Raw genomic sequence first — 51,601 nt, 5'->3', positions numbered from 1 at the left:
CAGTCTCTGGTCGCGTGTCCCCTTTTCGCGTGTCCAACCTGTTTCAGGAAATCTAATTTGAAAAATCGACAGTGAAATTGGTAGAAATTGAGCATGCCATTTGTTTCTGGTTTTACTCTTCGATTTTTCGAATTTAGTATCGCGGTCGCGGTCGTGGATAGGTCGCAAGTAGGTCCCGAAACGAACGTTTACGTAGGTATTGCTCGAGCACGCACATGCGAACGGACAACGATCACTATGATCGAAAGACTCGAGCTAGATGTAAGTTTCAGCGGGCATTGCGCTCGAAGAAAGAAAAGGCTAGAAGCCGAAGAGGCCCGGCAAACTGCCACCAAGAGGGTCGCAACAAATGGCTTCTTATCCTCTGGATCATTTAAATGATTCCAGAGCATAGGAAGTCATTCTCGTTACTACTTTGTCACTATGCTCTTTTAGTATTTGTAGTTGTATTTTTTTTTCTTTCTTTCTTCATCATCGTTTGTCATCGTTTTGGGCAAATCGCAGTTTTTCTTGTTAGTATTGCGAGAGATTGATTTGGCGGTTTAAATTAGAGTTGCGAAGAAATGATAACCGTGTTTGCTATAGATTTGCGAATTATGATACCGCGATTGTTTTTTGCAATTTTGATTTGAATTTTTATAATTATTTAGTGTAAAATCTTGCTTTTTATTATTTTAAATTAAATTATAGTCATTGCTCTTAATTAATGTTAGAATATTTGAACCAGCTTTCTGTTCGTTCAGTTTTGTATTGATCATCGTAATTTTCATTGAATTTTCATTAATTTTAGAGTTAGTATTATTACGATATTATTTCATCGGGATTTCCAGTTACTTTTACTCTTAGTATTACGATGTTCCAATTACTTTTTCTCTTAAGTGTTGCGATAATGAATGATCGCGTTTCTTGAAGTAGCGTTGCGTTTACAAAATGCCCAATTTCTCCAACTGGATTCGTGGAAGGTTGTACCTGTTCCTGGATCATCTGATACAGCTATAAGAGCTGTACAAAGCTGGTAGTTCATCAACAACCTCCAGCATGGTTACACTGGACGCGTCGCAATTAGTGTTACGCATTTTTGAACATGAGTGCATAGTTTAATAGCGTTTCATACATATTTTCGGGAATTTTAAACATAACGAAGCACTCTTCGCGTTTGATTTTAAAAATTTCCTATTTCACAATTAATGCTAGTGAATTAGTGTTGCGAAACAAGATACGGTTTTGTTTCTCGGATTTGTAACGTAGATATTTGTACAGTAGCCCTTCTGGTTATTGTATTGTTGAGCAGGAAATGCTTGTTTTTTAATAGCCCTTCTGGCTATTGTGTCGCAGTTTCCTTTTCAGTAGTCTAGCCCTTCTGGCTATTCATTTGCTTTTCTTTCCAAATGTCGGGACTGTTTTAGTGGCGTGGAATTTTTGTGTTAAGTTTTTTTAAACTACTAATCCAACAAATAAGTTTGTTACAGATTTCTCAACTTCCAAATGCATGGATGAGAGATGAAATAACATGGACTATGGAATTTAGAGGGAATGATGCCTGGATCCTGTCTAATGGTAATTAAATATATGTTGTTAAATTTATTTCACAAATCTTTTTGACATCAACAAAAGAAGATTGCACGGAGAAATCACTAAATATAGAAAATTCTATGAAATATCCAGAGTGCTCGTTACAAAAGTTAATAACTGAAGTAATAATACGAGTTGATTGGCTGCGATTTATATTTCTTATGATGCCCTTTTCGATTAAAAATCGCTGTTAAATTATCTTCATTATGAATATTTTTAAATAAATGATGCGACAGCTAAAATAAATACAACATAAATAATAAATCTTATGTTTGTTTCTAATTTGAATTTCTCATTGATAAAAGAACGTAAGGTTTTATTTGTAGTATGTATAGTGGTGATGTTTAAACATTACCCTATTCAATAATATCGTAACATTAGATTTGTGCATTAGGCAAATATGTAATGTGATATATTCGTTATTCAATTTTTCATAAGAATTCTAGAAGAGATGTTGAAAATCGTATTCTGAAAGTCTTCATTATTTACCGAGCTACCATGCCTGCGATAAAGTTTTCCAATATTTTAGCTGAGATATATCGGCGGATCAAAAATATTGGAAAGCTATTTGGCGTGTTTGCCTTTGTAAACGGATGCCGAGAAACTATGTCACAACTTTGTGAAATTTGAATCTTTTATACTCTCTTAGCTTTTAATTTCAAAGCTGGAATTGCTTTTTATCTGAAACGCTCATTCTTTTCTCTTCATGTCAAACATGGTCTTAACACATAAATTTTAAGACTCTTAAAGAATTATTAGGATTTATATTTATTATTAAAAATTATATTTCAATTTGTTTCTGCTAAGAACACTTTACGGACTTCTCAGAATTGAACTTCAATAATGAAAATTGAAGAAGATTAAAAAACTTTGGGGAAGCATCCTGATTAGGATGTTTAAAGATAGATTGAAAATTGGAAGAACGTGTAATTTCTGGAAAGATAGCAATTTTACGGTTTTAATTCAAATCAGCTTGAAATTACCTTTCCTGATTAAAATTAGGGAAGTTTGATGAAATGCTGTTTCATGATTTGCGTTGGAAGTTGGAATGAAGTTAAATATTCCAATATGAAAGGGAAATATCACCGTTAAAAAACATTAAATGGCTGATATATCTGAAACTAGATAGGCGATTGCATTTAGTTCATTAAAGATCAATGTTTTCTAAAGGCAACATTTTATTTGCAATATTTTTCCAATAATTTTACATTGTCGAACCTGTGTAGTCGTGAAATAGAATTCCAGGAACCGGAGTTTACATATTTATATTTATATTTATTTTTCAATCAAATATTTTATTACATTATTACGTAATAGTTGATTGGTCCTTAATGATTAATCAAATGATACCTTCATATATAATGGGATACTTTTTAACTCTTAACTTAACTTTGAAAAGTTATAATAGTTGAAAATATAAAATTTTAAATAAGATTCAAATAGGACTTGTTTGTTAGGACTTGCCTGATAAATATCATCAGTCTATTTTTTCAGTTTTGATCATTTTCTGTTATGTAAATATCTGACAATTGGAAAGACTGAGGCATCTAAAGCAGATTACTTGAACATTCAGAGAATTGGTATCAATGACAGAACAAAATGCATTAGACTAAATTTAATACACAGCTTGATATCAATAGCTTCTTAGATAGATGAGAAACACACGTGCACGGGCAATTCCTTTTTTCAAAATGAAACTCGTAACTTGTTTCACGAATCATCTAGTTCACCTTGCTATTTCTTGAAACAGAATCAACCTGTTTACTGTTGGAAAACCATTAGATACTCCAACATCTCAAAAATCCATCAATCATGGACGAACGTTACAAAGCAGATTGTTAAAAATCGCACTTACCAGTTTATCATGAGATAAAGAAAGGATTGAGGAAAATTTCTATGAAAATTCGTGCACCGGCGAGTCGAAGCGCGTGGTGAGAGGATGTTGGCGATGGAAGGAATCGGGTAGGAATCGGTAACGCGGCAGAAAGTAACTGTAGCAGAAGGGGACCAACACACGTGTTCCGAGCGGGCCGGTCAGTCGGTCATCGTCTTCCGTTGATGTACATTTAAGCATGTCCTTGTTGCGAGACGCGCTTTTTCCCTGGCGTCGAAACATGATCCTCGGACGCGTCGCGGTTTACTTTCTTCGATTGATCTCGCTGGCGAACGTCGGTTTCGCGTCGCAGTTACGGCCGAGTGTTTCGTCCTGGTCGTCGTTCAGTGTTTGCGCTCTGATCGTTCTCCCGTCGGACACGCAGCAATGGTCGTTGCTGGGCTTGAACCTCTGGCCGTCCGAGCAGACTGTCGAGAGACCTTCCGTCGACGGATTCGATTTGAGCGGAAATTCAATCTCCAGGGGTAAGTTCTCGGAGTGCCGTTTCGTGTTTCTTTTCTGACCAAGGTTTCTCGGACTCGTGCCTCGTAACGTTACATCTTGTGTTTGCCCTGAGATTTGTGCTTCTTCCAATCTTACGCGAATCCACGGAAGTGTTTGCTCGGCTAAGGGACAAGGCGTTCCGCTATGATGCGGCGAATTTCCTCCAAATCGCGAATAAAATGAATTTGTTGGCATGACAGATAGATCGTGACAAAATTTGAAATTCGAAGTGTTATAAGATACATGTACATGCAAGTCTGGAATATTATACCAATATTCTATAATAATATTATAGCTAATATTAAAGCAATATTCTTTTAATTAATGCCACTTGCATTTATTTAACTTTCTGTCGATGGCATTTAAATTGTTTTAGTTCTATTCGACATTTTGATTAATATTATATATATAATATTATGGCAATATTCTATAATAATATTATAGCTAATATTAAAGCAATATTCTTTCAATTAATGCCATTTGCATTTATTTAACTTTCTATCGATAGCATTTAAATTGTTATAGTTCTATTCGACATTTTGATTAATATTATATATATAATATTATGGCAATATTCTATAATAATATTATAGCTAATATTAAAGCAATATTCTTTCAATTAATGGCACTTGCATTTATTTAACTTTCTATCGATAGCATTTAAATTGTTTTAGTTCTATTCGACATTTTGATTAATATTATATATATAATATTATGGCAATATTCTATAATAATATTATAGTTAATATTAAAGCAATATTTTTTCAATTAATGTCATTTGCATTTATTTAACTTTCTATCGATGGCATTTAGATTATTTTAGTTCTATTTGTCAGTTTGATTTATATTATATATATAATATTATAGCAATATTCTATAATAATATTATAGTTAATATTAAAGCAATATTCTTTCAATTAATGCCATTTGCATTTATTTAACTTTCTATCGATGGCATTTAAATTGTTTTAGTTCTATTCGACAGTTTGATTCATATTATATTGATTCATATTATATATATATATATAATATTATAGCAATATTCTATAATAATATTATAGCTAATATTAAAGCAATATTCTTTCAATTAATGCCACTTGCATTTATTTAACTTTTTATCGATGACATTTAAATTGTTTTAGTTCTATTCGACAGTTTGATTTTTCCGTATATAATCCGTGGCCTAAACACAATGGCATAAAGATAATGTAATTTACTAGTCGCTTGGAAATTAATCGTACATTTGTATGCAGTAATTACTTAAATCAGATTTGGCAGTATAAACGGGAGGATAAATTGTTTGTCGGTTGCAATTATTAATTAATACGCGGAAGCGTGAACTTAATTTGTACGTTCGAAGTTCGAGGTTTAATCAAAAAAGTTCCTGCAATTTTCAATTTTCTCGCTCTATTTGATTGATGAAAGTTGTTGTTTCATGTTATTGATATACCCGTTTTTAATCTGCTGCGGAGTTTATTCTCGGATTGAATTCGATATCGATTTGACGATATTTCTGACCACCTACGATCTACAATTTACGATTTTCATGACAATGTAATAACTCACAACGCTTTAAAAAAAATTTTTTATTATTGTGTTCACTAGATATCACAATCTGCAATTATTTAATTTAATTTAATTTATTTATTTAAAATCGCGTACGATTATAACATACATACATATAGTATTATAATATATAGTGTGATATAGCATACGTACTATATTACATATAATATAGTACAATTATAGTATACTGTGTTACAATATTGTTGAAAACTTACTGTAAAACTATGCTACTACACTTTGTTAATGATAGATACATATGTATAGATATATTAGATATATTATTGGATATGTAAGGTATGTTACATATATTAGAGGTCTATACCAACTTGTAATTATTTTTTCTTCTCAAGAATGGAAAAAATCGTGAAAGAAAAATGACAAAATTGCGACAAAAATCGTCAAACTGGAAACTATATACATATGTACCAGAAAATGGACATTTTAGAAGCAATACTTTGAAAGACATTGTTTTGAGAAAGCTGACATAAATAATGAACGAACGAAGACGCGCTGTTTCGAATAACCAAAAATTTCTGTTGTTCGACTATTTCAATACGCGAAAAGAATATAAACGAACAGACAGTATCCAGAAGTTGAGTTGAACCTTTCATTGCACAAACCAGTTTGAGATAAGAGTATTTTGTCAAACAGCTCCTACGCACATGGTCGAACGTCTACCCCGCAAAGGTATTAATTGCCAATCACTAAGTGTGTGTAATTCAATAATCCTTCCACCGAGAAGGAACTGGAGACCGACGGTGGATTAATTACCACGTTAATTGTGTGTTCATTATCGTATGCTGATTGCTCCGACTCTAAGCAAAACGCAATCCTACTCGGATGTCGAGTCGAGCGGCACAGGCCACGGGTTCGCGCGATACTCGTCAATTGTCATATTCATGAATTACAAATAACACTTCTACTTCGTCGTCGTCAGTCGGTACTGCGATGTAATGAAGATTATTTGAAATTACTTCGGGGGATAGTAGAAGTCGATATTGGGACCAAATTTCTGGAACTTCGTTGCTCGACAAAAAACTAAAGGAAATGAGAGAAGCGGAAAATCGGAGAAGTCCGAGGAAGCTAGATATTTAACCACTTGCGCTGGCAACTGATTGCGGACCATAACGAGCGACCAAAACCGTATACAATAATTCGCCGCTCTCTCTGTCTTTTCAACTCGCCGGTATGATATCATTGGATAGAAATCATTGAGAAGTAATTTATGAGAATAAATTTGTTACTTGTCTTTACTTAAATATACTTAAAACTAGGGAAAGTATTACAAAAAATTCTCGACGTGCGTGGCACGTCACATTCCGGCGCAAGAGGTTAAGAGAAATATCTAAGAATATCTGAGAAATTGAGAAACGACTGAAGAAAACTTAAGAAATGTAAGAATATCTCGGAAATTTGAAAAATCTAAGAAATCCAAGGAGGCTGTCTGATTTGTGAAATCTAAGAATATCTAAGAGAATTTCAGAGCGACAGCATAACTCTCTGTATAACTCAATAGACCTGCAATCAGCATAAGCTTCGTAGAATCATATCGTGTGACTATCTATAGATAGAAACAGCTGGGTTAAACACAAGACTTTCTTTTTTTTTTTTTTTCTTTCTTCCCCTATTACGGACACACTTTCGTGGGATTGTAAGGATGAAAGAAGCGCCATTATTTTTTATGCATGTAAAAGAACTAAATGCTAAAGAAACGTTACTAAATTTTCATATTATATTGACACGAATAATCAGATGTATAGTGATAGGTATAACTATAGGTATAACTATAGGTATAACTATATAGGTATAACTATTATACCTATACTATAACTGTAGGTATAATAGTTATACCTATGATAGGTATAACTGTTTCACAAAAATATCCAAATATTTACCACAGAACTTTTACATAACGAACATTACGTGTGTTATTAGAAAAAAGGAACTCAATTTTTGGCCAACTGAATATTTATAATCATCTCCTCCATTGGCATTTAACCTCTTAGCTGTGTGAATGGCGAGTATACTGTATATGCAAGAAAAGTAATTGTAATTTGTTACTTAAATTAAAAATTAAATTTGTTACTGTAATTATTATGTGAAAGTAATTGTAATTTGTTACTTAGATTAAAAATTTTAAATTTGTTACTTAAATCTCTTGTGAAAGCTAAAACGTATATTTTGAGACTAGGCTTGACTCTTTCTTGAGACATTTTTGCATTGTTTCTAAATTTCCTTGCCATCAATATTAATTATTATCAATTAATTAATATTAATTAAGTTGAACAATGAAATTATTGATTTTTCAAACGAAAACTGTTATTTAATTCAGCTGCACGTACGCTGTGTTTGACGAGTGTAATCGTCATCGCGTCATTCTAGCGACAGTAGATACACAATTTTAAAAAAACGGCACACCGCAGCTAAGAGATGTTAAATGATCCAAAACTTCCCGTGCACTTTTGACCCTTGGACCGATCAATTTTCCAATCCAATTGTACGAAAATCTCGTAAAACTCGGCGTTGTTGGCGTCGCGTTTCCTTCATCTAGCCGGAGCTCTCGTTTGCAAAAACCCTTCTCTTCCAGTTCTGAACTTTTTTCCCACCCCGGTGCAAGAGGAGTGCCTGTCGCAGGACAAACGACGACGCGGCATATGCATGAACACGTATGAGTGTCGCATTCAAAGGGGAAAGTCCTACGGGAGGTGCGCCCTCGGTTTCGGCGTGTGCTGCATATGTAAGTACATCGGTGCATAACTATGCCCAGATCCATTCCCCTCCCTCCTGAATTTGTTCGGCCCGCGAGCATTTATTTTGCAAATTCGGGGAAGTTTCGCTGCACGGTGGATCGGTGCGTGAACGCGCTTAAATTTAAAACGGGGATTCGCGCCCCGTTCTTGCGCCACCGCTAGAATTTGTTGATACTGCCGTTCCCGTATCTATTAATTCCCCGTTCCCCGTTTACAAAGGGTGGAAAAATAACACAAAACAGATATATTTCTTTAAATTTAAGTTGAGAGAAATTTTATTATTAATAAGTCTGATCGATTGATTTAAATATTTATTTATTATTTTAATAACTTATTTCTCTGGTTTGATATCTTTTATTTGTTCTGTGTATTTATTTAGGTTTGTTGAACATGGAAATATTTTTATAAATTTCAAAGTTCATAATTGTAAGTTAATAAATCTTTTAAGATTATTTGTACATTTATTTTTCAGTAAATTTGTTTTTTTTTTTTTTTTTTTTTTTGTTTTAATAATTTTTTTAAATAGCTTAATTAGAAATATTTGAATTGTGATTTCAAAGAATAAAACACTGTTTTTTAAATTTTTTGTTACTTCATTTGGAAATATAATTAATGGATTATTATGCGTGAAAAACAATATCCCCCATTTTGAAAATGATCAAGTTATGACTTTTTTCAAATCGTTCAGCTTTTCAGTGGCCGTATTTCATAAACGACGCGATGCTTTCACATTTGGATGTGCCGTAGAATCTGTATAGAGAAATTCTTTTCTTTTTCAAGAGTTTTTTTAAAGAGTTTAAAGAGTATCATGTAATATTACAATAATCGAAACTTTCTGTCTAACAAAGAGATTTCTTGTTTAACTAGAGCATCGTATTTTGTGTAACAATTATAACAATTAAAACGACGATTTTTTATGTACGAAATGGTCGATTTTAGAAACGCGTAAAAATTATTTGAACTTCATCGATTGAAGATCCAGTTTAACAGTCGAAATAATTTATTTCTAATATTTTACAGAAATTTTACAGAATTTTTAGAGATTCATATGACGTTTCGTAAAATGTTCAAATAAAAAGCTAAATAAAAGCAAATTTTTATTATTACACTATACTATATTATATATTATACTCACATCTTTCACGTGTCAGATCATAGCAATCGAATTTTAATCTTGGCTGCATTTTTAACATTCACAAATCACACGCGCCGATCTTTGTCAAAAATCAGGCTTTGTCTCTTTTTGTTTTCATAAGTGCAATTTTGTTTTCACAATGCAGAGCATGTTGGCCTACGTTTTATTTTATTATTTATTTAACAATACGAACCACGAAAAGTTACAAAATGAAAGGATTTTCGAAAATGAAAAAAAAAAAAAAATCCGTATTGGAAACATTCTATTGTAGTAATCGTGACAAGTTTCTGTTTCGAATAAAATAGAAGAACGTCAACACCGACGCACACATTATCGATTCAATTGAATGGGCAACACACGCTACAGTGCTGTGTAAATTTTTCTTTTGTAGAAATATTTTTGCTTTCGCGCAATTGTTTTACATTGCTCTCGCACGCGCGTGCACAATTTCAATCTTGGTTTACAGCGAAACGCTCGTAAATCCCGTTACACGTGCAGCCAGGCAACAAGTGACCTAACTGCCCTGTGTAACATTTACACCGTGTCGCCGGAGATTTTCATAATCAACAGCTACGCGGGCTCGATTTTATGCAAAAATTAAACGCGCGCGCGCCCCACTTATCTGCGCCGTTTGTTCCCACCCACGTCGTGTTCTGTCAATCGTAAATCGCTCGGTCTTCTCGATACGAAAAGCAGCTTGCACTCGCCTCGTACGTCTCGTTCCGCGTTGAACGTTTCACAGGATATCGTGCCTGGAAACTTCGCCACGCGATGCACTGTACTATTAATATATTGATAGGCTGAACTTGCGTAAAGATTTTCAGCCATTATCGGGTTGGAAACACTCGCATAAACACGAAGTGCAGCGTAATTTCTGATAGGGCGGTTCACTCCAGATGGGCGAGAGATTGAGAAATATGCGAGGCGACGTTTTTGCACTTGGCTGGACGACGTTGAAAACCGTGTTGTTTGACGTATTATATATAAAGATCGTAACAATGATATTAACCTCTTGTGCCACGCACGTCGAGAATTTTTTTGCGACATTCTCTCAGTTTTTAAGTATATTTAAATATAACCCGGTCAGAACGAATAATAAATTTATTGGTTCTTAGTAATTTCTATCGAGTGATGTATCGACGAATTCAAAAAGAGGACGAATTATTGTATTAGTTATTAGTAATTATTGTATAATTCGGTGGTCACTCGTTATGGTCCGCGAACCACAGTTGCCAGCGCAAGGGGTTAAGTATCGGATTGTGTTTTTGATATTCTTGAAATAACTTCATAATTGTACTGTCGAACTCGAGAAAAGATTTTGGGACGTTTGATGGAAATATTTAATCAAATTTCAAAGTTCTTTTCTACATACATACTCGACATTGACTGTAATTACAATTATAAATCAATGACGAGCAACTTGCTCTTTTGAAGACACGTTCGAACATTAATTAATCTGGACGTAGCACAATTTACATATACAGAATGTTCAATTATCGTTTCAAGATTCGTTGGTACAGCCATAAAAGTCTCTTGTGCAAAAGTTGAGTTGCATCGAGTTTAAGAATGAAAAGAAAAATTAACAGGGAATTATTATTAAATAATAATAATATTACATCGTATTGTATCGTCAAATTGTAACAATCGTATTGTTATTATTCAATAATTTCAACAAACTGAACCAGAGGAACGGAGTTTTTAAAATGAGCTCAAAGTTAAGAGATTAACTTTGCACATCGTTTTACCACTATGTGCATTTTCTTCGAGTATCTAACTATTAAATATTACAACCATCAAGTATATACAGTTAACTGTACGTTAACTGTTCTCTGTGTTTCTTGCCATTTTATGCGATAGAAGCCTCAAAGAGCAACGAAAAGCAACTCGTCTCATTCGTTACGCAGCTTGGCGATTACGAAGAAGAGACATCAAGATTTTTCAACATTCCACACGTTATTTTCCCAACAACTTCGCCGCGTACTCGAAATTAAAGACTGACATTTACCACCGAGAATCTTTCCGCACAATCGCCGGAGCAAAACATCCGGACAGCCTACCCAGGAATAAACCTCCATTAATATTAATAAGGAAAGGGGTCGTGTGCTCCGTTATCCAAGAATTTCCTCATCTTATCGATCATGTCTCTCCCTCGATTAATTAATTCAGACACCGTGCGTTCCGCACCGTGAGTTGGAGCTTCTCGGCTCCTCCTCCGGCCGAGCGAAAACTCCGGTGTTCAAAGCCGATAACTCGAACGTGAATCACTTGTTGATAGCTCCGGTAATCTCTGCGGGAGTAGAAAAGAAAAGGAGCGAGACAAGCAGAGAAAATTGGAGAGATAGACAGATATATATACATATATATATATATATAGAGAGAGAGAGAATTCTCGGAGAGGCAATCATCGAGAAAGAAATTGGCGGAAAGGTCGATGAAACGCGATGAAGGCGATCATTTTATCTGGGTCACGCGAACAAGACGGCAGCCAATTAAATAACTGTACAACTTGTGCCCGGGTACGTTCATCCTTGGCACGCGAGCTTGTATCAAGCTCGTTCTCCTCGTCCCTCTCTTGTCTCCTTCGTACGCGCGTACCACGCTCTCGTGATCGTTTCACCGTGAACGCGCACGCGGCGATACCGTTAGGTTAAAACCGCCGCCACGAATTCAATCCGTATTGTCGGCAACGACCGCCCGAAACCCGAGGCCGGGGCTCGATTAACCAGAAGAACGTGGAATTCCACGAGACACCTGCACGACCTGGGATATCTGGGGGATAAACGCTGACAAATCGGTCGACGTTGTGCCGGCGTGATTAATCGGTAACCGAGGTCGCTGCAGATCGTATTGGATCGTGGACAGGAACGTTTAATCCGCCGTGATTTACAGCGAGAAGCAGCGTTGAATCAACAAAGATGACGCGAAAAATTGAACGACGTCATGAGTTTGTCATTTTCATTTTTTCTTTCTTTCAAAGTCTTTGCATCACGCAGCGGATGAAAAAGTAAGGGTGCTTGGAAACAGCGTTCTCCTTCGAGAACGTTGAAAAATTAGGTACATCATGGTTGAAGTCTCTGAAAGAATAATAAAGTAACATCGATATTAATTTTAAGGCCTTAATGTTAGTAATGAAATATTCTCTAAATGTATAAAAACTGTCCTGAACATCAGCGTTAAACGACAAAAATTCGTCTCCTGACGATATAATAATAATATAATAATATAATATTATATAAATTAACGATATAATAATATATTATAATAATATAATATTATATAATAATATGACGATATAATAATATTCAAAGTTAATTAGGAACATTGGAATTGAAGTTAATATCGACACAACTTTCACTCGATAAGTAAATCTGCGAATTTTTCGTAGATTTCTGAGAAATCACAAAGGTGTGAAAAAGCAAAGAGCCTAAAGGATAAACGAAAAAAACATCTGAAATACCTAAAGTGTTCGATGTGATATTCATGAGAGCCACCGCGTATCATATTTGGCATCGTCTCGACAGAATACCGATCGATTACGATTTCTTATCAATGTGATTCACGTATCAAGATGTGTTCAGCATTTTACGGAAGAAGCTGCCTCTCGTTTGAAGAAGAACGTGACGCGAGAGCAAATTCACGGCAGAAGCGTTAATAGTCGCTTTTATCGTGTGCACGTGCTTATTTTCAGGGTAGTTTGATAATTGTATATAGGCTCCTCTTGTTGCTTCTCGGTACGTACAAACGTTCATTCAGTTCTACAGTGATTCGACCGCTATGAAACTCTTTCACGATTATACGATACGTGCTGTGCAAAGTGTTTTGAAATTTCGTTAGCATCGCGAAAAGAGATACGACTCGACGAGGATTATGTTTGTCAAGTTTGAAACAAGGTTTAAGTACCATGCGAACTGTTTGAATGATTCAGCAGTTCCCTTGCTCGAAAATGTAGATCGGATCTCTGCTAAGGAAAGATATTCATCTTTCACGTGTATAATTAAAATGGGGAGATGAAACGAATATTGATTTAGAAAAATTGGAAAGAGAAGTTGGTTTTCTTTATAACATTGGGATGTATTATTAAATATTGTTTTTTTTTTTTTTTTCATTAACACATTTGCAGTTGAGTAATGCGTGTGTCACGAAGCTTTACAAAATTTTTCAAAAGAAAATGCTCAACTTTCTAACCAGTGGATATCAAGCAAACAAAAATTTCGTGAAAAAATTATTTCGTTGCGTAATAATTCATAACTCGTGGTTATCGGTTCTTTTTGATATTTGATATTTTTTGAGTTGAAACTTTGAATTTCATATTCAAATCGGACGTGCATATGATCAATTATAATACACGTGTTAATTTTATTTTATAATGGAATGTAATTTCAATTTTCTCCAATTCGTTCTCATAAGTTTCTTAAAAAGATTTTCACAGTTTTGAATAAACAGTGTTATCACTAGACTATAGACTTTTATGCTAAGAATAATAAATATCTATGATAATAGATATTTGTGAAAAGTTTAAGGATACAGCAATACGTAAAAGCATAATAATATAATACTTGTGATAATATTAATACTTGTGAAAATAATATAATACTTGTGATAATATTAATACTTGTGAAAATAATATAATACTTGTGATAATATTAATACTTGTGAAAATAATATAATACTTGTGATAATATTAATACTTGTGAAAATAATATAATACTTGTGATAATATTAATACTTGTGAAAATAATATAATACTTGTGATAATATTAATACTTGTGAAAATAATATAATACTTGTGATAATATTATTACTTGTGTAAATAATATAATACTTGTGATAATATTAATAATGACTAGTTACAATATTTATAATACCTGAAATAATATACATAATATTAATAGTATCATACATATCATATTAATATCACTACATCGCAGTTCTAATCTAATTTCTTTAATTGCGTAAAAATATTAACTTTCGAAATAGCATTGTCGGGTCTTAAATGACTATAATAATAATTGACATTGGATCCGTAAAATTTAGTTAGCATTAGTTGCTAAATAATTCAACTTGATTTAATTACTAGACCAAACACTACGTTAGTAATCTAATTTTAAATTATTGTGGTTTCAAATGGCTCGATGATTCTAAGTTAAAGCGTCAGGTTGCATAAATATTACATAAATCTGCTAAGAAATGTCAGTTATCGTTATACCGTCGTAAAAATATAACTCGTTTATTTAAATGCTCACCAATGACAGTGTATGTCGTCTTGTAGACCGTGGTATATTGATTTTAAATTGAGTTCGACGAGGGAAACTTCGGTGACCTGAAAATTTGAATGTTTTCGAAGATGGCTGGCTCGTGATATCGAATAACATCGTTCAGATATCCAATAATGTTTGTTCGTGGTTTGTTTCCAATTTTAAACCGCGAAATCGTGCATCGACGGGACTAAATAATCTTCCCCTTCCTTTCGTTATTACGAAATTACAAGTAACCGTTTTTTAAAGTAGAATCAGACCACGGTGCAATTATAAACGTATCCAGAGGAAAAAAAGAAAGAAAAAAAAAAGAAAATAAAATAAACGGAATATTGTGGGCATACTGCACTTAGGTCAGACAGGTTCTCTCGTCGAAGCGATATATTTCGATCTCGAATTTCCTAACCTTCGCATATAAATATTCATGAGTTCCCAATGCATTCCAAATATTTCCTACACACGAGCTATAAATTTTATTTTCTATAGTCAAATGCATACGTACTCACGTCAATATCAGTATGCAAATTATGTATTACACGTGTGATGTTTACATCTATCGATAGTATGTTAAAATTAACATTTATATGTCGTGTATTGCCAGATTTATTTATTCAAATAAGTAGCAAACAAAAGGGATTTTATTTATTACAATTACACGAGTAATTAGATAAAACCAATTTGTACGATATATGTATATTTATTACATATTCATACTATTTTTATATATCGTATTTTATATGTCGATATTTATTTTTATACCGATATATAATATCATATTTTACAGTATATGTTCGTAAATTTATATATACGCTATATAATGACAATAATTATGTGAAAATATTGATAATTTATATATATATCATAGATCAACTTATTTACACACCTTACATTATTTTATCTACTGAAATTGTACTAAACGCTGTACTTTGAATATTTTATGTGGTTCATATTACGCAATTTTCTACTTTAACATGCCCTGTGAATACGTCGAGATTAGCATAAAATGATATTGCCGCTACTAGTAGAGTACATATTTGAGAAACTTCCTCTCCACCGGTAAAACTAGAATAGTTAGGATATTTTGAAACAGCGCGGAAATCGTGTACTATGTTATTCGTTAACGGTTTTACGCGAGAAACATAGAATGAACGATAGAATCTTCTTACAAGAATGTTCTTTTTGTAAATCGATCTGACACGAGAGATATTGCTCTACCGGTTGAAGAACAGTTCGTTCAGGGATTGTTGCTCTTCAACCAGTTCGGCCACTAACGTCTTAGCCATCCGAGTATGTTTTTTACATTTGGTTATGCACGAGGAATACGTTGTTTGGAAACAAGTTTATACGTACGTGTTACCTTTTTCAATGAGAACGCAGTGGCCTTGATATCCAGCTAGGCGATTTCTGATTTACACGCGCGATATGTTTCAATATACAGCGCCGTATCAGAATAAAATGAACTCGTCCGTTTCATCGAACAATCATTTGTTACAAAAGAGATGAAACTATAGAAATTATTTTTGTATATATTGAATTTCCATTGCTTGAGCCTTTTTGCTTTATGCAATTCCTAAATTTCATCGAAACGTGGAGTTTATTAAATTTTACTTAACCTCTTGGCGCTGTCTCAACTGATTCGCGGACCATAACGAGTGACCGAGTAGCCGTATACAATAATTCGTCGCTTTCTTTTTCTTTTGAACTCGTCGGTATTTCTATCACTGGATAGAAATGATTATAGAATTAATAAACTTATCATTTGTTTTGCCTCGGTTACGTTTAAATATACTTAAAACTGAGGAAATATTGCAATTTGGGACAAAAGATTCTCGACGTGCGTGGCACGTTATTTCAGCGCGAGAGGTTAATGACGTTGAATTTCAAGCGACAATGGATTGTATTGGAAGAACTGGCAACAACGCTCTAGCATTAAAAAAAATTTCCTTCTCCTTTATATTTCCAAGAAAATTTCTAATTATCTTAATTCTATCACTTGTAATCCCTCGATTTTCGGGTAATTCCAATTCTATCGTTCTCTTAATAATTACGTCGTCTTCATGCGAAAGCAAAAAGGGACAAAAGAAGGAAATAACGAGAAGGTCAGATCTTACGGGTCTAACAAGACGTCGTTCGCCCGCAGAGACACCGCGCCGTAAATTTTTTAAGGTTGTCCACCTGGTTGTTTTCCGAGGGTAAAGAGGATCGTACGGATGAAAAATGTCTGCGCGGGACTGTTAACCGTTTCCTCGGGGTCGCTGTTGAATAGAACCACCGTGAAAACGACCGCTGAATGGCTGAATGAGAACTCATTATCGGGACTCGCGGGGCTGCTGTACCGTCACGCTGCTGCGATTAATAATCTCTCTTAAAAAATAGTTCGTTCAAGTTTCGAATTCGCTAATTCTCTGCGAGCGCGCCGCGAGAACTGCTTCGACGAATTTCGTTCTCACTCCGCGGGTTAAACGAAGCGAATTTATTAGACTGTTGTGCGGATGAATTTGTATTTTTTCGGATTAACAGACGGGAAACTTTTTTTCATGTACCGAACGTTACGTTAAATTGTATATGTGAAATGGCGGATCGTGAAAGATGACAGGTGGTGTAGATCGTGTGAAATTTCGTGACTCAAATTCGAATCCTGAGAATCGATCCATGGTTATTTGATGTCAAATTATGATTTAACAAGTACGATGAATGCAATGGGGATTTTATAATTAATCGTACGTTTGAAGAATGTCCAGCTGATCTAAAAGAATTACTTGGTTATATCGTTCATGAATGACGTGATGCAAGACTAAATTTTATTTAATTAAAGATAATTAATTTTATTACATCTTATTGTTAGCAAGCAAATCAATCGAGGTTGATGCGATTATAAATTCCAAACAAAAGCTTTCGCGTTAAGTGAACAGACAGTTTGGAAAATTTGAATTAGAAAATGCAAGTATGAATGACGAGAAACAAAATTATCAACAATAATCGACAAAGAAGCAATGTTTATGAAACATATAGCAGTCGATTGAAAATTTTAAAATTAATTAACTTTAAATTGATCAACAATCGACCAAAGTTTTCTTTTTCATTATTTAAAGATTAAGAAAGAATATCGACAATTAATCGGCTAAATATTTCAACTGTAATAGTTACAATGCATCGAATCTAGAAATCGAAATTTGATTAATGCCATTTTTAAGAAAATTGCAAACTTGTGCTGCGAAATTTCATCTGCAACACTGAATAGTTTACATGTTTTTTTCATATCGCGCGCGCTCTGTAATTTTGCACACTAACTGCGTAAAAATCTCCGATCTAATAATGATAACAGCTCGATATATCTCAACGTAGATACTTCTTATCCACATTCACGACGAGAAATGTTTTCATTTTTATGAGAATAGTGACTCCCTGCAAATTCCTCCGCGTCTCTCTTGTCAATATTTTCCATGAATGTTTGCTTTCAATTTTTGAACGATTGGTTCCCCGTCACCGTTTTGAAAAATAATGGAATGCGTGAATAAAAGATTGATTAAAATCGCAGCGAAATCGCCGAGAAACAAATAATTTTTATCTCCGCATCTTTCGATTTCCCTCTCTCCCATTTAATGAAAATTCGTTTCTTTTTTTTTTTTTTTTTTAATAATTTCCATTTCGATCCATTGTGGTAGTGTGTAGTAATATTCTGCAGCGGGATTTTCATTTATTTCAATTTAACGGTGCTTGAATCGTCGAAATTCGAATATTTTTGTGATTACGTGCGCGTTTATTAATATTAATAGTCTATATTCTATGGAACTTCTTTTTACACTCGCGCGAACTCGATTAACTATTTTGCACGTTTCGTTATGCAAGCGACTGAAAATGTAATTCACAGATTTTGAAACACTGTGCGGCAATATAATAAATTAGATTTAATATTTCAAACGAATCCCTTTCGTAAATGTGGCCAACTCTGCAACATTTGAATAAATATTTAATTAAATGTTTCGATTACTGTTTCACGAAGCATTAAAGCGTATAAAATTCACAAATTAATAATAAATTAAGTAAACTGGATGTTCAATATTTATTTAACGGGTATTTATTTTCCGTTGTTTTCAGAATTATTTAATATAACACGTTTTACAAATCGCGAATCAAAATTATTTAATAGAACTGTTCAATCCTTCTTACAATTTAGTATTATGTATGTAATTTAGTATGATTCTACAAATCTTAATATTTACGTCTGCCTGTATAAATATATAAAACCACTTACAATCACAGATCATTATTATATATATGTTTTAAATACTATGTACAATTTAAGATTAACTAAATTGCAAATTACTGGAAGTGTGAGAATAAATTTTACTTTAAACAATATTGTTCTCTACGTATAGAATAATTCTGTGAATGTCAAATATTTACATTACTGTTTTATAAATGCGTAAGAAGATTTAACGTTCGTAAATCATTCGTTAATTTATGTTATTTAATTCAAGACCGAGCAAACTTGAAAGTAGGAAGCTGAATTTGATTTGAAATGATGCATTTTAAATTAAAAAAAAAAAAAAAAAATTCATTTGAGGTTCTATGTTGATTAACTCACTTCTCACTTCTCTCAGTAAATAAGACCCAGAAGATTTCAACTCTCGTTTTCTGAATATTCTATATTTTCCATTGTCCAATTATTTTAATTTACATTATTTGACTTTCGTAGGGTTTTCACTTAAAATCACACAGTCGTTCATTCATATTTATCAATTAATTTAATTGCTCACACGTTTAACAATAAAATATTTCGTAACGATATAAACGAGGCCTTTATATCTTTGAACAAATATTTGCAGTCCCCTGCAAACTGTAATCTCTAAAACTTCTTCGATATTGTAAATCGTACTTGCTTCCTTTCACGAAATGCTTTTATTCAAGTCTATAGAACGATACAACATTCCATATACAGAATGTTCTACAGGTAAAAATAAGATTAAAGTGTCACGTGGCGAAAAGCCCACAAATACTTCGTTCGAAGTGTTAGACAAAAATATAAAGATACGGTACAAATCAACAAATTTCCTGGTCTCCTAGATCACCTTGTATCTTCATATACAAAAGTAATAAAATACCTATTATACAATATGTTCTGTGTGAAACTAATTCACGCAATTCTCTCTTTAACTATTTGCTATGTGAACTCAGGAAAAGAAACAAATGAAACAAATGAAATCTCAGAAGATCGCGAGAAGATTTGTGGCCACCACGAGATCTCCAAACAACGTGAGTTTCGTTCGAAGTATTTTTTTTCTACAGCGAACAGTTGAAGAGAAAATTGCTTCTTATGGGATTATATACCCTGTGTGTAATTAAACGATTAAAGACACCTCTCGAGGCGAAGGGAATCGGAAAAATTCGAAATTGACGATATCGAGATCAGCGAACTTGTTTGCCCAACGCCGTTATCTCTAAATTTCCGTCAATTAACCTCGCTGGCGAATTCGACGATTCACCCCGGCACGGAAGTGATTCGAAAATGGAACGGTGCACCGACGGAGGGTTGGGAGGGAAAGAGAGAGAGAGAGAGAGAGAGAACGAAAGAATCGTTATCAACGCGTCGTATCGGGACACGTTTCTGACCACGCGAGAGAGCACTCGAATTCGTTGTTTCTCCCGGCTGTGAAACACACCGGGTAAACCGGATCAATATTTTCGAGTCGATATTCACCGCGTAGAACAAATACTTTGACGCTCCATCGCGTAGAAACGAAGCAGAGCTCGCCGGCCGATGCACATCCGCTGTTTTAACCGATTCCACTTCCCCGTGGAAATCGCTCCACTTTTTCGCTCCCCTTCACTCGACTCTTTCTGTGTGTTTTCCACTTCTTTTTTCTTTCTTTCTTTCTTTCTTCCTTTCTTTCTTTTTGTTTTCGTTCCCTCACAAGTCACGACAACTTGCGAGCAAAAGGTGCAGAATAATCTGACGTACGTGATCAGCCCTGGCTTCCCCAACCTCATCGACTGGCCCATGAACTGCTCGGTGGTCGTGCAGAAGATCGATAGGCAGGTCAGCCAGCTCAGGATCGATTTCGTCCACTTCAACATAGTAAGCCACGCACAGCTTAGCCATTCTTTGCTCCACTAACCCGTGGAATACTACGCATTACGCCGATTACACCCACGCGACACACCATTTCCCATTGTGCACGTCAATTCTCTGTCCCTCTCTCTCTCTCTCTCTCTCTCTCTCTCTCTCTCTCTTTTTGTTACGTCTCACAGTAACACAGTTGGATATCGTTCGGCCTGTTCGAAAGCCGAAAAGCCGAACTATCGGTGCGCCAGGATTTCGCCGCGCGACGTCCACGGTAGAGTGGCCGTGTGTTACTGTCGACCCCTAATTGAGAACGCAAGCAAGAGTTCACTAACCCGAATACACCGTTTCCGGCCGGTGTGTTCCTCCGGTTGACATTTACGAGTGTCTCCGGGAGATATCTGGCCACGCTTGTAAAATTCAGCCGCGTGAGATTACCGCGTTTTATTAACCCCCTTGTCACTCATATCTACAACTTTTTGCCCCAAATTGCAACATTCTCACAGTTTCAAGTATGTTTAAATGTAACCCAGGCAAAACGAATGACAAGTTGATAAGATTGACTTCTTAATAGCATCTATCCAGTGAATTTTTCTTAAAATTTTTATCCAAAAGAAAAGGAAAGCAAACGAATTATTGTATACGGTCCGGCCACTCGTTATGGTCCGCGAAACAGTTGCCAGCGCAAGGTTGGTCAGTCGTCGAAGTTGAGAGAGAGTTAGAGATTGACGAAGAGAGAGAGAGAGAGAGAGAGAGAGAGAGAGAGAGAGAGAGAGAAAGAGAGGGATGAATTTTTTAAAGAGTCGCAAAGCCATCGTTTCTTTTATGCTTTGTTTGTTGGTCGAGATGTGGAATGTTTCACGCTGATGTAGATCGCAGCTATAGTACGTCTTTCGTGTGGCAATCTCGACGATGGCTGAGCGTGGACGAAATGAGACGACTTGCAGGTCCGTTGTGAGATGATGAGGTGACATTATCGTAGACGTCTGCAGAGAAACAGAAGTTAGGCGATAAATTTAATTTTCGAGAAATTTTTCAGAGATTAAACGAACTTTGAAAACGTCCGCGGGAAGAAAAATGTCATAGTCGCGAGTGAAATTAACCGTGTTAAGAAAATTCTTGGAACATTTGAAGTACCCCGAAAGTTTTGAGATGCCTGTAGTAGAAGTATGAAAATCACGGAATAAAATTGTTGAAAATTTCCAAGATGTTCGAAACATTTTAAAAGCGAAGAAATACTTCGAGTTAGTTACGTAGTTATATATATTTGCAAAAGTAGAAGTACCGTAATCGTGAATAATATGATTTATTTATTCGTCAAAAAATAATAATATTATCATAATTTATGTAATATTTAACATAACATTTATTTATTGTATTCGAGATACTTTTTACACGTTAGATTCAGGATAATCTAAGTTAACAGACTGTTAATTAAATTGCGAGGAAAGTTGTTCTCATTTCAATCGATTTTTACTTCGTGATTCAGGATTTCAGATGTACGGATGTTTTTGTCGAAACTTTTAAACAAAACGCACGACGCGGAAAATTAAAATTAAGATTGCAAAGAGTATAATTGTACGCGGTAGTAGTTAAAAGTTGGACTACGTTCCCCGAGGGTTAATGACACCCTCGTAGCTTCATCGTATACTGAAGCAGCGGCCCGCAAATTAAACTTACTGTACGTTCTTTTCAACGCAAAGTGTTCAACGAACTATTCAACCAGCGTAGAAACAAGAGTAATACACTTCCTCGTATGAATATTTCCGTCGTTGGCAAATTAATAGCGACCTGGTAGCGATGAAATTTTAATTGCCATATGGCTTTGCCATATGGCGGGTAGACTTATTTTCTTTTCAAAAGAGAGACTGAAAAAATGAAAGATAAATGCGCCGTTTATTATCGCTACGCTATAACTGATTAATGAAAGCGAATAGGAATCTCACGAATTTCAATATTTCGAAAATGTGCAAAACAAATTGAAAAGTTTCTTCAGGCTGTAAGAATAATAAAGAAAATGAAGTTGAGGAGAAAAGATGAAATGCGTAGTATTCCACTATTAGTTTACTACAATTAAGTTAACAATCAGTAACGCATAATTGTTACTGAAAGCTTGACACTTGTGGAAAAATATATAAAAATGAAATAGATTAGTTTCCAAGGTCGTAAAAGTCGTGAAACGATGAAAAAGAAAGACAAATGTGTAGTATTCTTCTAATATTTTACTAAATAAAAATTAACTATAAATGTTACGATAATTATTTATTACAACTAATTAACGAATGTGAATAATCATTGTTAATTTTATTAACCATAATGAATATAATGACAACAACTATTATTATCGATGGTAACGCCTGTAATAATAATTACTTGCTAATAATCAGTTAACGAATGGTGATAAGAGTTATTTACTACAATCGATTGACAAAATATTAATTGACATTTATATTCATATTTCTCATCTACAAATAATCATTGCAATACGAAATTATCAGACACCTGTGTAAGAATATATATGAGAAAGGAAACGAATCAAACAATTTCTTTCGCTTGAAAGGGTAAGAATACAAACAGAATGGAAGACGAAGTTAATCGATGAAACTTAATTAATAAATTTCGCGAGGTACCACTTAATTTGTTTCGAACATTAGCGAAGACGGTCACAATCTACTTGACTGGTTCACTGCATTCGAATGTCATGTGCGTGCGTGTGTGTGTGTGTGGGGTGTACGTGTATGTTCATTGGCTGATAAAAATCGGCCGCATTTACTGTACAGCTTGTTCATTCAAGAGCCTTATCGATCGTCGTAGGGTCAACCCAACTCGAGGACTGGCGTATGTGACGAAGATATCATGGAAATCAGAAATGGCAGGAGCGTGTTTCAAATGTGCGGCTGGAACAGCGGCCAACATCGTGAGTAACAGTTTCCTTTATGCTTTTCGAGTTGAAGCTTCTCATTTCGTACTGCAATTTCGCGTCCCTTTCTTCTTCCTTCTTTCTTTCTGGGCGAAGACATTATAGAAAGAAATATTCCTATTTGATTTTCCGGTTCAGAGGTCGTCGTTATTTTACGCGAGAAGGATTTTTAATATGTTGTTCTTTAGACGTGTTGTGCGACATACGGGGCATTTCACGCAACTGGGCGGCGCAATAAGTTTTATACACCCGATGATAGAAAAAAAATTTCAGTGGTCGAAGCTAAACGTTCAAATATTTCTCTTTCATCTTTGCGTATTTGTACGGTGGGTTGAATGGAACGATCGAATGGAAAACCTTGGCTAATACCCTGCAGTATTCCGGTTTATCAACAGAGTTGGGAAAATTCTTATTCAAATGATAAATAATAATTGAGAGCATCGTTTTATAATTATAAATAGAAAATAAATGAATAAATTGTTTCTAGATTAATAAATTTTTCGGACATTTGAATAATATCAGAGATCATTTTTCGTCTCTGGAAATTGTACGTTCTTGAATAAAAATTCTTTATAAAAATGTGTGTAGCAAAAGAAAATTCAACCGCTTTAGAAAACCTCGAACACAATTCTCGGATAAATGTTACGCGGAAATTAAGAATCATTAACATTTGCTTGAAATTCGTAATTTATGCTACCGGTACTCTAAAGATGGTCGTTAAAAATTGCGCAGCATTAAGACTATATTGCAGTTTAGTTATTTTGTACAAAAAGAACACAGAAATATTCTTCAAGATCTGTGTAATAATGTCCTTATTACAAATTGTTCTCAGGATAAACTAAATCCTTAATTATTTTTTTTAAAGTACATTAATATTGAAAATAGCTACAGATGGACAATTGGTCTCTATTATCGTAATGTCTCTGTTTTTGCTTTCGAACGAAATTATTATTATCGACATTGAATAATCGAAGCGCATACAGCGAGAAAAGCGAGAAGTGATTGACTTTGTATATATATATTTTTTTAATATAAAAGTCTCCGTTTCTGCATAAAATGAGAAATAATATTTCAATAAACGGTAATTAAAACTGCGCTTGCAATTTAATTCTGTTCGAATAACAAATAATTATCGATCATTAAAGCAATACTACTTTACTTTCGCCATTACCACTGCGCAAACGATAAATGATAAACAATAATTAACATGTAACAATCGAAACTACGCTTCTAACAATTGGCTTTGTTATTTCAATTAATTTTATTTCACTGAACTCGCCATTTTAATTCAATCACGATAACAGGCGATTGCTCCTGCGTTCTATTTAAACTCTTCACTGGCAAATTGCTTCAGTATTTAAATAGTTAGTCAACTAATATCCAGCCACTTCGGGGTTAATAAGCGAAGTTCGCTTGATAAACAAGGTATTCGCCAGCTTGCGATTAAAATCTCGTCGATATATCGCATTCCAAGCGACGGGGAACAATCAATCTCGTCTGCAAAACTGTAGCTTCCCCCGTGTGTACGAAAAAAATGGGGAGGGTATCGTGCGCTGCGCGACCAAGTCCCTCAGAGTGAAACCGATCGTTCCATTTCTCAGAGATCAATCACGATCTTGTCCCTGCAATCGAGATAACGCCGCTGGTAGACTCATCCCACTTCTTTCTTTTCGCCAGTGTACATAGACATGGACGACGACGAACAGTCCTTGACGCTGGATCTCCGATTACTCGGCAGCCTCCAGCCAAGAATGTGGGAGATGAGGATCGTCCAGCTCGGTTTCGACCAACGTGCGCCCACTGGCTGCCTGCAGTACTTCCAAGGCTCTAACGGCACATTGAAATCGTTGAACTTCCTGTCGAACGGGCGATTTCTCGCCAACCAGGACTACTTGCTGTGTGTCCGTCAGGAGAGAGGGATGTGCGGGATCTCTTACGCCCCCTGTTCGCCCGATTCCTTCCGGATCGGTCTGCGCAGAACGCAGCTGGCGAATAGCACGACGCCGAACGCGAATTCGAATTCGAATTCGAATTCGAATTCGACTGTCCGTAACACGGACGACGCGGGATCTCTGAACGGGACGAACGTCGAGATCGAGGGATCCGGATCGAACCCGATGGACGAAGGTGGCACCTCGATGAACACGAGCAGCCCTACGGAGCAGGAAGTCGTCGGCCCGTCGAACGGAGCGGTTTATGGACAGGAACGATGTCGAGACAGGGTGCTCATCCCCTGTGACTTCGAGGAGTTTATCACGGTAATGTTTTTTAGCTTGTTTTGCGAAGGCTGGCTGTTGAGAAGACGAGTAGGAATGGGATCGAATTCAACGTGTGCTTATGAATCTGAGCGAAGTTTCGTTTCGTTGGTCTCGAGCACAGAGAAAATATATAATATATGATATAATTATGATATATGAATATGTAATAATATATGACACATAATATGTCTACGGTATGTGGATGTGTCGTATTATATGACATATAATAAATAATATAATATATAATAAAATATACAAATATATATATTAATATATAATAAATATATAATGTAATATAATATAATATAATATATAATAAATATATATTTATAATATATATAATATATATTTATACTATAAATATAATAATATGACATATAATAAATAATATAATATATAATAATATATATAAATATAAATATATAACATATAATATATTATATATAATAAAATATATATTTATATTATAAATATAATAATATGACATATAATAAATAATATAATATATAATAATGTATATAAATATAAATATATAACATATAACATATTATATATAATAAAATATATAATATATGATATAATTATGATAATTATGAATATGTAGTAATATATGACATACAATATGACTACGGTATATGGATATGCCGTATTATATGACATATAATATAATTATAATAGATAAATATACTATAATTAAATACATTATAATATAATAGTATGTAATATATAATATATAATTGCGGGTGTTCAAATCGAGATATTCGCCACTACTATTTGAAGTGTCACGGATTATTAAGCGTAGAAATTACATAATTTATTGAATCTTTAACCTCTTGGCCCAAAATTGCAATATTTTCTCAGTTTTAAGTATACCAAAGTATAACCCAGGCGAAACAAATAATAAATTTATTACTTCTTAAGTAATTTCTATCCAATGATATACCGACGAATTCAAAAAGAGGACGAATTATCGTATTCTGTTTGGTCACTCGTTATGGTCGGTGATCCAGTTATTAGCGCAAGAGGTTAAATATAAATTATTGAATTTTTTAAAGGAGACAATATATTCATTCACTTATTTTAGGGAATGAATCCCTTTGCCATACAATAATAAAATATATAATATATAAAGAAAAACGTAAATTAAAATTAGATTAGGGTTGAAAAGAGATCGAAGAGAAATTAATTTTAATAATCTTACCTAGTAGTAATGTAAATATTCCTTGATCATAAACGTCTTCAACGAACCATTAAGATCCAAGGAGTCTACGTACGTCTGAATCAAGTTGCGAAGCACTCGATCCCATCTCTAATGCCGTGGATTCGGCTTTCGGTTAGGTTAGACTAGCAGATCGATGTTATTAATCGTCGTGCTGACAACTCACGGGTCGGTGGGGTTTGTTTCTTCGGTTTGCCAGATCGTAAACCGTGCGTTGGCTTTCCAGTGAGATTGGACACGTGAATTACACCACCGAGCTTTGTAGGTTAATAATTATGGTAATGGTGGTTTGAAACGGCACTTGTTAAAGTTGTATCGCCGGCCCCTGCGAATTGTCGTTTGCTTTTATGGGCGATCTGTTATCGCTGTTTGAAAGTGAATCGAATTGGTACATGAATAATTCATGCGAAAGGTATTAAATTGATCGGAAGTCCCGTGGTTTTTATTCTTTGGAAGGGAAGACGTCGGCTGATTCAATTGAAATTTCTGTTAATTACTTTTCATGCATTGATGTTTTTTTTTTTTTTTTTTTTTTTTTTTTATTAAAATATACTCATTTTTGGCACTTGAACGATATTTGAATATTTACAATAGAATAATTTTTCGTTATATATAGATATTTTTAATTAATGTTGCGAATTAAGTAAAAATATTTAGAATTAGAATCATTTCAATGTACGGTGGATAGTTTTCGCTTTCTTTGTCCTCCTCTATTTCATGCTTGTAACTTTATAATAATTTCTATATTACTAGTCTTTTCTTTTTTTAAATTAGACATTCATTGATATGTCTGCGACATTTCTGTGTGATTAAAATTGCACTAAACACTGTATAATTTGCTAGAAACTTTCTAAACGAAGATTAGTAAAATTTCATTCAGATGTATTATAATTTATATTATAATGCATATTATGCATATTTATGCCGTAGTACAAGACCAAACACTTGATAAAATTCATATAAGAATTATTCTTTATATTACGTTGTTACATTATATTACATTACATTATTCTTCTTAATATTCTTTCATTATATTCTCATTTCAGTCTTCTTAATGTTAAATTATTCTTTATATTTGTATAACAATTATTCTATATCACATACATATACTACATATTCAAATGTACATTGTAGCTTTAGTATAAAGTGACATATCTTGTTTCTTGAAGCCATTCTGTATATTACGCTATATTTACTATGTAGATAGCTATAAACTTCACAATTGAAGATACAATGTATTCTACGTTCAATTGATTTTAGATGGTAATTTTCTGGATATAATACGTCCGTTGCTCGAGTGAACTTTTTTCAAGTAATTAGAATGAAACTGTTGGATGATTAAAAAGTTTGTAGCATGTCGTAAACCTCGGGCGTGTAACTTGCCTGTTATGAGAGCTATGTACGTACATCGAACAGCGAATTTTTCTAACGGATCTCTTGTTCTGTTGTTTCTTTTTGTAGTTGTAAATTGTTCTTATGCAACAACGAACGCTGCAAAATGTTGCTTGAAGAAAATTCAGTTTAATCGAGCCGAACGCCGTCGCATTTTCCTTGAAGTATAATCGAAAACAACTTAAAATAATATAGAAATGAAGAAACAATATAGAAAGAGCAACAAGTTATTCATCGTCGAGATTCAAATAAATCATTTCCCATTTATTCGAGTAACTTCTTATTCGAGTTTTCTTATTCGATTATTCATGTAAAATGACAAATAACGTCGTATAAGATTGTCTGAAATTTTTGCGACGATTGGAAAGTATTTGAAAAATTCATTCAGATTCAAGTGATTAAATTAAGTAATCATTTTCATGTTCACGCACGGTTATTTTAAATAACATTTCTGGTTAAATAATGTATTATTCAGCTCACGATTTCTGAAACGTATTATTTTAAATAATGTTCAAAGTATGAATCAGTTACCTAGTTGAGTCTCAGTGGAAAAGTTTTTGATGAAATACGATTTAAAACGGGCTTACGATGTTTTTTCTACTGTGGCAATTATAACTTGCAATTATAGCTGGCAATTATCTATTTTACGGCCACTTTAATTATTCCAATTACTTTAATTATTCGCAGTGGAATTTAAATTGTGAAGGGAAATCTGCACGATGAAAGTAAGAAAAATAGGAAACACCGTCTCCCTTTACTTAATTTCGTTCATTTTTCACAAGCACCGAACAAAGCCCCGACCAAAGCCGGACTATGCATAATGCGAGCTTGTGCAAGCTCCGTGATGCGAAAAATTACGATGCAGGTGTCTAAAAATGCGTGTAAAAAATGGAAAACGTTGTTTATCCTCGTGAACATCACTCGCGCGTGCTTATGTTACAAATGCGTTTAAAAAAAGGTGATTCATGAAAGAATTATGATCTTAAGTGATTAAAAGTTGTCGACTTGTACAGACCGAGATAGTACGATGCTGCTATCATATCGGTACTTTTTGTAGTAGCTTTTTAACTCTTACAATTAAAGAAACAGGCATGTGGAAATATCAGTATACTACCATAAATATTGATACACTTACCTGAAAGTGCTCATGAGAATACTCGAACTTTTCATGAATGTATCCTGTTGTAAAGGAAATATTTTGAAATTTCATTAAGAATATAGCATGACTTTATCGTCATGATTAAACTGAAGATGTTTGAAAGAAATCTAAAGCTATACAGTGTATAATTTAATATCTAGTATTTTGCAGAAACTAAAACAGTGATCTCCATTATATTAATATGTCTTAATATTCATCTTCTTGCTATCATCTTGTTGTTCTTCATGTTATATCATGTTATCATATGGTATATACTATACTTCAGGTTATTGCTCATACCAACTTTTTATTAAATATAAATAAAAGTTTGAAGTACGTTAAGGTTTCAGAAAAAACAATGACTTCTTTAGTAAATGAGTATTTTATCTATGATATTCAATAATTTTTTAAAACATTGAAAATATAATAATATATTTAGAATTTTATAATTATAATATATTCTTATTTCTCTGAAGACCATGAAAAAAATTTTTGCACGAGCAATAAATATCTAGTGGTTTCTACATACTATAATAAATTATTAGATTATCAGTATCATTATTAGTCAGTTTATGTTTGATTCATCTGTACAGGGTGAATAAATATTTCCGGTATAATATATTTAACCAACGATTTATTTGTTATTATTCAATCATATCAGTTTCGAAACTTTCTTATCCAGATACTCTACCTTTGAACTTTGGATTTCTCTGTTGCAGCCTGGCAACAACGAGGCCGGAATTTGCAACCTTGAACACTGCGGCAGCTCTCTGTGCGATCGAAACGAGCTGGACGAAGAAGGCAACTGCCGCGTGGAAACTTGGGCAACGCCCTTTCGTGTTAGGATAGCTTTTGGCCCTGGACAGGACACGGGGACCACGCTCGAGGACAATATTGGCATGTGTCTCGTTTACGAACAACTACCATGCATCGCCTGAACAGCCTTCGAGTGAAACGAGTTGTGTAAGGTGTGAAGCAAAATCCCAGAGTTCACGTGTTATCCAAAGATCGATCGCCTTGAAGGTTTGATACGACGACTCGATGTTTTACTATAGTAATATAACGCAATAGTAAGTATAAATTTCATATGTTTCAACCTCTTGTCTTTTCACAATTAGAGTGACGTTGTTTTCCATTAAAGATGACCTTTGTCGCATCGCGACACACTTTTTGTTGTTCAAACCTTCAGCCAATGAATTTAGTTCAATTGTAATATTATTGCAATGATTACATTTTTTTCATCAACTGAGGATTTTGACGATAAAAGGATAGTAGCATAATTTATTTTCAATGAGAAGCGACTTTCAACCCTCCGTGTATAAGTTGAAAATTAATTATTTTAAAGAATGGAAATATAAATGCGCGAAACGGCACAAAAAAATATTTTACGTTAGTTTTTTTACAATGAATTGGTACTGTTATTTCTTTCCACTCGCTAATTGTTTGAGATTTAGAGATCTAGTGGCAATCAAACTCTTGCTCGGAATTCATTAGATATTGGATATTTTTTTATTTTCAATATTCACTATTTATCATAGATTTCTGACATTTGTAAGAAAAAAATTAGTGCTTAGCTGAGAGAGTTCAAAAGAATACCGCAAGACAAGAGGTTAATGTACCCGCGATAACCGTGCTGAATTTTCTACAGAAGTCGAATTAAAAAATTTTTAATGAGAGAAATACATTTCTTCCTCATAATTCGACCATGTGCGCGTGTGTATTTATACGCGTTGTGAATGAAGAAACTAAATCTAAGAGGATCAAGAGATTCGTGCACCGACTAATTATACACCCAAATACCTAGCAGCTATCCGCTGAAATAACCAATTAAAATTCTGCGATTTCATCTTGCATCCTTCATCCAGTGTCATTCTGGTCTCCTCGCCCCCTTTTTTTTTTTTTTTTTTTTTTTTTTGAGGAATTCCAGAGGAAAAGTAGCTGTTTCAACTTCCTGCAACACTGTGCAATATTCATGTCCATCCGTTCATATTTTTGAAAATTTCATTTCCATTATATTGCTCTTCACTTGTCGTGCTACAATATTATTTTTCTAAGGACGCATAAACGAAAGATGTGGCATTAAATAAATTTAGAAAATAAAATTTTGATTATAACATTACCTTTATACACGTTCATATATAAATGGAAAATGTAATATTAAATAAATAGTGTTAGTCACATAGAAGTTTACATAGATTTATCTGTCGAGTTTCAAATATTCAATTCATCAGGGATCGACCAATATCTGATAAATACTTTAACATTTAAATTTTGTTAAAAGTTTTCTGATACTTTTGTATGTAAACTTTTAAAATTTTTTTCATTAAGTTTAAAATATTAACAGTATTTTTGCTGGACACAGTAATTCTCGCAATCAATGAAAAATTGTCGACACTTTAAACTATAATTTATCTAGATTCATTTTAAAGCATAAATTCTGCACTGTTTTTTAAAAAATACCGAGCTGGTTTATTTCAAAAATACGAAGATTCTCTCGAAAATTTAGCACATTCAGACATCTTTATGAAAATATGAACGATCATGGTGTCTCGAAGATTGAGGTCTCCCCTTTACAGCTATCTCTCAGAACTTTCCACCAAGTTACAAGAGTTTGAAGCGTCGAAGCAATTTTTCACCGAATGTACAAATACTCTCTACACCCGCTGTATATAAACTTCTTCGACTGGCTGTAGTAAAAAAAAAAAAGTCCAACAGGCTAGAGGCAATAAAAAATAAAAGCACGGGGACAAACGTAAAGACAGATTCGTAATAATCGGGAGGCAAGATTTCAAAGAGTTAAATAGTCTTTATTTACAAACGAACTAGCTTAAATCGCAAACGCAGCGCACAACTCTCGATACAATAATAGATATATAATCCGCTTTTTTTTATTTTCTTCATTTTATTACATCTGCACCTCTGCTTCTCTCTTTCTCTCTCACTCTCATCCACTCTCTCTCTTTCTCTCACACACACGTACACACACATACACACACACACTCTCTCTCTCTCTTTCTCTCTCTCTTGATCACGCGTCACGTTCATCGGCCACGTCATACCACAGTCCAAGTAGGAAACGCATGTTCAATCTCGCCCTCCTTCGAGTTCTCGTTTCCGCGCGTTTCTCCCCCTTAAGTGGCTCTATTATTTCATCGATCCGTCGGTGTTGGTTTCTACTTGCAAACGCAGCGAGAGAAACGCGTTTAGTAGGATAGGGGGCAGAGGTTCACCGGGGGGGGATGGCTGGAAAGTGGCCGACGAAAATCACGGGTGATCGCAGCGATAACGATAATGATGTTACAAGAATAAATTACAATGCTGTCGAGTACAATAATGAAGGTGACGTCACGCCTCTCGAATTTTCGAAAAAGAAAACGGACGCTCGACGATCCACGACTAGAACGCGAGCTCCTCCTCATCGTCGTCGTCGTCGTCTGTCGCGTTTCCACGATTTCTTCGTTTCAGTTTACTTTTCTTTCTTTCTTTCGTTTAAATGCATAACCGTAACGATGAGTAATAATAATAATAATAATAATAATAATAATAATAATAATAATAATAATAATAATCATAATAACGAGAGCAATTAGCAATACAATCGCGTTCGAACGACGACCGCGCGACCTCTCCGTCATTACCGGAAGCTGGCGCGCGTCGACGTCGTCCGGCGTCGTGTAAGAAAATGTATCGTATCGCTATCTACAAAGTCAAAAGGACCGATAAAACGTGTAAAGGGGCGGTGGTTTAACGAACGTGTGTACATGTGGGATCTGTGCGTGTGTGAGAGTTGAAGACGCGTGTAGAGCGTGTCGTTACGATTCAGATATGTGTGGTGTGTGCGCGCGCGCGCGCGCGCGCGTGTGCGTGTGTGTGTCATGTGTGTCCGTGTGTGGTTAGGCTTTGTACAGAGTCCTTTTATACGGCACATTGTCGCTCCCCTGATACCGTGCTGCGTTAACTCGTGCTGTAGCAAGTTTTTCTCGTACATTTCCTCCCTTTCTTCCCCTTCCTTCCTTTTCTCTCTCTCTCTTTCTCTCTCTCTCTCTCTCTCTCTTTCTCTGCTTCCGTCGGGAGTCTGATTCGATCCTTCGAGCGTTCCTCGTCGCTCTCCTGCGTCGTTTTTTTTTTTTTTTTTTTTTAAAGCGTCGTGATATGTATACTATTTAGAAAAATCGGCGAACGGTTTCTTGTTTCTACGACGTGCTGTCTTTGTCCTCGTTTCGTTCTAGCTGAACGCGCTGCAGTAGCATTTTAACATTGTTTCCTGTTCCCTGGATTATCCTTACCGACATCGATGCGAATCGTTCAGTTACTTTGGACGATCATCTCCGATCAGCGCTCTGATAATTTGATACTTGAGCGGGCCATCGAGATCACTGCAACTCTATTTAATTTGAACCCTTTATATCCTTAAAATTATTTACACACGCTTAGCGTGACACAGATTCCTCATGGTACTCAGAAAGACACGTAACACGAATATTTCAGTCAAACTGATCAACTCCACTTTTCAGTAGTTTCTCAACACTAGAGCTACCGATGACTAAGGCAAGTTTGCAGCAGAGAAATTGTAAAACAGTGTAAGGGAAGAATTTACAACGAAGGATAGAGGCTTTTATTTATGTGTTTTACTAAAAATCATTCAAGTTTCTAAAAATAATACACTGTTGTAAATGTATGAAATTTCTGCGGGAAATTATATAAATTGATCATGCTGATCACTTTGATAGTTCTAGTGTTGATTTTATTATGTGAGTAGAAGGAGAAACAACAAATTCAACTTTCATAAGTTCATTAATTCGGAGAAAATAACATAAACAATGTCATCTCTGTTCTCTCTGGAGTTGATCAATATGGTTTTTAAATCAATCATTAGTGAATGTGCTGGAAAATGTTTCATTTTAACTTAGTATCTTAAATATAATACATTAGAGCCTCTTTTATATGAATCTCTATTTTTCGAATATCTTGATATTTCGCATGTTTAATAAATATATAGGAGAATGATCTTTTGTAAGATGTTAGAATTGTAGAGGCAAGAGAAGAGAATTACAATCAAAAGGACACAGTACAGAAAATAAACATGACAACTGAAATGAAATAAAAGAATGTTAGTAACTTGAACATCATCTGCCGCTGACAGACATTTATATTCTGGAATATTAGGAATTCGCATAGAGAAAGTTCTACCATATATTAAATTATTTGAACTTATTGAATTATTCAATTATTTAAACTATTTTCCCTGTTCCCTATGTCATCAATGATACACAGATTTAGTTAGAACAAACGTGAAATATTTGGAATTTTAAATGAAATAGAATTTGGAATTTAAAGATCAAATAAGAATGAATAGTATCTCAGGTTTAAAATTCAACGAAACTTAACTTCGAGCAGGGGAGGGTCAGACTCGTTTTAATTTTCATCAGCATAACCCAAACTTTTCTCATTACGTTTCTAATTAATCCTAATTCGACGAATAAATTAAAATTACGAAAAATTTATCGAATATCGAAGGTCCATCCGAGAGTTAATTTCACCTCGTTCAACGTAGATGCCATTTCCATTTTTCCGATTGTCCTTTTGAGATGCGAAATTAATAGCCGATGATAATTAAATAGCCTCAGCATTGAACTCAATCCTTTACAATCCTATACCGATTTGCAACCGGTTTGTTTAATGTTACAATATTAATCTGTTTAATACCGTGTGCATTTGATCCTGCGTTCAGTTCACTGAATAGCTGCTCGCATTGCGGCGTATTTGTTCGACAAATATTCACTCGCCGGTATTTTTGTTCAACAAACGTTCGTCTCGTGCTCGTCTCTGTTTAAAATCCTTGGCTCTGTGTCGCATACATGTCGAAACAGACTTGTTTCGAATTTGATGAATACCTATGTGTACACGTTCAGTCGTCATCACGTGTTCGACACTTATGTATATGCGTTATGATACTTTTTTTACGTCATTTTACACCTCCGTTCGTTTGATTCGACAAACTTGCTATCTCATTCGGGAAATACACGTGTCCGATATTTTTCTCGTTTATCTTTATACGCTCTGCCGTTTCACAGATTCATCTCTCTTTACTGTCATAAAGCTGCGGACAAAAGAACGGGGAGAAAAATTTAGTCTTTCAGGGACATTTTCAGACACTCGCGGAGAGAGGTCTGAGACATTCATGTTTTACGTTTAACACTATGAAAATAGTGCGCGATCTTTCCTTACCGCGCGACGACGTATTTTACGTACATTACCCCAGAGTAACCTAAATATATTCATGCACGAAATCTTCATTTCGGAGTTTTATCGTTTGCCTTGGATATTTTTTTTTTTTTTTTTTTTCTTTCAGAAATATCTGAATAAACAGATGAAACTACGTTGAACGTCGAGTGTGATTTTTAAATTCACGACGTGGCGTGCGCGATAAGCTTTCGGTTACGTCGTTATTTGTGTACAAAATCGTGAGGGATCATGCATCGAGGAGATAAAAATCTTTAAACATTCATTTTTTGGTCACGTGACACGATTGATCCGATATTTGAATTATCTACGTTGTTTGATATTTACACTGTTTTTGAGCCATCATGCATTTAGAAAAGTTTATGCAATCTATAAAATCTGGCACGTACAAAGAACAAATGAGACTGATCTTGTGGGGAATTGAGAGTGGTGGGAAGAAATTAAATAAATATTGAAAATATTTTTGTCTGACAAATCTGAGATTGCTTCATTGCTTCCAGTACGAATGGACACATCTTCAACCCTTTGCGATCGTACTTGGTCTTTGTCGAAATTTAATTTCTATTGCTTGAACATCAACAATATCTTATACATTATCTTTGAAAATATTCAGGAGATGCCCTGGTTTTCGAGAGGATATGTATTACAAAGATAGCTCGACGTCTTCTGGTCTCAATTTCTTGGTCGAAACATCGTGTATTTCGCAATTAGTCTAATCTATATATTTAATTTTTTTTTGTTAAGCCTTTCTGTTTTATCCAAGGATGATCTTCCTGGCTTTGAAAATTTATTCCGACATACTGTCAAAGTATGATTGGAATGACTTTTTCGAGCAAACATATGAGCACGAAAGGTTAATAGAAAAGATAATTGCAGGCACGTAGGCCCTCGTGTCATAGAATGGAAAAATATACGTGAAAATGCAACAATGTCAGCTCTTAAATTAATTATTTTCTTTTTAAAACACTGCAAAAGCTACAACTGCTCCCTTGAAACATTTCGATCGCGTATCAACGCTTTCAACAGTTTTAAATTTTCATCTCTCACCAACATCGTGAGAATGTGTGCGTTCAGCGTTTAACGATAAGTAAATTTGAACGATTCGCGTAACGTGTTACAGAGATAAATTTTCTCTGCTTGAAAAAGAAAACTGCTTTTTCGCGTCGTACGTTGCGGATGCTTTATTAACAAGAGGTTCTTATCGCAATGGAAAATAATATACGGCTGTTCTCGAAACTGGAACAGATTAAAGAGCGTGCATTCGGCTTTATTGTCGCCGCATATCTTGATACAAAACAATAAATCAACCGGTTCGTTGGTAAGCGCATTTTAATGGCTCGTCCGTTATCATTAAACGTTACATAATTAAGCCGATGCACTTTTTAATATAAATCTCAAATAACCAATTTATATCCAGTTTCGCGAGAAATTGAAAGATAATATCATTGGGCGTTTGATAGGAATACTTGCAACGCAGAGGAGAATGAAAATTCAATGCGAAAGACTGAATCCTCGTGTACTCCACAAAAAAAAAAAAAAAAAAGAAAAAACCGAAATGAAATGCAAACATTCGCATTTTTCACCTTACATTTTCTCTTCCTTCAAATTAAAGCACTGGATATTTCGAATGATCGTAACGAATGCTTATTTTCTTTATTTGCATTGAAAATTATATAATAACGCGACAGTACGTTGTGACATAGACGAAGCAATATAATAAATGTTTCATATTTATTTAAAAAAAATATTATAAAATTATAGAAATATAACAAGTAAAGTAAGACGTATGACACGTTTGTTATATTTTCATAATTTTGTAATTTTCTCTTCTTCTTCCAAAACTTTAAACTTAAAATTTGAAAAGCTTCTTTCTTTTACTCATACTTGAAATAATATAGTAATAATATAATAACAAAGACAAAGTGCTAGTTATATTTCCTTTTAAATTCAAGCTTTGTCTATTTTAAACGATCGCCCATTTCCTTTATTTAAAATGATAAAAATTTTAAGTTTAAAATAATGCAATATAACGTAACACTAATATAATTTCACAATTTTCTTTTCTTTTCCTTTTTCAAATTGAAGTTCTGCATACTTCAAATGACCACATACTTGTTTAAAACAACACAGTAATAATATAAAAATAAATATAAAATATTTATTACATTTCTATTTTTCTGTTCGTTACGTTTCTTCAGTATATCCTTCGATTAATATCATTGAAAATGACGATGATTCTCGACGTTCTTCTAATTATCTTTCTTTACTTATATATTCTTTATTAAATACATAATTTTACTGCAAAATATTAACAAGAAAAACAATTTTCCTTCAACTTGAGATTCATAAACTCCTATATAAAATGCAGCGAATGACAAAGTTCACGTTAAATCCTTCCATTGGATCATCGTCCGAATTAAAATATAAAAATTCAACTTTGTTTCTTCCATTCATCTGCAATTCTCTTTCCCAACTTTTCAATTTCTTCCTTCCTTTCTTTCTTTCTTTTCTTTTTTTTTTTTCCAAACAATTTTGCTTCGAGAATTAGCAACGGCCGCTACCGCAGAGAACAACGCCCAATTTAGTTTTAATTCACAAAATCCTTCTCGTCAACGTGTGATTCGCCATTATTATCATTCAACGCGGAGCATGTTATTCACGCACTTCTTCCATTCACTCCTCCACCAGTCCTCTTCCCTTCTTTCTCTCTTTCCTTCTTTTTTCTCCTTATTTTCTTTCACGTTCCTCCGCTTCAGCTCGCACGTGGCGGACTTTTAAAGCCCTTTTCCTATGAATAATAACTGGACACCGGTCGACTCGTAGATTGAAAACGGAAAGAAGAAAGAGCAAGGGAGGGAGTTGCATTTCCTTTCAACGGGCCTTGAATAAACGCGTACCAGGTTAAATTCTCGAACGCGGATGAAACTGCGAATCTCTTCACGGTTGACGACGATAGGAGATCTTTCTGCAGCGAACAAACACTCGCGAATGTTGTTAGATTGGCCACTCGACGAGCCAACGTCATTCATTAAATTTTACTCTACTGTACGAAATTTATTAAATTTTATCTTGATTAACAACTGCATTTAAATAGAAGAAATTTCCCGCGAACCACGTAATATAAGAATATTAAAATCACGTTTTTGAGATGTAAATCTGTAATCAACGTGGAAATTCTGTGAAACGCGAATTTTATCTTTTCGTACTCTTTTGTTTTTGATTCGATTGGTACGTGTGACATGCCGTTTTATATGAAACTTGGATTTATTTTTCATATTCCTTTTTAATATTTCGTGTCTAATATTAAATTGAATGAAAGTTGTGGAATTTGAAACATTTATAATATTTCTTCGTTGATAAGTTTCCTTAAAGCAATTTATGAATTGGAAAATTATTATTGTTTTTAAATTTGAGTTCATGTCGGAAATAGGGAATAGAATTTCAAAGGAGACCGAGCTGAGAAGAATGTAGAAAGAAAAGTTTTGATAAGTGAAGCTTGCTCATTAATTCGAAGAATTAACTACACAAAATGAAGATATTTTTTTACATTTCCTTTCGAAATCTCTGAAATTCTTAATCACGCAAAATTATAATTTTTATCTCGTAACTTGACTAACTAAAGCAAATGATAAAATCAGCAGTAAGTTTTCTCACTGTTTCGATTATCACTGTGCGACACGATAAAAGGAGAACATGAAAAACCTATAAAAGCAAAACAAAGAAGGTGTGATGTGGTAGGAAAGAAGTGCATTTAATAAAAGGAATGAAAATGTTTACAGAATTAATAATTGCTATTGATATCGATGAAGAAATTTTTTATATATATATAAATATATATATATAAACAAATTTCGTGTTCGTTTGATGTGTTATAAATCTTCTCTCATTCCTCGTACTCCAATTTCTCTGATACGTGTTTTATATTTCAGTAGTCGATAGTTGACACTATGTACACCTACAAATTTTACAAATTTGAACGATCTTTCGCAAAATGTGTCGCGTTCTTTATTACAAACTCCTTCTCATTGTGTTTTCTTTTCTCATTAAGTTCACGAGTTTCGTTATTTTACTTAGTAAATTTTTCATTTTCCACGAAATACAGCACAAGCGAAAGATTCATGGCCATTGCAGCATCGCAAACTTTCTCCCGCCAACTTCCCCCGGAACGAATTTGATATTCTTCAAACTGTTCTTCAAACAGCCCATCTTCAATCTCCCTTCGATCCCAACGAAAACTCCCGTTTTCTTTAATCCGACCGAAACTTCCATTCTCCGCTTCTCTCTACTTCCCCAAGCTTCCGTGGCTCCATTCTTCCAGAACGAGAAACGATCAGAACTTCCATATTTCCCCCCAGTTCTCTCTTTAATCCCAGTCTCCGAGTCTCGTAATTTCCATTTCTCTTCAGCTCGAACTTGGCCGCCTCCCGCCGTAGCGATTTTCGTCGGAAGGCCCACAGCTCCTCTTGTTACCGGATCGAGGAATCTGTCAATTACACCCGTGGCTCGATTGCAACCGATTGAAATCCTGTCACGTCGCCGAACGTCTTCCCACCGATCCCGGATCAGATTTATTCGCGCGAGGAAAACGTTCCAAACGTCTCTCGCGTCCCTCGAGGGAGCGTAACGTGCAAGATGGGGGATGTGACGCTTATGTATCACAGGATTGACAGAGAGATTGCGTGTCTCGCGAGAGATCCATTCTCTCTCTTTGTATGTGTGTGTTTACCGCGAGTCGAGTAACCAACGCGTAATCCACGCACGTAGAACTCGTAAAGTAGGATTCGATAGATTTCAGGTAAGATCGATCGATCGATCGTCGTCTGATTCGTGTCACGTTCCAGTGGTTTCAGCACGCAGTTCCCTTTTTCTCTTCCTCGTAAGTTTTCTCTTGTTTCAGTTGTTCGCCGTTTCTTGCGAGAAGTTATACAGCGACGGGCAATAGATTTAATTTTCGAATTTCAGTACGAAGTATAGATGATTATCAGTAGATAGTGATCCATAATTTTTGAAATGCTTAATTTTACTTTCATACAACTTTCTTGCAATTCTTTCCTGCGTCATTTAAATTTTCTTCTGCAAACCACTGTGTATGTACATGTTCTATACTTAGTGTGGAATTATTGTTGTTCTATGTTGGTGACATAATTGTTCGAATTAAAAACGAAATTGGAGACGGTGCGTTTGAATTCGACTTTTTTTGTGTTTTATTTTTCAATTCAATGAGAGCAATATTTTACGATGAATAATTAATTCTCGCAGGCCTTGTTGTTGTTTGTTATATTTTGCAACAATCGACTCGCGAGTAAAAGGAACGCGTAGGAAAATATAACTTGTCTAGAAATCACCTCGAAACTTGAAACCTCCCCGTTTCACGTGCATTGAACTAATGAAGAAACTTCTATTCGAGTGACTTACGGTTCAACAAATTCGAATCGAGCTTTCACTTGCAGGTTTAAGAACACTTCAAATTCACTGCTAAGTTATCGATATCCAATTAAACCAATTCACGTAAAGTATCTGTCGAGAAGCTGACGTTTAACAGGGATAACTTGTTTGCGAAAACGTCTGTAAAAAATGCAATCGTTTTATCAGTAACTTTGCATAAACAAACTTTTATTTTTAAACAACTGTCGAACTAAAATTTTTATTTTATTGTTCGTTCTTTTAATTTATCTTTGATGACGTTGCTTAAACAATAATGCATTTGAAAAGTAAATTATTTGAATTGATTTCACATTTTACATAGATGAATCTAGTTTCATTTCCATATAAAGAAATATTATTTCTTATTTTGCGTTATTATTACCATTGGAAATGTTCTTCGTTGGAATGAGACATTCCAATTTATGTTCGTTCTTATTCCGAAATGAATTTATTCTTCTTATTTCAAGCAATAAATTGTCACTTTCATTTCTCATCTTCGTTAAATAATTTCTGCTAATACGTTATTATATAATTCAAACGTAAGTTTACTCTTTTATTGGAGAAAGTAAAATGCAAACAACTTCACCTTTGAGTAATTCTCTGCGCTATATTTTATATTATCAGTTCACCTTTAAAGAAAAGTTGTATTTTCAAAATCTGGTCATCAGTACGTTCTTAATCCCCTTCAGTTTTTTTTTTTTTTTTTTTTTTTTTTTGCCACTAATTAATTAAAGTCGAATCCGCGAGTGGAAAGTTTCAGACAAATCGCGCAAAAACGGTCCCTGAAGTGAATTGAGCCTGGATCGAATCCCAGTTTCCAGTTCACGGGATTGATTTACTAAAAAAAAATAAATCGTTGTTCGTTGTACGAACGACTGTTTTTGAACATTAAATCAACTCCACTTGTATCCTTAGATTGTGGTAATAACTATAACAATTTATCTGAGATGATTGAAATTTTGTGAAATTAAGCGAGATTAAAAAATGAGAGTGAAAATTTAGTGAGATTAAAAAATTCCAAAATTAATGAAAAAATTTAAAAATTACTAAAACTTAGGGTGTTGCGTTTTATTTTGTATAGTATAATAAAATTAAATTTAAATATTCCAGGTTTAATAAAAAAATTCATAAAGGACATCACAAATTGTTAAAATTCGGAACATATTTTGCATATTATATTAAATTGCATGTTTATAGTTTATTTACGTTTTATATTAAAAAATTCCAAATTACTGAAATTCAGGATATGAGACTTTACTTTGCACGTTACATTCTCTGTGGCAGAGATTAGTAGTGAAATTGAAATTAAAAAAAATTAGTAAAATTAGATTAAGAAGAATTCCAAAATTGATAAAGAACTAATAGAAAGATTCTAAATTAGTAAAATTTGGGATATTGGGTCCTATTTAGAAACTAAATTACATTCAAAAATTCTAAATTACTAAAATTCACGATGTCAGATTTTATTTTATACGTTACATTCCCTGTCACTACCAAAATTATGTTAAACTAAAAAATTTCAGAATTAATTAATTTGAAATGCTAAATTTTATCAACGATATCAATTAAATGTTAATTATTATTTCGTTCCAAATCGTCCCTAAATGATCAAATATCCGCGAAATTTTCAGTTTCGTCGATCTATTCATTTCTTCTCATTTATCACTTTGCAATTTGTAGTGTCATCGATTTTTATTAAAATGGAAGCTCGACAATCGAATCTTTTTAGTTTGAAAAATTATAATTTGTTTTCTTTTTCTAGTTTAAAGTTTGCAGTTTCATAGGATTGCTTTCCTTTCGTGTTTCACATCCATCTAAAAACTGTTATTATTTTTGCTTGCAATGTTAACATTTTAATATTTTGAATGATAGCTCTATCACTTTAAACTTTTGATATTTTAATATCTTTAATTGATATTTGGTTTTGGTAGTAATAGTAATAATAAAATGTTATTGTACGTTATTGTGTATCTGATATAATGTTTTTTGTATGCCATGTACCATGAATCTTCATTTTTAGTTATTCCTTGGACACATATATTTTTCATTCGTTTCACTCTCACTATCTCGTTTCACTTTTAATCATCCTTATACGCACATATATCTCGAATGAATCGAAGCAGAAACTCGAACCGAAATCGTTTCATTTCTTCCTTCGACGTTCCACGTTCCACTGCATTTAACTTCAGCCATTAACTTGTATATAAATCATTACTACCTCCTCTGAACGACAAATTCTCCATTAAAATTTCTTATTACCGAAAAAGTCAGTATTTTTAAAGAAAGCCACGATTTATGTTCTTTACATTTGTCTCTACTCCACGTTAACACAGAGATATCTTGGTTATTCTTCGTCTCTTATTTCTTTCTATTTCTTTTGGTTCTTCACTCTCATCGTTCTTCATTTATCCTCAGTTTGTTATCATTCGTTCTAGGTACCACAAAATCAAAAATGTCAACGAAAACAATATTTTTATATTCTTTATAGTTTTGATTTCTCTTCTGAGTTCCCTTACTTTGTCTCTTAATTCTTTAATTTTCCTGTTTCTTCGCTTGTCGTTTTCTAACCGATTAATAGAATGAGACAAAATTTCTCACCGTTTCGAGAAAATTGTTGTACGATAATATAATTCGTCGTGACGTGTTTTGTATTATTGATAATACAAGGTATAGAAATGCACGATAATGTAGCGTGTAGATTAGATATGTAGCTCTTGAATGATCTTCAGTGACGAACGAGGTTCACTGATTATCTTATTTATAACATTCTTCTCTTGCGACAGAAATGAGAATAAGATTTCATTTCCGCTCACAGAAATTTATTTGTCTTTCTCTTTTTAATAAAACAAACTTTCTCGTATGATTTCCTGAGAAATATGAATGTCGTAATTTCTAAATATAATTCATTATTGTAGTTTCAATACCTCAAGGTGAATTTTTACGAATTTACTCGAAGAACTATCCTATTGTTTGTTACTTAACAATAATTCGCATTAATTCACTAGTTCCTTTGAAATTCTAAGGAATTCGTGCTTTAAACTTTCGAGCGGGAGTATATGTTCATTGATGCTCATCAGGCAATAAATTGTTTCAATAAAACATTCCGTCATAAAGTCATAACTAGACAGCGGATTTTTATGCAAATCCATATGTTTGAAAATATACGTGATTAAACAAATGAAACCTTGATAAAATATTGTTTTACCCACTGAACACAATAGAGAGATACTTTGCACCTATTTCGTGTATTTTTTCACTCGGTGCAATTGAAATTTTCTATAACCAGAAGCAGTTACCCTTTCCGAGTTTAAACAGTTCAGCGAAATGTAGACAGCAAAAGAGATTAGATCTCAACCTGACCATGTAAAAACCCTCGCCAGTCACCAACGAAAACAAAAGTCCAAACCCTCCCCCATTTCACCCCTCGGCAACTTCAATTCGCCTGCAATTCACTCGAAACTCGATTCGCGTCCCTGGTGCAGAAACCTGGCCGATCGCGTCGGAATCAGCTGGAATCAGTCGCCGCTCGAGCGCAAACATTCGACTTCCTTTGATCTTTCGCGCATGAAAGTCGACGACGACGTTCTTCCCAGAGCAGCGCACTGCTCCGATTCGCCTCGATGCTGACGAGACTCGCGTAAATCTTCTCGCGTCCACGAGGGAGTCAAAATGCGCGCCTCACTAGCCGTTTGATATGCTTGCCTCGTCCCCCAACCTCCCGTCTGTATCGTCGTTTCGACTCTGTTCTCCTTTTTATTTCGCGCGCGCCAAGGCATTGCACATACACACACACACACGCAGTTTCCTCCCGTTAGTGTTGTGATTTTCTTTTCCCTTCTTTTGATTTCAAGCATTATCCTCCGTCTGCGTTATCGCTTTCACTTTCTGCTTCTTCCGCTTCTTCGCGTATCTTATACGCATGTGCACAGTCGTTGATGCAAATTGCCGGTCCGTCACTTGCGCCTGGCAACTGATTGCGGACCATAACGAGTGACCAAACCGTATACCGATAATTCGTCGCTTTCTTTCTCGAACTCGTACGATGTCACTGGATTATTGAGAAGTAATGAATTTATTGTTTGTTTACTTAAATATACTTTAAAAAACTTAATAAAATATACTTAATAAAATATACTTAAAACTGAGAAGATATTGCAATTTTAAGGACAAAACGTCCCAGCGCAAGAGGCTGCAAGGCCGACAATTTGCAATTATTTTTGAATCGAATTTTTCTCGTTAACCCTGTGCCTTACAGTTAGCGTTGATGTGACTACGAAGTGATAGAAAATTCGATAGGGCGAGCCTTATCTTTGAGAACCACGCTCGGACAATTTATCTGCGTGCGAGCAATCCTTCGTTAACGTTACCCTTATGAAAGTTAATTCGTTATTTCTTCCAACTAGAAGTCTGAAAAATATAAAGTATTTATAAATAAAAAAATCGCTTGGTCCTTGATGGATTAATTAACTCGCTTCTGTCTCTCGTATGCACGCTAGACGACAGTTTTCTTTGTTTTTCTCAAACACAATTCTAGGTTAGATCACTCTTTTTTTCTTTTTATCTCGTGGGCAAAGATATGTACACGCGTATGTAAATGCTCGTTTATTGGACATTAGACGACAGTCAGTGATGATTTCCTTTTATTTCGAGTGCTATTCGGGGATCAGACTATCACACACAGTCGTAAATATAAGTCGTCGCCTGCTTCCATCTTCCGTGCATCGGACGTTAAGACGACAGTGTAATTTTCTCTTTCTCTTCTCTCGAACGCAATTCGAAGATCAGGCCATTCGACTTTCTCTCTCTCTCTCTCTTTCTCACATAAGCAAAGACAAATGTCGCTTGCATTTTCGACGACAGTCTTTCTTTTTTCAGGAATCACACATCACCTTTCGTTTTCTTCTTCTTTTTTTTTTTTTTGCATGCAAGAGCGCATAAATACAAACGTCGTTCGTATAATTCCCTTTCTCTTTCTTTTCTCCCTTTCTTGCTTTTACTTCCCTCTTCTTCCGTATGTTAAACCACGTAATTTTCATTTTCATTTCACACGAAACGCAGTTCGAGGATCAGACGGATTGGTGCTGGGGGTGATTCGATTGGTCCCGGCGGTATTCAGGGTGCGAGTCGCGTTCGTACGAAACGCGTGAACGAGTGTGTGTGTGTGTGTGTGTGCGAGTATATATATATATATATATAACGGGTGGTGGTTGTGTGTTTAGAAAAACGGGTGTGTGCTCGATCTCTCCTCTGTCCGATCGAACGCTCCTCTGTTTCCTCTAGGTAAACCCGGCGCGATATCTTCTCTCGTCGTGTTGTATATATTCTGTTCGTGTTTATTCTCTCTTTCTCTCCTCTATTTGTTGTATCTCTCCCGGTTGCATCTCCTTATTTATTCACTTCGTTTTTCCTTCGTTTTTCTGTCGCTTCGCTCCTGCATCTTTGCTCGGCAAGGATCACGATTTGTTGTTTGTCTAAACATTTCTACACGCGTCGCGAGAGATTTTCCCCTCGTAAAGAGAAGAACGCGACGCAAGGATACTCGGATCAATGCTGCTCCGCGTGTTGCCCTTTTCTTTCTCTTCTTCCCCCCCCCCCTCCCCCTCCCTCCAAGTAGTAATTGGATGTGTCGTTCGAGAGATAACAACGTTCTGAAATTTCGCGACAGAAGTCTCGTATACGACTGTTTGTTCGAAGCGCATCGGGAACTCCTCCATTCTTTCGCTTTCAATTTGGATTAGCTGGCTTGTAATCTCTGGTCTTTTGCTCTGCTGGGTTCGAACATTTTTCTACGTTTTCCTTTGGTGGTGGTTACCTTTTCTTTTTTTTTTTTCGTTTTTTTTTTTGGGAGGGGGGGGGGGACTGGTATTTCTCGGTTTTTCGGTTTTTTTTTGCTTTTTCCTTTTTTTTGTTTTTTTCTTTTTTTTTTTCTTTTTTGGTTTAAACGTGGTATCTAAAATGAACAGACGGTTACGGTCTTTGTGGAAAGAATGTACAATGAGAGATATCGTTCTAGCAGGTAAAAAAACGACTTTCGTCAAGCATACGTGTAGCGATGTGCGCGATGTGATGATTACAACGATGGTTATCCGCTATTATTTTAACAAAGCATACGTCGATCAAGTACCATCTTAAACTGCTTTTATATTAAAAATGTAATAAATAGGGGCACAGGGGCGCGAAAATCGATGAGAAATGTCCACGCTTTGTAATTTTTACAGACCAATATTGATACAGAAAATATAGAAAACCTCCCTAGACTCCGTATTGAATGAACATAAAATGTAAAAATTGTACCACAAATGGTCGTTAATGGTATTTCAAACATTGTATTAATATTAAATATTTCGATCGATGTAAACAATGATTATGACAATCATTAATCATATCGATAAATATTATTATAAATATGAATTATAATAAATATCAATTACGATCACGAGTGACATCCTTTTACAAAGGAAGAGTACTCGATTCAAGATTAAACAAACCGAATTAAAAGAACAAAAAAACTTTACCACCCTTACGTTCGTTAGGTAAAAAAAAAAAAAAAACCAGGTACACCATTCTATCACCATGCGTCGCATAATTTCTATCATCTAAACGGTCCAATTGTACACAACGATATTAATAAAAAAAGAAAAGGAAGATCGGCAGTTGAGGACTCCGTCAACATTGATCCATTCAGAGTTACAACAACCAGACACTCGTCATCTATTTTCATCCCGCCAGTTATGCCTTTCAATTCGTCCCTTCATTTTCTTTTTTTTTTTTTTTTTTTTCCTTTTTAAGCGATTTTTTCGTGAGTCTCTCTTTCTCTCTCTCTGTTTTGCTCTTTCTGTCATTAATCCGCTTGGAAAGAAACGAAAGATTTATAGTAAGAGCAACATGGAAAATCTCTCTTTCGAGAAAGAAAGAGAGAGAATTTACACTTCTTACGGGACAAACATAAGTGGATATTTGAAATCACTTTTCGTTTCATCATTCATTTTTATATTGTTCCCGGTTCGGTCGTTTTCGTTTCTGCTAATTTTTACGACCTTTCAACTTTTACCTAAATAACTGCGTACTTTGTATTTCGGCTGATCCATTCCTCGCGAAAATAATTCTACCAGTTTAATACTTATACGTATGATTTACTTCGTTTGACAAATTTCTCATTAAACCTTTTTTTTTATTAAGAAATATATCTTTGATGATCGTTGGTAAAATCTAATAAAATAGAATCTTTGCGAAAATGATAATAAATTCGATCGAGCGTTCGTAAGACTTAATGACGTGTGTAATTTTTTTTTTATTGATTTAAAGGGAATAACAGGAGGAATTTTTTTCCACTAAAAGCTGGCGAGAGATTCAACACCAGAAGATAGTTACTGGAAACCAGATTCTAGCGTGAAAATGTAACGCAGCAGGAACATTTAAGAGCACTCGCCAGTTTAATATACGGTATACAAAGTAATTGAGAATGAGAACACGTGGTAACGATAACAGCACCAACTATTATGTTTTAATTACAGTTACCACGTGTACGATTTCAACCTAATTATCGTCCAAATGAAACTTTAATTAATTCGTGCCTGATTGTATGCATACTTAAACACCGATTGAATAGCAGAGAAGTTCTTTGCAACATCTATTAGGTTAAAATTAAAAAGGAAACGAATTAAACGTTATATTTTAATATAATTTATTTTAATTAAATTGATTAATTTTGATTTAACTATTATTCAATTATGATTAATTTAATTATTTTATATTTTTAACTCTGTGCATGATTTTTTATAATTTGTTTGTTCGTTTATTTAGAATTTAATATTCCGGATTATGTTGAGAAAACAAGTAAACCTAAAGTATTTGAAAATACTGAAAAAACGAAGAATTAACGTTTGAATGTATTAGATAATCAAGCGGATGAAATAAATAAATTAAAAATATCTTTCTCCTTGCATTACTACATAATATTAGAAAATCAAATGAACATTGGAAAGAATGTCTAGCAAACGATGAAATTGAGAAAATTTTGTGAATTGACAACAATAATAATATTTATTGAATAATATTACTATCGTAATAATGACAACTGTCATTGAAAATGAATAAATAGATAAATTTCCTATCAGAAAGTCGAGATCAAAATTAATTTTGTTGTTATCAAAAAAAAATACTAATGAACTTTGTTGGAAGTTCTACAGAAATTGCAACAACATTCGTAACATCATTGGATAATTTTATCAAAAACGAAGTTGTACCACTATGTTTCATATTATAAACTTTTATATAAATCTTATTTATGATATTTTTTATTTATATTAATTATAATATTATATATTATATTTTATTTATAATTTTATAATTATTATATAATTATATAATTTTATATTTTTTTTTATTTATATTAATTATAATATTATATATTATATTTTATTTATAATAATTTTATATATTTATTTAAATTTATATAAATTTTTAATAATAATTTATTTCATTCTTTATTACAATTGCAGTATCGAGTGTTATATTTTATTTAACATACACACGAGACAGAAGACCGATGACGAATTTCTTGTGTGTGTGTGTGTGTGTTGGAACGTTGCAAGTAGTAACAGACATCGAGCCTGTATACAATCAGACCGAATGGGTCTGACACGTGGTATTTATTTCACTTGCAGGCAACTCGCGTCACGAGCTACGTAGAAGGAAGAGGTCAAATATACTATTTGCCTCTGCGTGTGAGAGAATTAACTTTGAAGTACCATTCCGACAGAGTCCCCTTTCTCCTCTCAGTCTCAACGCCGACTTAATTAACATGTTAATCAGAAGAACTTCGCCAAGTTTCAACTCTTATATATCGTGAGAAAGTTTCGAGAAAGAAACAGAATATTTACTTTCGCAACAGAAATTATAGAGTCTAGAGATGTTAATGGATTGATCGTTGGATTACGAATTACTAATCTTCAGTCAGGGAAGTGAAACTGTGAAACTCCAAATGTCGATACTGAGAATTTCCGTGAAAAAATGTTTAAATCAAGACATTAGGAAGATTCTACAAAAAATTATATTGAAATATATTCTACGAGAAATTGAGCAACGTGACAATTATAAAATTGTAAAATCTCCAAATTTTGATGTGAAAGTATCAATATTATCGCAAAACTCGTTGTGACGAGCACCGAAAATTTCAAAATTCCATATTTTCGATCTGACTATTTTCGATTAATGACTATATTAATTCGGTTATTATTATATTAATATTTATACTATATTATATTATATTAATATTTAATTTATATATAATTTATATTCTATATAAATTAAATTTTTATTTTTACTTATTATTTTATTTTTATATAATATAATATGTATTATATTATATTAATATTTAATTTATATATAATTTATATTCTATATAAATTAAATTTTTATTTTTGTGTATATTATATTAATATTTATACTATATTAATAATATTTATATTATATTGATACGTAACACGTATGTCTGAAAAAAAGACTAAAGTTTCAACGCTAATCACTCTCAGGGATCCAGCTTCTCAAGTTATTCAAAAACCAGCGAAACCATTTCCGTTCGACAGGTATTTATTTCAAATGTCTGACCAGCGAAACTACTTTCCCTAGGTTTATTTCTATTATCCCTTGTTTCTACCTTCGTTCTCTGCAATCGATCGGAAGACGTGAAGCTCGAGTGCTTTCCACCGTAAAAATCGTTTCGATACGCTCGGGCGTAATGTTTCAGCGGTTCGAGTATCGACTTTAATTCCTCTGGTTCTCAATCGTATATCCCTTAAAGACTTTCGTTCAACCAGTTACGTATTCTCTCTCTCTCTCTCTCCCTCTCTTTCTCTCTCTTTCTCTCTTCTCCATCGACTATTTAAATAATTCCACCAACATGGCACGTCCATCGTATCGAGCTCAAAGCAACGAGCTACTTCAGAATTATTTTCACCGATGTTGAAATCGTTGAAACCAGCAAGAAAAACATTTTCTTTCAAAATTGTTCCACGATCATTGTTTTCACGTTTAATCGCAGTTGGAAGTTCGCAGCGTCGAAGATATAAGTATATACTTACATTGATACAAAATGCGACTATTCTACTCAAACATATATGTTTCGAATATATGTTCCTTGCTTATTTTTAATCCCAGTTGTTAAAAAAAAAGAAATATCTGAGCAAGACAGGTACGTTTATCTAGGGAATTTACAGCAATTTAATTGATGTTAATTTCGATTACGAGAATATCTTTTTTTTTTTTTTTTTTTTTTTTTTTTTGAAAA

At 34.1% G+C, this 51,601-nt stretch overlaps 1 protein-coding gene across 2 annotated transcripts; it reads left to right on the top strand.

Annotated features, from left to right (window-relative positions):
- Positions 1-3,590: 3,590 nt before the first annotated feature.
- Positions 3,591-31,785, top strand: LOC122531048. 2 transcript variants are annotated; one of them, XM_043658599.1, is made up of 6 exons: positions 3,592-3,930; positions 8,103-8,252; positions 20,574-20,734; positions 23,534-23,636; positions 25,317-25,897; positions 30,366-31,785. In XM_043658599.1, the coding sequence occupies exons 1-6, from the start codon at positions 3,645-3,647 to the stop codon at positions 30,582-30,584; spliced, it is 1,500 nt and encodes a 499-aa protein (XP_043514534.1). In that variant the 5' UTR covers positions 3,592-3,644; the 3' UTR covers positions 30,585-31,785. The 2 variants fall into 2 exon arrangements, with proteins under 2 accessions (XP_043514535.1, XP_043514534.1); XM_043658600.1 differs by lacking the exon at positions 8,103-8,252 and having other exon boundaries at positions 3,591-3,930.
- Positions 31,786-51,601: the final 19,816 nt, after the last annotated feature.

This window comes from Frieseomelitta varia, unplaced genomic scaffold (assembly GCF_011392965.1).
Source record: "Frieseomelitta varia isolate USP_RPSP 00005682 unplaced genomic scaffold, Fvar_1.2 scaffold_371, whole genome shotgun sequence".
In the NCBI taxonomy this organism is placed as follows: Eukaryota; Metazoa; Arthropoda; class Insecta; order Hymenoptera; family Apidae; genus Frieseomelitta; species Frieseomelitta varia.
Note: the sequence above shows the minus strand (reverse complement) of the source record. Positions and strands in the feature narration are given on the sequence as shown.

Bases quoted from the DNA above. Each gene is read 5' to 3' on its own strand.
- LOC122531048 (XM_043658599.1), top strand. From the start codon at position 3,645: ATGTCCTTGTTGCGAGACGCGCTTTTTCCCTGGCGTCGAAACATGATC. The intron at 8,253-20,573 runs GTAAGTACATCG...TTCCCTCACAAG, and splicing joins TTTCGGCGTGTGCTGCATAT to TCACGACAACTTGCGAGCAA. The intron at 20,735-23,533 runs GTAAGCCACGCA...CGATCGTCGTAG, and splicing joins ATTTCGTCCACTTCAACATA to GGTCAACCCAACTCGAGGAC.